We start from the raw sequence: 72,089 nt of genomic DNA on the forward strand, positions 1-72,089 counted from the left end.
GGTCTCCATCTTGTACTTAATTAAATTAAAAATTTAATGAGCTAAGAATCACTCAATTCCCGATTTATAATGAAAAAGTAACGGGTAATTTACTAAAAGCTTAAAAGCGTGGCTAAAAATTGATTTCGGATATAGAAGAAAGAAATGTCCGTGAACTCTTTTGAACATTTGAGTTTGCGAACCTAAAATAGTGAGTTCACGAAATCAAAATGTAAGATTTGGCATAGAGAGAGAAAAGAGAGGATACGAAACTGAAAACTCAATGGATTACATTGTACTCAATCCTACACCATGAGACTGACTAAAAACACCCTCTCTAATTATTTATCCTATCTGAATTTTACTAACACCTATCTCTCTACCCTAACTCTGATACCATTTATAACTCTCACTATTTTTTTCTCCCTTTCACTCTAACCTCTCTCTCTACCCTGGCTCTGATACCAAATGTAAGATTTGACATAGAGAGAGAGCAGAGAGGATACCAAACTGAAAACTCAATGGATTACATTGTATTCAATCCTACACAATGAGACTAACTAAAAACACCCTCTATAATTATCTATCCTCTCTGAATTTTACTTACACCTCTCTCTCTACCCTAGTTCTGATACCATTTACAACTCTCACTATTTTTTTTTTTACGAAACTGAAAACTCAATGGATTACATTATATTCAATCATCTAACCATTACAGATGGTTTCTAACTTGCCTGGTTAAATTTTTATTTTAGTCGATTTTTTGATGTTTCATTTCCTTAGCAAGGCTACTAGTCTTTCACGCACAATTTACTCACATATTTGGCTAGTTTCTAGATTGTGTGATGTTTTTTGTTATTTCCTAAACTAGATTATAATTGATCTTATTAAATAGATATAATTTATGCTAGTAATTATTTAATTAATTTGCCAAGTTAATATTGTGTTTACCCTGGAAAGTTAGAAACCATATTTGAAAGTGCTTACTTATTGTAATTACTTGACGCATAATTCTACAAGATTCTAAACATGGGAAAGACTCTCAATGTTAGGAAAGGTTCTAACTAAGGAAGCAAGATTATTTTCTATCTAAGGTAAATAACTTGTTGAAGGAAACATTGATATTACTTGAATTGCAAGAAAACCTTTGCTTAAAATCAAGCAACCCAGCATTGATCATTCATTATATGAATATGATTCATATAACTCTATATACCATCCCTTTGAAAACCATGTAGGAGCCATATAAAGTTGTTTTCCACTTCTTTTATCCATCAGAACAAGGGTGAAACTTTGAAGACTTCACTTGGGGATCATGAAGCACAGTTCACCTATCTTCTCTAAGTTAGTTTCGTAACATGTATCTATATTTGATTTAATTCTTGTTTATTTCAAAGGTCATTCTCTTCTGCTATAGGTCATTCAACAATTGTTGATAAATCATATTTGACATACTTCAACCATGATTGCTTAAACGCCTACCTTAAGGAATCTTGATTTGAAGATATTACAAAAACTCGTCTAAACTTAATCTTAATTATATTGATTTCTATTAGATAGATTGATTAGATATCTTTATAAGTTTTGAAGAGGATAAACCCTAATCTTGGATACATACTTTTCTTTCGCAACTGCATACTGTTTCAAATGGCTCTTTGAACAACAAAAAATCAAACAACAATTTCTTAGAAATGTATTTGAAAGGAACATGTGTCATTTAAAGTTTATTTTTTAATTTGGACGGTCGGCCTCTATAATTGAAGGAGAATGCCGTGTCAACCAACGGAGCCTAGAAGCTAATGGGTAAGAGTCCAAAGAAGTATCTTGATGTTGTTTCTCTCTCTGGTTATCTATAGAAGGTTTTCCACTTTTAAGGTGTAGGGAAGAGGCTTTGACGATTGGATTTCTCGAGTCTACTTTATGTGCTTTGACTATTTCATTCTAACACCCATTTTGGAACCGACGAATCCAGTTTCTTACTTCCACCATACCACCTTTCTGGGGTATATGGTACGACGAGACTTAAGGACCAACACGATGATCTCGACGGAAACTATGACTACAAGGACTTTGGAAACGAAATGACTAATTTGATATTATTAATATTTTTGTAAGAGTGCCCAATTGAGTCAGTTGATTCTATCCAGAATGTCATCCTACTTTGTTGCACGTTCACAAGGAAAATATGGGATTAATTTCTCAGTAGCTACCAAATTATGGACTTATATTGCGAGATCAATTGAAAGATTGGGATGAGAATAGGGGGAAATTTATTTTAAGAATAAATTGGCCTACATTGACATTCACAATTTGCTGGAACATTTGTAAGGAAAAGAAAGAAAAAACAATGACCAATAATAGGGAAATGAACTCTTACACCGTTATAAGTGAATTTTAAGGAAAATTTTGTGGATTGACTTCTTGTTGGTTTAAATTTGTAACTTTTAAAGTATTAGTTATACACATTAGGTTATTATCTTAGATTTAAAATAGTTGCCTATCTCATGTTATATGATTGGATTTTTTTTTTCCCTTTTAATAAACTTTGAACATTCCTTCCCCAAAATAAAATAAAAATTTATGTTGATCGCTAGATTTGGCTGGTAAGGAGTAAGGGTGGCAATGGATATATTTGGATATGAGTATCCTATTATCCATATCCGAAATTCTTTCAACCTATCCTATCAAAAATTCTTTCAAACTATTTGTATCCAAACAAATACCAATATTTGCATTCTGAGTTTGTATCCAAATTATTTTATAAATATCAAATAATATTTAATTGTAAGATATAAAAAAAAATCAATACACTGTTTACAGTAATCAAGTATACATAATAAACATTTACGATAATGTAACAAAATTTTTACTAGATGACCGTTGTCACGGTGGGACAGCCGACCGAAAAAATTGACGCAAAACTAAATTTTGTATTCACGATTTAGTTTCGCCATAATGGCACGGAGTCAGACTTATAAATTTTTAAAGCAAAATTGTAAATCTCTTTTGGTTTACTGTTTTAACTCGCCGGATTCCGGATCCCAATCCTGACCGATTTTTACTGTAATCTAATTGTTCCCGGCCGATTTCAGACTGTTTCCCCTGCAAAATTCTATTCTAACATTCATCTAAACTGCATAGCAAACATTTCGGCAGTGGAGATCGACGAAGTGACGGACCAACGTACTTCATATTTTGTTATCAAAATATTTCTGTACATGAATTTTAGAAGACACAAAAATATGTAGTCGGAAAAGAACATACAAATCAAAAACCATGACCTTTTTTTTTTGAAGATAAGTAGATTGATAAGCATAAAGAAGCTAATAATTTGATTCAACGTCATCTTAACAAATTCAGTGTGAATTGTTCTTCTGATGGCTGAATCTCTAAGATTAGTTTCTTCTGGAAAGTTTACAACAGAGTTACTAGAATTACATAATTCATAAGCTTTTTCAGTATCAAAAGCAATTGAAGGAATTAAAAACAGGGGAGATTGTTCTATCCAAGAATGTTGTCTATTGTTCTTCCTCCCATTCTTTGCTAAAATATCAGCTACTCTGTTAGCTTTTCTTTCTACGAAATTGAAACCCAAAAGTTTGTTAAACTTGTTGTTTGTTTCCTGACTTCCTCCAATATTTCCATACTTTGCAATTGGATTGTTGAATCTTGTCCTTGTAAGTACTTTATAATTTCTTGGTTGTCTCCTTCAATGACCGGATGTTGTAAGTTGTTTGTGATGGCCTAATTTTTAGCTTGCAGCAGAGTTAGAGCTTCTGCTTCTTCAACAGTGGAAGTTATGAAGATTCCCGATGCTGCTCCTTTGAAATTTCTTGTCCAGTTACGAATCACAAAACCAAACCCTGCATTAGTATTTTCAGAAATCCAAGAGGCATCACAGTTTATCTTAACAGTGTTTACTTCTGGGAATTGCCAGTAGGGTATAGGTTTGATGTGTCTGACTTGTGGTTGAGCCAAGGTGTGCAAATGTGTAGGATGCCAGTAATCATAGTGACGTGTTATGTCCAAAGCAAGTTTTTCAGGAGTTCTAGACTTATCCTCAAAGATTCTAAGACACCTCTCTTTCCATATAAACCAACATTTGGTTGCAGCAAGAGCCATAGAGATTGAATTCATATCCCCTGCTATCCATTCATTATATTTATGCAACAAAGTATTGTTATGAGAGTTTGGAGTTTGAGTTACTCCCTGTGGGGCCATTGGCTGAAGATTCCAAATTGCCTTTGCATAATCACAATAAAAAAAGAGATGATAAGTAGATTCAACAGCACTATTACAGAAGATACACTTGTTTTCAATAGACCTGATATTTTTTCTAGTTGGTAATGCATCTTGTAAGCATTTCCATATAAACAATTTGATCCTTTGAGAAGTATCCATGGCCCATAATTCTTTCCAAAACTTTTTAGTTTTGTTAGAGATTGTGTTAGAAGGATTAGAAAGTTTTGCATACAGAGTTTTAACCGAGAATTCTCCATTCTTAGTTAATGTCCACCTTAGTTTGTCCTTTTTCAAGCTTCCCTCATTGGTAGTGTATAGTCTAATGTTGTAATCTCCTGCACAGTTGAGTTGTCAAATAAAGAATGTAACAGATCAGTGTTCCACTTTTTTGTGTTTGAGTCAATGAGCTCAGACACAAGTGTTATAGTTGTGTTTTTGGAAGGAAAGGACTCTGCCAAGGTCTCTCCTCTAGATGAAAGCCATTTATCTTCCCAAATGTTTATCAATAAACCATTACCTACTTCCCAGATGATATACTTTTTAATGTGTGATATTCCTTTTAGGATGCACTTCCAAATCCAAAGAGCTTGAGATTTCTTCTTAGAGTGTAAGGCTCCTGATTTCTTAAAGTATTTTCCCTTGAGGATTTGATCCCACAAGTCACTAACTAGTCTTCAATCTATTCTACTGATCATAGCTTGGTTGACTTTGTTCGCTTCTTTAAAACCTAGACCCCCCTGGTTTATTGGGTTACATAAAAAATCAAAAGACTTTATATATATTCCCTTAGAATTAGTGTGTTTCCCCCACCAGAAGTCCCTTTGGATGTTATTTATTCTTTTAGTTATCTTTTTTGGAAGGACAAAACAGCCCATGCTAAAAATTGGCATGCTGGACAGAACAGCTTTGTTCAAGATGATTTTACTTGGTTGAGACAAGATCTTTCCAAGCCAGTTTTTTATTTTCTGTTCCATTTTTTCAATAATGTTATCAAAAGCTTTTAGTTTTGATCTATCTATGAACATCAGTACTCCTAAATGTGTATCTTTTATGTTATTTTTTTTTAATCTGCATATGATGCCTATGTGTTTATTATGCACTTTTTTGCTGAAGAAAAAGCCCGACTTTTCGAAATTTATGACTTGACCTGATGTTAAGATAAAAGTATGCATGGCTTCTAGCAAGTTCTTACAACTTCCTAGGTCTGCCTTAGTAAACAGAAGCAGATCATCTGCAAAGAACAGGTGAGAGATAGGAGGTGATTTAGGTGTAAGTTTTATCCCCTGAACTTTTTTTGTGGTTTGTAAGTGGTTTAGCAAGCGAGAGAAAACTTCAACGCACAGTATGAAGAGGTAGGGAGATAATGAGTCTCCCTGCCTAATACCCCTAGAAGGTTTGAAGTCCTTACAAGGATGTCCATTGAGTAAGACAGCAATGGAAGAAGTAGAGAGACATTGGTAAATTAGATGGCACCAATGTTCAGAAAAACCAAAAGTTGTTAAGGTTTTTATCAAGAAATTCCAATTGACTCTGTCGAAGGCTTTCGATATGTCAATTTTTAGCCCAATGTTGCGTGTTTTCTTTTTAGTTTTTTTCATTGAGTGAACTACCTCATGAGCTACGATGATGTTATCCGAAATTTTCCTAGAAGAAAGAAAAACATATTGCAAGGGAGAGATTATTTTTTCTAGCGATTTTTTAAATCTATTAGTGATACAGGAGTATCATAGCAGAAGTTGAACTGTATTAAGGCTAGAAGAGTGGCGCGAATATTATCTTCATAGAGCCGTATTAAAGCTAGATAGTTGGATGTGCAGATTATATGCACAGAATTTCAGTGGTGTGAAGATTATATTCACACAAGAAAATAACAAAAGCAAAGGGACAACTACGGCTGCCAGATGAGGCTAATCACTATCCTAGGTTTAATTGAGCCATATTACGGCTAGAGAGTAAGTAGAAGATACTAGAAGAGGTGTAAGTTGTTAACTTAGCCTAGAAGTTTGAGGTTTCCTAACTAGATTGGATCCCTAGTTTAGAGTATCTAAAAGGTACTAGAAGAGGTGTAACTTTGATAACTTGGCCTAGAAGTTTGAGGTTTCCTACTTTAGATAGGATTCCTAGTTTAGATGAGTTCTAAAACTCATAGCTTTGGAGGTTTCCAACTTTAGAAAGGATTCCTAGTTTAGATGAGTTCTAAAAAACTCATAGCTTTATTTTTCTTTTCCAGCAAGTTTACACTCCTATAAAAGGAGGAGATTGATAGGCTAGAGAGGTAGAGAGAAAACGATAGGGAGAGCAGTCATATTTTTGATTGTAATAGAGTTTTATTTCAAGCAATTTAAGAAGAAGAAGTTAGCAGGTGGATAAAGACTCGAGAGAGAGTGCAGCCATATTTTTAGTTTGCAATAGAGTTTTTCTTTCACAGTTTAAAGAAGAAGAAGTTAGAAGAAACAATCGTGTTCTTTCCTTTGTATTCTATTGTCTTTCTTTTGTGTTCTTCCTAACTTCCTATTAAACATCACTGACTCTAGGTACCCTTGATCGATTACGTATCAAGTGGTATCAGAGCCACGTTATAACTTCTAGGGTTAGTTGTGGTGCATGGACCCAACACGAATTCAGTGTACGCGATCAGGGAAAGACAAAGCAACCTAGAGGAATTATTTGAACCAAGATGGGAAGTGAAGAAGACGAGAAGAAACTAACAGATGAGGACAATTTTGCTAAACTTGAACTTAAGATACAAGATTTAACAGATACCTTAGCTGCTATCATGAAAGCAAGTGCTGTCAAACGAAAGCCGAAGCGTAGAAAAGAAAGTACAAAGAGAAAAAAAAAATTAAAGGAAGATGATGTTTTCGTCTGTGAAGAGCTGAACTATGTTGAAGAGCAGAAACACGATGACTTTGCGAGTGAAACCGAAGTCATTATCAATTGGGACTTACCACCAGTCCTTGACTGCGGTCTAGAAGAAGTTGAAGATGAAGATAGATGTCCAGAATTTGAAGACGGAGTTTTTCTTATATCTGAAGATATTAATACCCTTATCAGGGAAGATAAGGAAGTCGTAAACTCTTATAAAGAAGAGTTTGGTCCTGAAGAAGTCTGTAGAGAACTTTGCGATAGTTTTCAGAAGTTGAAGATGAAGTTTTTACAGCAGGTCCTGCTGATACTCTTATCATCAAAGAGACTAGCATAAGTTTATTTTACAAATTTCGACATAGTAAAGATGATGTTTTCAACAAGTATGACGGAGAATTCCTAGTAGTTCAAGTTTTACATGGAGTTCATAGAATGGTTTTTGTTTTTGACCGTGGCAAGTCGAAACAGACATCATATGATGGTCGCCAGCTTGTACTTGCTGTGATATTAGGTGTTCTAGCAAACGACAGTGGTGTTAGTAAGAATTTTTTTAGCTTTGATGGAAGCTATATAGTGCAGATCTGCATATCAACAACTGTTGTGGATATTCAAGAATGGAGTTCTAGAGATGCTTATGCCGAGCATCACCGGCAGAAAGGGCAAGAGGTGGAGTTACCTCTGGCTCAGATTGGGTCCTTAGTGTTACTGCAGATGGTGTTGTTCTGTTTTCGAAGTGTGGAGGAAATTATTATGAGAGAGGAAAAGAAAAGAGAGACACCAAAGATTTACTGCAGGACGAGGCCGTGCTTCTAGATTGGAAGCTACCTTTGGATCAGAAAATTGAGTCAAATGATGCTTGTGTTCGTGCTGCTCGTACTTGGAATAAGGATATTAGTAAGGACAGAGAGGGTTATACTGATCATATAAGAAGTTTGCGTCAACAAGTACGAGCTACCAGTAGTAAGACTAATGAGAATTACCCAAGAGCAGCAAGTATTATTCGATGGAATGAAGATTTCCAAGGAAAAACAAGGAAGAATTTATTAATTGTCTGTCGTGGTTTGATATTTAACGTAGACCAGATATTAACATGTTTCGAATATCAAGATAGGGAGAAAGAGTTGCAAACTTGCAGCACTAATTGTTTGGTTCAGATGATTGTTCTGAATGCAACAATTATGTTGAATGTGCAATATGCAAGCACAACAAATGCTAATCAAATTGGTCAGAAATTACAAGGAAAAAATAGGAGAATTTGGTTGGTTGCTTGGCAAGATTTAATGGCTAGTTGGGAGAGGTTATTTTCTGAAACTAGAGATGGGGATCAAGTCAAGGCGTTGCTCATTATTGGCGTGACTTTTGTTTTTGATCAAGGAAAGAAGAGAAGAAATATGGTGGTCGCTGGTTCCAAAAACAGAAGATGATGGCCAGAGATTAATATGTTCAGATTTAAAATATCGGGAAGGAGCGGATGTTTAATATTGGTGTAACTAAGCTCAGTACTAGAAGCAAAGGTTTGGGTTTCGTTTATGACCGTGGGAAGTCAGCTGTATATTGCGCAAGAGTACTAGAGAATGAGCTCGATATAACTGAGCTACAAGTTAAGATTTAAACTGCGGAATATAGAGGGTAATGGGTTTTTAACCTAGTAAAGCGAGGTGGTTCAACAAGGAACGGGGAGGGGACTGAGTTTTCCCACTTTCAGTTTAGAGCTTACACAGGAGTTTCAACTTCCTAAAATGGGGGAGCCATGATACAGGAGTATCGTAGCAGAAGTTGAACCCTATTAAGGCTAGGAGAATGGCGTGAAGATTATCTTCACAGAGCCGTATTAAATCTAGATAGTTGGATGTGCAGATTATATGCATAGAATTTCAGTGGTGTGAATATTATATTCACACAAGCAAATAACAAAAGCAAAGGGACAGCTACGGCTGCCAGATGAGGCTAATCATTAGCCTAGGTTTAATTGAGCCATATTACGGCTAGAGAGTAACTAGAAAAGGTGTAAGTTGTTAACTTAGCCTAGAAGTTTGAGGTTTCCTAACTAGATTGGATCCATAGTTTAGAGTATCTAAAAGGTACTAGAAGAGGTGTAAGTTTGATAACTTGGCCTAGAAGTTTGAGATTTCCTACTTTAGATAGGATTCCTAGTTTAGATGAGTTCTAAAACTCATAACTTTGGAGGTTTCCAACTTTAGAAAGGATTCCTAGTTCAGATGAGTTCTAAAAACTCATAGCTTTATTTTCCTTTTCCAGCAAGTTTACACTCCTATAAAAGGAGAAGATTGATAGGCTAGAGAAGTAGAGAGAAAACGAGAGGGAGAGCAGTCATATTTTTAATTGTAATAGAGTTTTCTTTCAAGCAATTTAAGAAGAAGAAAAAGTTAGCAGGTGGAGAGAAACTCGAGAGAGAGTGCAGCCATATTTTTTGTAATATAGTTTTTCTTTCACAGTTTAAATAAGAAGAAGTTAGAAGAAACAATCGTGTTCTTTCTTTTGTGTTCTATTATCTTTCTTTTGTTCTTCCTAACTTCCTATTAAACAACACTGACTCTAGGTACCCTTGATCGATTACGTATCAATTAGCCAAAATCTTTGCAATGATTTTGTAAGGAGTATTACACAGGCCGATTGACCTAAAATCAGCAGGAGATTTTGGATGCCTTTTCTTTGGAATTAGGAACAAGAAAGTTGTGTTTAGCTCTGGGTGGAGCTGTTTATTTTTAATGAAATCCTGAATGATAGAGATTAACTGAGGGCCGACTATCCCCCAGTTATGTTTAAAGAAACTTACCGGGAAACCATCAGGTCCCGATGCTTTATTTGGTTTAAGCTTTTTCACTACTTCCCATATTTCCTCTGAGGTTGGTATATTAGTTAGTTCTAGGTTTTCCTCTATGGAAATGCAAGGATTAATGTGTGAGAAAATTAGTTCATTTGTGTTAGAAGAACTATCAGTGAACAGATCAGAGAAGTAGGAAGTTAGAACTTCTACGATTTCTGGTCTAGCTGAGACAACATTATCATCCTTGTCTTGTACGCAATCTATATTATTTCTTTTCCTTCTTTTTTAGAGTAGTTACATGAAAGAAAGTAGTGTTTCTTTCCCCTAAAGCGATTGTGTTGTTTCTAGACTGTTGCTTGGCAATTTCCTCATGTGTGTCATACAGAGCCTCTAGCTCTAATAGTTTCTTGTTTATGAGAGAAGTTGTACAGGTGGTGGAAGGTTTTGCATTTAAATTCTCAATTACTTTTAGAAGTAATTTAATTTTTTTGTTTGGTTTTCCATAAACATCTTGTTTTCAGGTGCTAAGATTATTGGTTAGGGTGGAAATATTTGCTATCAGGTCTAAAGATGTGTTTCCAGAGTTGAGAGTCCAAGAACTCTTGATTACCTCGATACAGGATGGTTCTTTCAACCACGTATCGTAAAACTTGAAAGATTGAAGAGATAGTGAAGAAGAAGGTTTTAAAGAAAGGCAAATTGGTCCATGATCTGAGCCAACTGCCACCAAGTGCAATAACCATGACCTTAGGTACATAATGTTGCAAGATGACTGCTTGAACGGTGAGAATCAGGCAAAAAAGATGGTCCATGCCAATATGAAAGGCAGATCGATGAAAATTGCCTAAAATATATACACTTTTTCTTAATTTGAAAATTAATCCAAAAAACTATAGAAGAAAAAGTTTCCCTGGCATGAAGGTATTTTCCTTCGCACGGAGTTCGAAAAGGACAACAATATACTTTAGTATTTTTCTCGCTAATTCACGTATGTTCAAATAATACAAGTCTCCCACTGCCCAGTGCCCACTAATTCCGTACTCGCCACCTGTTGCCGCAAGCATGACAAATGACAAACCAATTGTTAAGGGTATTATAGTAATCCGGTCCCTTATAAACACGAAGTAACCCCCCTATTTTTGCTTCTCTCTGTTTATGTTATACCTGTTTATGCTCCCCTCCTTTTCTTGTTCTAAAAAAATCTCTCTCAAAAGTCAAAAATATGCATTTTTTTTCTTTCTAATATGGTTTGAAAATTGAATGATACGGTGAAAGAATCAGGTAATTTATGTTTTCGTATTCTTCTTTGTAGATATATATAATACAAAGAAGTTTTGATAATTTTAATGCTAATGTACTGTCAAAATTGAAGGTTTTTTCATGTTAACCAGTTGGGTATCATGTGAAGCGGAAGAAATCTTGCTTCTTTAAAACACTAAGTCATATGAGCTCCCACGTCGCACGATGAATGTGACATTCCTCAAGTTAAATTAGATAAAAGTTTTGGACATTAGTAAACCTGGAGAGGACACTTGACGAGACTTTATTGGACGAGGGTTAAAATTTGGATAACATTCTGTTTACGTCCTATATTTATTCAACTGACCGTTTATAGGCCTGTCAATGGATACCGATTTTCCGTTAGCCGATATCGATAATCCGTTAGCCGTTACTGCTACCATCCGACATAGCGGTAAACGGATATCCGATACCGATAAGCTAATGGATAATCCCTTCTTAACGTAACGGTAATGGAACCGTGTATTTCCGTTAGGTTTAGTTCCGTTATCCGCTAACGTGCGTACTGCATAACTGGTTATGCACATTTTCTTTGTACTGCATAACTAGTTATGCACATTTTCTTTGCATCTGCAGTGATTTATGATAAGCATAACCTTTGATGCATCTGCATAACTAGTTATGCACATTGTTCTGTACTGCATAATGTCTTATGCATCTGCATAACTGGTTATGCACTTTTTTTTGTGCCACATAACAAGTTATGCATCTGCATAACTGGTTATGCACATTTTCTTTGTACTGCATAACTAGTTATGCACATTTTTTTTGGGCCTGCGCCTAAGTTCCCCTTTTTATACGTTATGTATTGTATGGTTTATCTCATCTCATTCAGTCATTCTTCTGTTCTTCACTTCGACACAACAGAGAAGTTCTCAGAGAGAAAAAGAGAGAAACTACGGATGCTGAATCAAGCATCGTCTTCTCTGCCTTAGAAATCATCTTCTTCTCTGTGTGATTACTGATTAGAAACTAGGGTTCTCTTCTTCAATTTCCTTTGAGTTTAATTTCAATCTTCAAAACTCAATTTTCAATTTAGGGTTTTCGGAAATTAGGGTTCACAATTTCAGATTTGTGAAATAAATCATGTCCCAAAGCGAAAGAGGAGCATCAAACCATGTTGGGTCTTCACAAAATCTCTTTATTTCAGTTGCATCACATTTACCTGCTGCTGCTGCATCCAACCAAGTTCAAGCTTCTGGAGTGAATTCAACACCTGCTTCAATTACACCTGCAATTCGTCCTAGAGAAGAAGAAGAAGAAGAAGAAGAAGAAGAGGAATGCATTTGCAGTTGTTGACTCAAATGGAAATGGAGATGTCTTTTTTTTGCAAAAAAACATGAAGATTATGAACTTGTTTTCTTGTGTGGCAATGGCATGAACATCTGTATGTCTTTTTTTGGTGTGGCATTGATTTAGAACCTGTTTTGTTGGATTTTAAAGCTGTTATGTGTACTTGTTCTGTGTTTTTAGCCTGTTTTGTGGCTGTCCTGTGACTTACCGGATGGCAGCGGAAAAATATCCGTTATCCGGTAAGTCCAACGTAACGGTAACGTTTTTGAATTTCTTATTTCCGCCAGAAATGAACGGTAACGGATATCCGCTAAATTTTAACGGAAACGGCAGCGACAGAGCCTATTTTCGTTACGTTAGCATCCATTGACAGGCCTAACCGTTTATAACACCATTAGCCAAAACATGGGTATAGAATACTTATGCGTGAATTTACACCTAACTAATTACTTATATATATTTGGTTTATACCAAACACCGAACTGGACGTTACTCACGTTCGTTAGGTATACAATACATCTGTTTCTGATCGCTGATACTAACTAGATTGGTCCTGCTAGCTCTTAAGTTTTCTTTTTCGTTCCCAACTTTCAACTCTTCCTTTTATGTTTCCATCTTCAACACCGAAATCCAAAATAGATACTTATCGGAAACTTTAGGGTATTTTTTGTGAAACTTTTTCGGTGATGATCATCGCTAAGTGTTAGAAAAAACGCTTTAAAATTACCAATTTTTTCCATGGACTATGTTTTGATCCCTAGACCTATAGCCCATTAATTGTTTTTTCTTTTGAATAGATAAAACAATAGTCCCACATTGACTAAAATCTAAAGAGTTTTAGACATAAATACCATAGAATTGACTATAAGGGCATGGCCCTTGGGTCATTAGACTTTTGTGCTTGGAGGGAAGGCTTAGACTAGGGCAAGGTTGCCTTTCCCGTACGCGCGGTGCTTCGCACAGAAGCACGCACGCCGTCGCCGTCCGTCCGGTCGGTCGGGTCGGGTTCGGGTGTGGGTGTGGGTGTGGGTTCATTAGATCCTATCTTTTTGCTGAAACTTTTGGTACGTGTTTTACACACATGTAGAAGAATCTTCTTCTTTGTCTGCACATGTTTGTCTTGGCTTTCTTGTCTGTACGTGTTTGTCTTGCTTTCCTTGTCTGCACATGTTTGTCCTGGCTTTCTTGTCTGTACGTATTTGTTTTGGGTTTCTTGTCCGTACATGTTTGGCTTGGCTTCTTGACAACACACTGCTCTAAGCTTGACAAAAGCAACACTGTTTTTAACCCAACATTACCAGTATTTCTGTCATACGCATGGTTTGGTTGCATGCATTTTTCCTCTCGTTTGTAACGTCTTAAACACTATATAAGGGAGGAGTCTTGAGCTCATTTGACACACCACAGAGAAACATCTCTTCTACTCTCCTTCTGTTTTTCTGTAAACATCTCTTCTACTGTTTTAAGTTCTGCCAAGCTCTAAGGGTACCCTCATTGTATGCTACATTGAGGAGTACTAACTGTAGTTGTATCCTGGAGGTGACTCGCCAACTGCTGTAGCATCTCAGAGGAGTGGCAGGCGATATTGCCTTTAGGACAGCGTAGTTTACGTGCCTCTACATTCTCTGTGCAGCAACATCAGCAACATTATTTTGAGCTAAGTATCTTCTTCTCAGTTACATTATTAGTACTTTCACCAACACTAAGCACCAAGATTCAAATCGATTGACCGGTGATGGTGCTGAGATATGGTATTTCTTCTTTTTTATTGTCGTTTTTTCCCTCAAGTTGAATACAGAGTTGTTGCAAAGGGATTTGAGACAGGTATGTTAGGGTTAGAAATTTGAGATTTTGGTGTTTTTAGATTTTATTGATCTATTACCGAAAAAATAATTTGTTCAGTCTGTTCATATGAAGTTTTAATTTAATATCAGTTAGGATTTTTGAAATTTCGATAATAAAAATTCCAATTGTTTTTGTTCAGCAGTTTGATTATGGAGAATTGAATGGAAACCCTAATTTTATATTCGCCGTCATAACACTGTCATCACCACCGATAAAAAGAAAAACACTGTCATCACCAAGTCACTGAAACGAAAATTCCTGATGATTTCACGGGTTTTCCTTTTCAAGGTATGTTTTTAAAAAACCCTAATTTATTTTGTAGAACTTTTAATCCTTGATCTTCCCCGTGCTAAAAAAATGGATGACATGTATTATCTTTTAGCCGATTTGCACTGTTTAGAACAAATTAGTCTCACAACTAGACGTTCTCATCTTTCATCACCCAAGATCAGCTTCCGTAAGTCCCCTCCAATTTTCTATAGGTACTCTTTCTTTCAAGTTAGAATTGGGTTTTAAAAAGATATTTTCTTTTAAGTTTTATGTTAGGTAATTTTTGCAAATTTTAGTGTTTTCATGGATTAGTTGTTTGCTTCAATTGAGGTTAGGATTTTAATGAGATCAAGGACATAAAACAATTGTTGAATTGCTTAACATATTTTATGGATGGTCTTTAGTTGTTTCAGTATTAAAATTTACGACCAATTGGTATACTGTTCTTACTTTGAATTAAATATGAATATGGGATTGAAGTGTTGTGTTGTCGTACAGTTACTAATATGATTATTCTAATCTTTTTGCAGATTTCTTGAGATCTTATGGTAACTTCCTTTGTTGAGACGTTTATAATCAGGCATCTTTGGCTCACGAAATATCTAAATGTCATTTTGATATAATTTCACCTTTATGTTCTTAATCGGCTACCTACAATTGTGACTTTGCAGTGCAAAAGCGTGCGTCGTTGGAAAAGGTAATAAATCTCAATTCTCCTGTCTTTCAGAATTTTTTCAACGAAGACCTGGTCGGTTATTCTCTCGATCTTATCGTTCTCTGGGTGTAATTCGGATTATCAATTCGAGGTGTTTATAAGATGGTCTCATGAGTACGTGCTGGGCGCATAAAGCTGCATGTGTACCTGATGTGCTTCGAACAAGGTGGCGCAACTGCCCCAGTACCTGCCTGCCGTGTAACTGCCAGTTTTGCTTCGAACAAGGTGCTGCTGTGGCATACTGCTCCTGCTGCGAACCTGTTGTTGGTGCGAACAAGCTGATGTTGCTGGGAGAATGTGGATTGCTGCGGTACCTGCTGCCGAGAAAGCAAAGCATTGTTGTTGCTGCTGCTGCTCCGCATACTGCTGATGCTAGCTTTTGCTGTGATGTTCCTGATGCTACCTGTTGCTGCTCACTTGGTTCTATTTATTATTCTTCTTGACCACCCAAAATATTTCGCCCTTTTACTTCTCTCTGCCCTTTTGATTTATTTGTTTTCCTTATATTGTATGATTACCTTAACTATAAGGGTTCTGTGCACAAAAGCCTTAGGGCCTGTTTGGTAGTGTTTTTCAAAACAGTTTTCACTTTTCAAAAACAGGGAAAACAGAAAACGATGGGAAAACGTGTTTGGTAGCAGTTTTTCTAAAAACGTTTTTTACCCGTTTTTTGTTTTTGAAAACACCTAAAACGAAAACAACATTTCATCGTTTTCATCGTTTTCATTTTTTTCCTTCTTCTCCTTCAGAAACGAGCAGTTCCCAAAGGAGGTGGGTTGATTTTGTTTTCATGATCGTTTTCATGATTTTGTTTCGATTTCTTTTAGGCTATCAGTGAATCTCCCTTTGGACTAATCGGGTGTTTGATTTGAAGCAGATGGGTTGATTGATTTGGTATCAAGTTCTAGGGTTTGCAGCACTTTTTAGGTATGAATATCTATTACAATTTCTGGGTTGCATGTATGATTTTCTTTTCGATTTCTCTACGGTTATTAGCTAATCCCTTTTTGGAATAATGGGTATATGATTTGAAATAAATGTACTGATTGATTTGGTATACTGCTCTCCCTGAAACTCTTTACTGCTCAATCTTCTGAAACATAACACCCCATCCTTCAAACCCTAACTCAATTTCAGAAATATTCTCTCTTTCTCTTCTGATTTCTTAGTAAAATAACTCTTATCTTCTCTGATTCAAATCCAGGACCTAAAGGAGAGAAATTAGGGCTTTTTAATTTCTCTCTGGTTTATAAGGTTGGTTTCAATATGTTTGGATTGTGCTTTTTGATTTCGATGTGAATGTTGATTAATAGGGAAATTGAAGTTCTATGAAGTGGGTTTTGTATGAAATTTTATTTCTTTTAAGGAATTTAATATCCTGGTTGTTGTTCGATTTTTTTTTGGCGGTGTAAGAGTTTGCAATTGGGGAAATCTTGAGGATCTGCTGTAATAGGTTCTGTTTGATTTGTGTTTCTATTTCTGTTGAGAATCAGGTTAGGGTTCTGCTAATTTGGTTTCTGGGTTTGTCAATTTGGTATAATTTTATTTCACTCTCTTGGAAAAATTGGTTCTTTTTAACCAATTTTGAATCTCTGTATTTCTTTATTATCTAGATTTGGTGATGTTTGTTTTCTTTTTCCTTTAGATTTCAGTTATTCAAACTCCGATTGTGTTTGTTGAAATGAAGTTTAGAATTTTGAGCCTGATTTCACTTTACAGGTTCATCGTTTGGTGGTTAATAGGGATCCTAAATACACAAATTTCATCGAGGTTAGTACTTGGTAGTTCTTCTGCTTTTATTTATTTACATAGTTTAGTTTATTAACAACTAGTTTATTAACTAAAACTAGGGATCCTTACTGGATATTGTTATTACAATTCTTTTTTTTTCTTACGTAAGTACCATGTGGTGGACTCCACTGAATTTTTCTTTAAGTTTTATACAGTATGTATTCTGTAGAAAAAAAGATGGCTTCTCTATCAAGTGATGATAATGTAGATGATATCCGCACATGGCCACAGTATATTGTGGATTACTTTGTTCAATTGGTTCATGATGAAGCCAAAAATGGGTTACAAACCACTACATTGGAGAAGAAGAAATGGGGAGAAATAGATAATGCTCTCTTTGCTAAGTTTGGTAAGAGATACAGCATTCCTAAGTTGAAAGCTAAATTCAATCGACTACGTATAGAGCATAGGGAATTTGCAAGGTTAGTGAGTGATACCGGTATGGGTTGGGATCCAGTTGCAAACACTGTCACTGCAAGTGATGATGCTTGGAAGCGTTACTTGAAGGTATGCGCATAAATGTTTACACTAAGATATTTACTTGTACATAATATAGGTACATAATGTAGTTCAAGAGTATAATGCATGTGTAACACTCCCAAATGCAGAAATATCCTGGTGCAAAATCCTTCCGTAAAAAGGGGTTAGACAATTATTATATGCTTGGGGAGATATTTAATAGCACAACAGCATCTGGAAGCATGTCTAATGCATCAACACGGTCTCCTCCTGACTCAGACACCGAAAGAGACTTGGAAACAGAATTCCTTGGCAAAGGGGTACATGTAGAACCCGCTAGCTCTGGAGACACGAGTCACCCTTCATCACACACACAGTCAAACATACAGCGACGTGCTTTAGATCTTCCTATTGATCTCCCTCAGCGAAAGGCGACTAAATCATCAAGGTTTGATGATGCACTTGTAGCATGGACTGAAAATCTCAAAGTTAAAGCTGAAGTAACAAAAGCGAAGGCTGAACGTAAGAAGGATAAGGAAGTAACATCTCCTCTTTGTACCAGCACCGAGATATCATCTATTGAAGATTGTATGGATATATTGGACAACATGGAAGGAGTGGAAGATGATGTATATCTCAAAGCCATTGACAAGTTCAGAAACCCTGACTATAGGAGAATTTTTAAGAAAATGAAAGAATCAAGGAGAATTATGTGGCTTAAGAGTTTGTAATATGTTTTTTTTTTTAAGAAACTGAACTCGGTTAAGGGTTGTTGAGTGTTGTGATTTAGAACTTGGAGTTACACTGTGACACAATATTTATGTTAATGTGAGCTTGGTTTTGTGTGATTTGCTTTTTTTGATAGTAATTAGTAATAGGTTTATGTTGATTCAGTAAAAGTTTATTTTTTATTGTTATTCATTGTGCTTGTAATAACAATATGTATTTTCTTTGTGTAGGCACTGTACCAAAGGGAGTATTTGGAAGAGATTTGGTTGTTAACTGGCATATCAAAAGTCCAGGTATGTAGCTTTACTTTTCCATTGTTTCCAGCTTAAATCTATGAATAGAACATTCGTCATTCGCCACTGCACATCATCAAGACAATGCGAATGAGGGAACAAGTTTTTCTTATTTATAAATTTGTGTTCTGGATTATCTATGAAGTGATTTCTCTAAATCTCATATTATAAGTTCGCTAATGCTCTAAATCTTTCAAGCCTTCCTACGCTTCCTCCTCAGTCTTCTAGTTCTGTATCATAACACTAGCATTACTAATAGTTTTAGTTGTCTTCTTATTAGTACTTATCTGTTGCATGTTAGTATTTTTAGGATTGGTCATGATGCGTCGACCTTTCTTCTTATAATCATTTATCTTTTGCATCAGGCAGTAATACTCTTGTGTTTTACCAGAGTATTAAAATGGAATCCAGGGATACAAGTTCATCAAGTGACTCATCCTCAGACTCGGAAGACTCGTTTATGGAATTGCTTATGGTTAAGGAGTTGCATAAGCGTTATATTAAGATACCAATGATGACATCAGTGCTTAGTGGGAGAGAGTTTATTTTTGAGTTACTGAATGGACATCCAAGACGAATGTACAACTTGATGAGAATGGATCCTTCTACATTTATGCTGTTATGTTCAACTTTAAGGACCAATGACTTCTTACAAGATGATAGATCAGTAAGTGTCGAAGAGGCGGTTGGAATATTTTTGGCTATTGTTAGTCAATCAATGCGCAATAGATTGGTTGCAGAGATGTTTCAACATTCGAATGAGACCGTATACAGGCACTTTAAGAAGGTTTTAAAAGCATTATGTCGCCTTGGATGCCTCATAATTAAACCTCCCAATATGGATGAGGTACCTCCAGAGATTATGACAAATCCTAAATTCTATCCATGGTTTGTGGTATGGCTCTCATTCCCATATTACTTGTTAATGTATCTTATATGCATGTTTGTTTCTTTACAGTTGATATTCATCTTGGTTTTAGCATCTTTAGCTTAGCCTTTACAATTGATAATTCAAAACAGGATTGTGTTGGTGCTATTGATGGAACTCATATTAGTGCTTGTGTACCTGCTTCTAAACAAATTCCATTTCGAGGCAGAAAAGCTCAAATCACGCAGAACATTATGTGTGCTTGCTCGTTTGATATGTTGTTCACATTTGTATATACGGGATGGGAAGGAACTGCCAATGATGCAAGAGTACTCATGGATGCCATATCGAACGAAGAAAACAAATTCTCAATGCCCAGAGAAGGTATTGAATACATATTACTTTAATTCTTGTTAGCTTACATTTAATACTTTAATAGATCAATCTGTCCATGCAATATCTGAATTGTTGTACCTTGAGATAGTGTTTAAGATGATAAATGTTCATGTTCCAACTGTCTGTTGAATTGATGAAGTTAGCAACTGGTAATTTGAATGTAGGAAGGTACTATGTTGTTGACTCCGCTTACACAAACATGCCTGGGTTTCTGACACCCTATCGTGGAGAACGGTATCACTTGCGTGATTTTAGGGGAAGAAGTCGACAAGCAAAGGGTCCTATGGAATTATTCAATCATAGGCACTCCTCTTTACGTAATGTTATTGAACGTTGTTTTGGAGTGTGGAAAAGTAGGTTTCCAATATTGAAATGCATGCCAAATTATCCACTTCGCAGACAAAGACTCATTCCCGTTGCATGTTGTACTTTACACAACTTCATTCGCTTAAATTCAAGGAATGACGAACTGTTTAGTCAGTTCATGGCAGAAGATCTTCTAGTGGCAGATGAAGAAAGTTCAAGTACTGGTCAAGAAAGCACATCAATTGACATTGATGTAAGCGCAGCGAATATTGAGCTGATGAATAATGTTAGAGATGACATAGCAGGGACAATGTGGATTTATCATCAACGCCGACATCACCACCAACACCTTTAGCTTATACAAATATGTAAAATTGTTGTTATGTGTAAAATATTTGTGCAAGCTCATAACTACTTTTTGAATTATTAGTTTTAACATATAACTAATTTTGAAAAATATGTTTTGAAAAATATGTTTTTGAAAACAGCCATACCAAACAGCTTTTAGAAAATGAAAACAATGAAAAAAGGTCTGTTTTAAAAACAGTAGAAAACTATTTTTGAAAACTGTTTTGAAAAACACTACCAAACAGGCCCTTAATTTCTTACCTCTATAATTCGAATTGCAAGAATCAAATTGTATTCAATTATCTATTCATTTCTTAATGGAGGGATTCTCATCTGGTGAAGAAGAACCCTTTGATGTGTCACATGTGGTTATTTCTATCATGCACATGGCAGGACCAAAAATTAAGGACTTACACGACCCATAATTTGTCTTGAAAATTAGTACAACCAATATTAATATTAGTAACCTACTTTTTATGACATAGGAGAAAGGAAACGTATATGATAGAAATATTCCATGCAGATTTTCTGAAGGAACAATAAATTTTTTATTATTATTACATGAATGGGTTTGATTTACGTAAGCGAAGCCAAGCTACACCAAACAAAAAATCCTAAGCGATGGGCGAAGCGAAGCCGTGCCACACAAATCAAAAATGCATCATCAGATTCAGGACGGTGCAAGGCAAAGCCGCGCGACGTCAAATAAAAAGTGTGTAGGGATGGAGCGAGGTGAAGCGGAACCACACTAAATCAAAAATGCATCGCGACGGAAAAAGGCGAAGCTGCGTGGCACCAGGTCAAAAATGTATCGGGACGGGACAAGACGAAGCCGAGCCGCACCAAATAAAAAACGCATCGCGACGGGCGAGGCCAAGACAAACCACACCAAATCAAAATTGCATCGCGACTGGACAGGGGAAGCCTTGTGACACCAAATCAAAAATGCACGACGGGATGGAGCGATGCCTTGCGACACCAAATCAAAATTGCACGGCGGTGCAAAGCGAAGCCACATCACACCAAAAACCAAAAATATGGTTAAAAGAAAAAAAAATGATGATGAATTGTTTTCGGGCCCGCTTGATACGTAGAACGGGCACAACATCTAGTCAGATATTAGAAGAGTTCGGACTCGTTGTGTAGAGTGTGTGAGTGATGCGGGAATTGAGTCGGTCAAGTCGATGTGTTAAGTGCAACTGGGGAGGAAAAAGGTAGGATTTGGGTAGGGGTGTAAATAATACCCGAAAATACTCGGCCTGCCTGTATCCGCCCGAGCCCGCCTGTACCCGAAGTAGTCCAAAGCTTGTTATGGCCCGTCATGGACCACCCGGCCTGGCCTGGATTAATTTATTGGACGGTCTCGGGCTTTGAGATTAATTATGATGACCGGCCTGATACCCGACCTGATACCCGGCCTGGTGCCCGGCCTGAAAGCCTTATATGTACCATTAATCATTTAATATCCTCTTAAAAAGACTTAAAAGTTACAATTTTATAATTGTCAATTTTGTGTCAAGAAAAATAAAATATATAATAGTTTTTACTTATAGTTAACCTTTTCAAAACATTAATGGTAATATATTTTCTTATTAGAAAGTTTATTGTACTCTAATTAATTATTTATTATAGGCTAAAATTAAAAATTTGTCAGTGTAATTTAAATATAAAATAGTACTATCACTTATGATATGCGATGTTGGAAAGGAAAGGATATTGTATTTAATACCGTTCATTTGAAAATTTAAACTTAAAAAAAAAATTCAAAATAGTGGCCTGCCCGTATAAAAAGCGGGCTTTGAACGGTCTTTGGGTAGCAAAATATCTACTTGAGCCCGGCCTGTCCGGTCTGAATTTGTTTACGGACTCACAAATATTAAGCCTGGCCTGCCCGGCCTGTCTTAGTTTTTGGGTCGGGCGGCCCGGCCTGCCCGAATTTACACCCCTAGATTTGGGTCGTTCAGAGAAGTGCCTATAGCCAAAATAACATGGGCCCTGAAGGAGAGCATCTTATCAATCAATAGCACGTCGCAATCTATTAGTCGGTCATAAAGAATCCACGGTCAGACATCATAACACATGATTACATAGTACCAAAGAAAGTAGATTATCAAAACACCGCCTAGATATGTTGAGGTATAAAACCAATTCTCTCTCTTCACTTTTTTTTCAGACCTTATAAAAGCAAACGACTCTCGAAATCGCTCTCTCACTCAGATCGGTAAACTTTGAAATTTGTTCCTCTCTGAAATCCTCTCTCTGCAAATATAATGATAATCGATATCAATCTATTAGTTAAATTGATTATGATGATTGTATTTCTTTTATTTTTTGATGATTTTTGTGGATTTTTTTTCTAGGGTTTGTTGTTTTTGTTGTTGAATATGGCGACTTTTGAACTATATAGAAGGTCTACAATTGGGATGTGTTTGACTGAAACTCTTGATGAGATGGTTTCTAATGGAACTCTTAGTCCTGAACTTGCTATTCAAGTTCTTATCCAATTTGATAAAGTAAGTAATTTCTTAGATTTTCTTTTTGTATTGTTTTCTTTTTTTTAATTCACTTTGTTGGCGTAGTTCGTCTGGTTGTTTTTAATTTTTTGTGTTTATTTTTGTGGATTTCTTTCAGTCTATGACTGAAGCTTTGGAAACTCAGGTTAAGAGCAAAGTCACAATCAAGGTGAGGTTTCTTTGCTTGTTGCTTATTGGTATTGATTCTTGAGGAAAAAATTAGGGTTTTCCATGGGAAATATGAATGAGTGATAGGTATATTATGTTTTTTTAACTGAAATCCATTAGTGAAAATCTCATTGGGAAGTAGTAGATAAATTAAGTATACTGATTTTTTTATTGTATCAACTAGTGAAGAACAAGGCATTTGTTTCTTAGTTTCGATAAAAATTATACTGCTTCTGAGGCAATTGTTTAACAATGCTTTATGAGATTTTAAGCTTTGCTATGAAAAATGAAGTTTTTCTCTGATTTAGTTTGATTTGATACATTCAATTCTATTAGCAAATCTATTGTGTAGCTCTAGAATAAGCTATTTTAATTTCTATAGAGAAGCTACTGGATTTTGTTCAGAAAAATCAAACCAAAGGATGGTTATGGAAGGCAACAAATTCATATGCGTAACTTGCAACCTATACCCTGATAGGGCTGGAGAAATTTGACTGTGTTGTAATACCCATAGCCTGTTTGCACGCTGCTTTCTTTTGTAAATTCGATCTTAGATTGTTCCACACAGAATTAGAATAGATTTCAGAATCCGCAACTAGCAAGTATTTTAAACATTGAAGAGACTTGCTAGACTAGATGGCAAACTGGGAAATTTGGAGTTGTTGAGGAATGTGCTGAATAGTAGTCTAGGAAACTACTAGAGAAGGTGTTCCATTTTAAAACATTACCAGATCGACTTGTAGAGATAAGCAACGGCAACACCTTTGAACTGTTTGTAAATGTTTTAACCTTTTACCTCTAAAAAAACACCTTTGAACTGACAATGAAATTGTAGTAATGGGATGTGACAGGCCATCTACTGCTACATATATAATGAGTAAATTGACTTTGCGAGGCAACCAGCTAGTGATTAATATTTTAGTTGTGAAATTGCGTAAGACCAGCTATTTGAATGGTTGACCTGGGAAAAAATGAACGCGGGTTACAGCTCACTGATTGAACTATTTTGCATTTTGTTTCTTTTATCTGAGGATTGGTAAATTTATTTAGGAGATCACAATACAAGATTATTCTGAGAATATGCTTTCTTCGAATAAAAAGTAACTCTTTGCAAACATAACAACACTAGCCAAAATTGTATAAGCTAAACCTAGTTCTCTTGTCTAGTTTCAAGTGGGACTTTTCGTCTTTTTTTGAGTTTGTGTTTTGATTCAACTTGTGCCATTACGATGGCTGGAGCAGCAGTAGGAATGTATTTAGGAACAACATATTCATGTGTCCAGCATATGTTGCTTTTACTGATTCTGAATATTTTGTTGGTGATGCTGCTATAAATCAAGCTGCCATGAATTCTACCAACACCATTTTTGGTGAGATTTCTGATGCCTTTGCGTCAAATTATAAATCAAAATTCCATGACTATGTTGGTTATCATACTGTGTGTGTTTTTTTTTTATATTATGGAAGTATTTAATTGTAGCTAGTAAGTTTGTCGATTTTACATTATGTTCATGATCAAATTGATCCAACCTTCAGGATTAGTTTAGGGTAGCATCCAAGTCTGGTTATGCTCCTCCATATTTTTGGTTGACTGCCAAGGGGATTGAAACACTCGATCTCACTATTGTAGGGAGAGAGTTTATCCATACAAACAACCCCTTGGTGGTTATTTATCTGCGCCTTCTTCTTCTTTTTTTTCCTCATTTTCTTGATCTACTAGCCTTAGATTGGCATAGGGTGAATTTCTGACTTTCTGATAATTTGGCGACTTTCTATAGCTCGGTTTCCGACCCATGGTTTGCTCATCTTTCTGATCTTGTAAAACATTTTCTTCTCTCCAACTGTATGTTTTTTTCTCCAATTGTACAGTCGAACAGATTATTGTTCATCTCTTCTTCTTTTCGCACGTTCTAATCTCAAATAACATTTATGAATTCTGCTCTTGCTCTTTCCACATATGCATTCCCTGGGGTATGATATATTTCTTTGTACTGGATTATTGGTGATGTGACGTGTTAGTAAGTCTGCTTGATCACTTGTGACGTGTTATAGTCCAGGATTTTAAAACTAGGGAAGTGGGTATTTGGGAATTAGTCAGGAAACGGGTTAAATCTAGTGCAGGAGTGGGGATTTCTAATTAAGAATCCCATGGATCCCCAAAGTCCTATGTTTGGTTCTTGAACAAAAATATTATCATTTGAAATGAAGAATGATGAATTGATAACCATCCCTCTCCTTTTGGCTTTGAAGATCTGTTAATCAATCTCTTGGTGTTTTTTCTTACAGGGACATCTGCACACCTACAGGTTCTGCGACAATGTATGGACCTTTATCTTGCAAAATGCATTGTTTAAGAACGAGGAGTGCCAAGAGAATGTTGGCAAGGTTAAAATTGTTGCATGCGACTCCAAGTTGCTCAGTCAATGAGTTCAGATAGACTGTTTTCTCTTTCTGAGTTGTGTTTTAATGACACATAACATTTGTGTTAAAAAAAGGGTTTGCTGGAATGCACAGTACCCTTCCACTTTGCAAATCTGTTAATTTGTAGACATGTCAAGAAGGGAGAGGTAGGTAGTCAAATGTATGACATGAACCAAGAAAACTGATGATACTGCAGTTATTCAATTTCACCCAAAAAAAGCCTTTCTTGATTCTTTATATTTCTCTTATTGAAATTTTATCATAATGTTGATAAAAAAGCCTTTCTTGATTATCAGAGACAGCTGACTTCTCCATATCTCCTTAGGCAAAGAAGGCCTCCAAGACGAATGCAACGACCTGGAAAAAACAATTGATAACTCAGTATTGGAAATTTTATTTACGAATTTGATGAAATTATCATTTTTCTAACCCTACTAATCTCTAATTTCATAATACTTCCCTATGTGCATTTCAAGTTTGCATCTATTTCTGCTCAAGCAAAAGACTGGTTCCTACATCTATGAATCACCAAATTCAAAAGAAGCTACTAGGTAAAAGCTGATGAAGTATAAAAGTGACCATGATGTTCCTGTCAATTCCTTGTGTCCCTGGAACAAGTCATCAAGTAATTAGCAAGCTCACATCCGTTATCTGAAATAAGACGAAGTAACTGGCACGCTGACATCCAATTTTCCATCCACTATGATTTTGCCACTCATAATACTCGGAACAACATAGCCAACCAATAATATTAATAATAACACCGACAACTATACGACGTAAAATGACAGAAAATATAGCCAAAGATAATATCAATAATAATACCAGCAACAATACCATGTAAAAGGACAGAGTGCGGCATCCACACTTGCCAATTTCCCATGACGAGCAAGTTGAAAAGTGTCACCATTCCGCTAGGGTGATCGTTGAAATTGAACAGACGATAGCTGATTCTGTCAAGGAAACTGATTTTTGGCACAGATGTTTTCTACAACAAGTATTAAATCATATAAAACAGCTACCCAATCACAGCATATTGGTCGCAAATGATGCATAAGATGCCGTGACATACACAATCCCTTGGCTAAAGTTTGCCATCTAAGATAATGCACCTTTATTAATGCAGAAAAATTGTCATGCGGCTAATGTATACTAAATGTATTGAAGAGAGCCTCATAAAGAAAAGGATACTCATTACTGTAAAGTTCTGATGTTTCCAACTTCGGATTTCCAGAGTTAACTATCCTGCAGAAGAGCTACAGTATAGAAGCCACAACATTTTAACAAAATGTCCAATCAGTTAGAATCATTGAGATGAATCCAGGTTTTTTTCAACTCCCCCAAGAGTAACACATAGGATGAGCCAACAAGTATTACCGATTATACCTGTAAACCGAGGGTGCAGTACATGCAAAGGATGCATGTAAATAAAAAGAATCAAGAAAGAATCAAGTAAAAAAGGCTTTCTTGATTCTTTTTATTTCTCTTATTGAAATTTGTACCCTTCCACGGCTCTACCCTGCTTTTTTTGCTGTTTGATACTCCCAGTTCAGTTTTCATTTTTGTAAGACAATCAAATGAGGAGCCTTCTACACTGGTTTCTCATTCTCAGAATTTCAGAAGTTAGAAAAAAAAAATGAAATCTGAGGTTTATTCTCTTTTAACTTTTTAAATATGGAAGATAAACCGTAGGAGCTATTTCACATCAATCAAGTAATTAGTTCACAAAGACACTGTATGCCCCAAAAATCAGTGCACTGAACAAGTCCTTCTCATGAGCCCTCCAAAGCACACTCGGTACGATTTTATGTCCTTGAAGTGCCCCGACGAATGCAGAAACCCAGAATTTCATAGATCCTGTTGGACAACACGAACTCCAAATTGTGAACCACACATCGCCCAGGATTGAACACCCAAACTTTCGTTTTCATCATTGAGATTATAGAACTAAAAATCAAGGATGGATGACTTTGAACCACCACCGCAGCTGCCTGATACATCGTGTGAACTACCACTTGAACCATCAACTGGGGCTTGGTTTAGCCTCTCTAGGACCAAAGATCTACGCCGTTGGAGCTTTATTGAGAATGTTGTTGCCTCGAGAATTACAGGAACCTGCGTAAAATTTTGAAGAGAGATTGATAAGTTAATCAAAGTTTTCCAAGGTTGAACTTATAGCCGACTGATACGATAAAACTAAATGAAAGTTAGACCCAGCTAAACAAAATGCCAAACTAAAAACGACGCTGGTAATTGGCATACACAAGAATATTCGGTAGGAGACAATTTGGGACCGCAAGGGTGCTAGCTGACTCATGTGGGTAAAAAACAGTGTAAAAAATGGTGAAGATCTCTTTAATGAACTACAAACAGCAAAATGGTGTAAAAAAACGAATTCAAAGGTGGAGCTTGAGAACTAAAAGCAGTAAATACCATTTTTCATAAGAACATAATAGGCGCCTATGTGGGTAACCTGTAGAAGATTAAGAAAGAAGCAGGATTAAAAAAAACCTAACATTTCTCGCGTACCTGTGTATTGATCTGGGATACTTTGTGCACATGAAGAAAACCAACCATATCCTGGTAGCCAGTTAGGAGTTTTGCCAAGTCTTTATCCTTGTCTGTTTCGCAGAAATCCAAATCGTGGGTTCGTTTTAGGATTGGACGACTTTAGAACGCAAAAAGATTCTAACGTCGAGACAAACCTGGGATTGCTCTGACTGCAAGCAAGGTATCTGCCATATGCTGCCATCTCTTAGAGAAGGAAGATGAAAGAAGCGATGGCGGAAAAGTAATCACCGCAACTGCATTTGAAGACCGTACCATGCTTTTCAGAGACCTAACAAAGGAAAGCATATCCCATTCCTATCAAAAACAATGTCTGTTAATTACGTCCGAAAAGGAAAGTTATAATCAGATGGAATATATTGCTCAGATTTCTGCCTAAGAGGACTGTGTTTACATGAGGGGCAGACATCATTAATTTAGCATTATGAATTAGCAAAGAAATCCCCTAACTTACATGCAAAACATTTAACCAACCCTTATTTATCTAAACTAACATAACCAAATAAATAAGATAGCATTACACATGAAAGAGCTTATATCGTTATCGCAACTAACCATCTCAGAATAGCAACATTGTGGAGCACAGAATGATTGTATGGCAATTCTACCCGGACATATAGTTCCACCATCATTCCTGGAAAAGACATAGAAAGTTTCAGCAAACTAATAACATATGATTGATGAAATTTTTACCGCTCAAAACTACACAAGGAGAAACTCTTGGCCAGCTCTAATCCTATACCAAACTACCAAGTTGTTGGGGGAAGAAAAGATGCTGACTAGTAACAGATCAGCGTAAGTAGAAAAGCATGCTAGCACAAATTCTTTGAGTGTATGTGAGCGGTATTCTAGGTCCACGTATACCTTGGTCAGAAGACTATTTGATATCAATTACCTGAGGACCTTATGTGGTTGAAACAGAAAAGAGGCAGTTACAAGCTGTGTTATTGCTTCGCTCTTCTTCTACTTTTGAGGAGTTTGAGAGTAGTTTGTGTAAATTGCATACCATGGTATAGTACCCCATGAAGTGTTACTACCAAGTAAGGCATCGTATCAAAACTGTGTTAAAGCTAATACGATGGGCACTGCACCGCGGGCAGCATCAAACAAACAATTTGGGGTAAAATCATACATTAACAGTGTTTAAACATGAGTTTGCCTGAGCTGTTTGAAAAGCCTACTTTAAACCAGAAGAAGGGTCAGATACAAAAGAGACCTAATGGGTACAACATGATTCTCCTGAGTTGCTCTTTTGGGAGAGAAAACCATGGCATAAATTGGATATATTACTGAGTGTTCTACTCCATGGGATACATTTCTGTACTCAGAAAAGTTAGTGAGAAAAATGGACAAGTTAATAAGTGGGACGTCACTGTCATTGTCGGGTTCCCAAATTCCGTTTAACAGTAAAATCTGCAGTTGGATGAATGTAATCAAAAAATTTCATGCGTATACATGATGTTACAAACTTCCATATTATGGATGCTCTACCAAGAAAGGGATCACAATCATGACTTATAAGAAGCATCAGCTTCATTTGAACCCAAAATTAAGAAATAACTAGTTTGTCCTACACTTGTGGAGCTAATGCAGCACGCCTGCAATAAAATATCTTCTTCATAATTATCATACCTTGAAGTTTGAGTTAAGAATGAAGAACATCGATCACGAAAAGCTGAAAGACTTGGCGACTCTTGGATACTAAAACACTCAATTCGCTGCGCATTCAATATATGCCTCTCGAGTGGTTTGCGCAAGTCAAATTCATTGCAGTACTCAGTCGCATCTGAACAAACACAACTCATTAGACACTCTAAAGAAACATAAAACGTAAGCTTCTTCTATGCACCACAGGTTGTCCATGCCTTAATACTCAATTAACCAGAAAAACAACTTACTTCTATCCAAATTTTGTTGATTCTCCCCAAAATACTTCTTGTACTGCCAAGCAATCCTTAAACCCTTCTCCTAAATTCAACCAAACCCATCAAATTGTTAATTAAACAAAAACCCATAATCAAGATAGCGAAAAGAGTAGAAATAAACACCTGTTCTTGATCAATACTGCTGCGACTTTTCTCGTCTTTCGACAAAACGGGACTAGGTAAAGTACCAAGAAAAGCTCTTGGGTCTTTGGAAGGACTCGCATAAAGAAGCGGTTGATTATGTAGAAGTCCTTGCGACATGAAATTCCTTAATAATAATAAATGATGTGGTGCTTCTGCATCTTCCATTATCATTACTAAACTTCCTAATGGAAACCCACCTCCTAAAATCTCTATAAATTAAAATCAAACAACTCAATGTCAAAATCAACACAAGTATATACAGTAGATTTCTAATTAGAAGAGAAAAAGAGAGATTTTTACTATCAAGGTCTGGGATTCCAGAGGATACATAAGTGACTCCATTAGGTCCAGGCTTGATTCCAGGTATCTGAGATAAAGGTGAAGTGGATTGATTCCGAGAGAAACTGCTTGTTCTGCTCCTCGTAGCAGCCATGGATGGAACTTCCGCGTAAACTAAAGAGCTCCAAGAAAAGCAAGAGAGTCCGTTTTAAAGTTGTTGGTTCCCATCTAAGGGACTCCGCCTTAGTGCTCGTGCTCGACGAGGTTAGGGTTCATAGGAAAACTAGATAGTAACCCGTGCTTCGCACCGGGAATATAGTCTGATTTAGGTTCGGTTAAGCATTAGTTCCCTGTTTGAGTCGCTGAGCCGGTGCTAAGCTTTCATAACTCACAAGTAATCAATATATACACAAATGTCATAGTTAGCATGAGCAGAAATACACTTTTCCAATTATCATAGCGTCGATGATGAACACAGTTTTTTCCGATCTTGTGGTGGATACACAAATACCCTGCAAGCCTACATAACTTTCATTAACTACATGGATAAGTAAACATTATCGCTGCAAAACGATCAGCTGTCTCAACTTTGAGCCATCCTCTGCGCTATCATTATGCTGTACAGAGTTTGATCCATTCATAGTGATGTTGGCATGTCACTTTTTCCAAACATTCTTGACCTCTAAATGATGGTTTCAAGGCAAGGAGTGGTTCACTCTGGTTTCATAACCCAAGTAGGACTAAAAGAAAGACCCAGTTTTTGTTACCATGTTAGGTGAAATATGGTGGCAGTTAGCATTGAGCAAGCATTTATAATGCAAAATAGAACCAAAAAGAAAAAACAAACACAGGAAACTTGCACTTGTTGAATTGTTTAAACAATCAATTGGGAAACCAAAAGCAGTTCCTCCAACCAAAGTGAGTTGATAATTCCTTAATAGCATCGTCAACTTAGCTATACTATTTCTAAGCATAAATATAAGCAAAAAAAAAGCAACCCCCAGCCACTCTACTATATTGTCATAATTGATGTAAGAACCGTTCCACAGTAGGTCACATCGTTTGCCTTCTTAAATTTGAGCCAGAAATGTTCCTATGTGATACCAACTTTCATCTGCCATTCTGAAACATCTCACAGTCCAGCAAATCACATCCCTCTAGTTCGTAATTCGGATCAGAAAAGCATCATTCAATTTTTACCCTTATCAAACATGGCCATATAAGTCGTGGCCATACACTCACAACACCAAGAATCTATTTGTATCCACTTTCCCGTATCCAGCTGACGATGAAGAATTTCACCCAGATACATGCTAATGACTTATCTGAAACAGGAAAAGTATCTCACAGAGCCTTGGCTTATATAAAAAGGTTGTAATTACTTCAAGTAACATGACAACAACAAAAAATAGTTATAACGGTAGAGAACTTACCACTGCCAGAAGAAAATTTTCAAATGTACTCTAAGGAAATGAATTTCTCACCTGCGCAACAGACCACCGCACTTTGTAGGTGACCAAGTACATCCATTGCAACCACATGCCCCTGAAAATTGAAAAAGATGACAAAGAATAAGAGAAAGTAAAATGTTGTCAACATGTAAGGTTCAAAAGAAATTAACTAATTGCTGAGGAAACTGCTTACAAAACCTTATGCCTTAACAACTGTTTAGTTATGTTATTTACATACATCACTCATGTCAGGTGTAAGTTCTTTTTCCTAATCTGGGACATATTTTTTTCCTATCCATTATCGTAGTTCAGAAACATAGTCTATTTTAGACTTACCGCAAACCATTTATATCTGCACACCCACAGATCACAGCATTCCATGAAAAAAAACATTTCTATTCTTGTAGAAGATCAAAACGCTATCTTCTATTGACCACCGTAACTGCTCAATCAACAAAAATCTTCAAAGATTAAGCATGAAATCTTTTAACTATACCTGTTTTTTATTAAGCACTAACCATACCTGGGGTTAGTCCCTTACAACTTGGTCAAGAAAAGATGTATCCTCACAGCACAATGATGCATAATGGGAAAGGCAACATAAGGAAAATGCAAAGCCAAGGCACATGGTAATTGGACTAAGTCCGACTTGAAGCTCGAGCAACCATAAAAATCTTCAAAGCGTAAGCATGAAATCTCTTATGCACAATCTTCCCAAATATAAAGATTGACTCAAAACCATGTAACCACAGATGGACCCCTAATTTGAAGCGTAAACACAAAAGCAATTTAACAAAAACACTTGTTTAACTCCAATAAGAAAAAAGTATAGAAAATTTAGAATCGTCAGTGTACAATCCAAAGTTTGTGAACCCGAAATCTGTGAGACATCAAGAACCAAACTCAATAACCTTAAGGATTTGATTGTTTCCCTTATTGGTTGAGATTTTTAAGAATGCAGACGTGTAAGTAATCCATTCATGTTAATTATAATGCAGACGTGCCTCTCTAAATTGAGCATGTTAACTTCAAGTTTTCATTTTTAATGGAGTTAGATTTGAAGTTGATAATCTAAGTTCTAGAGTTCTTAGCACTCTAATTTCTGCAAACCAATACCCAAAACCTCTTCAAATAATTCAATAGTGACAGAGAGAAGAGATTATATACTTGCTGCACTTTTCTCCAAAATAACGAAAATGGTAAGTAGAACCAAATGAATTGTACCTGCATACCCTAAATGTGGCTTAGATTAAATGAGAATCTATCTGTTTTAAGGTTCCAATCCCTAACTACGTCAGAAATTAAAACATGACGAACACGAAATATATAAATGTGGGGCATGAATCCAAGCTTAAGTACCAAACAAAGCGAAATTGTTAACATAACACAATGGCAACAGAAGTTAGAGTACCTGCCAAATATGGATCCTGCTATATTTCGTGCATACAACATACAATTTAGAATTACTTACTGCGATATATGTCTATCAGTATAAGACCATAAGGAAACTATAAAAATTGCACTCAATGTGAGGAAGAAAGACAATGAGAAAGGCATGAACTCGACACTCTCTGTTCTTATAACTCATTTGTATGAATATTATTATAAGTATACAGACATAATCTATAAGTCATCCACAGCACCTAAGGTATTAGCCAGAATAGCAGCAATGGCCTTTCAATATTTCTTAACTTCTGAAGAAAGTCCACATAAAGTCCACACATAGTATTCTATGATGCATAACACAAACTATCAAGAACCCCAAAAATGGGCACAATACAAAGAGAGCTATATTTGAAATAAAAAAAAGACCTGAATTACACCATTATAGCTTTAATGCACATGTAAATTACACCATTCAACAATAGGAAGATACTGATAGGCCATGAATTAGCAAATGCTAACGGCATGCTGAGAGGCTTCTGTTAGAGAGCGACAATTGCATCTTGTCTTTCACAATAAGCAATTAAATTGGATCTTAGTAGCCTAAATTGATTTATCCATAAAACATGTCATCTACCTGCTCCGTAGTTTAGAAGGTGATTAAACCTTGTATACAAATGAGTGTCATGAACGCGTACAAAACCCAAAGGCAAGAGAAAAGAAAGAAACATAAATCATGTATGCTACTTCTAGATAATTTCCATGAGAAAGCATTCAATGGATATTTTGCTTTGTCAATGTCATTATATAGTTGTATTACCTTATCTTGTTTCCTTATTATTTGAGATAGGCTATTCAAATCACGGCTGATCAGTTGCCCTGGTTTCAACCTACTGCGATCCTCAACCCCCAAGCTTGAACCACGAAGCGTGAGCTTGATTTACTGGAGAATTAAAAAAAAAAACAGTACACATCATTTGACAGTTCAAGATTACAATTAGGGGGTAAAAAAGGAGTTTATACAAACAATGACGCAAACATGTTAAAGTCATTAGAGGAATGCACCAAAATTGGAAAAAAGAAACATCAAAAACTGATTTCTATGTTCAGGTAAGTATCAAAATTGAATCAACACAAACTGAATTCATGAATTGTATGTTATATACCACGTAAAATATTTTCAAAATTTTCTTGGTTGTCTCTAAAAAATGATGCACAACATGAATATCCAACAAAACTCGCCTAATTTCCAACCAAATCCGCCCCTCAAAATTAAGAAAATTGGGTAAACAACTAACCTTTCTTCTGATTTGTTGTATAGGAGTCTGAAAATCTTTAACATGAAAGGAGGAACACCACTTGGATGATAATATTTAGAGCAAATTTGGATAAATTTCCCTGTTAATTTATTCATAAAAAAATAAAGAATAAATTCCCAACTATATGAAATAAAAACAAGGCTGAATTGGGGGCCCTTGAAAAATAATTGAGATCCCTAGCTACAGGACAAAAAAGATCATGAAATAGTATTTGGGAGTTATCCCTTATCCTCAACTTTTTCAAATGGCTAAACTACCCCAGATCATTAGTGGTAGTTAAGTTAATTAATTGTTAATTATTTTAATTAGATTAAAATCAGATTTAGGGATAAATTTTTGATAAAAGAAAAATTGTGTTTTTGTGTTGTGGAGAAGAAGAAGTTGAGTTTTTTGGGGATTCCAGTAGAGGAATCATATTGCTCAAAATGAAGGAACCAATCCTCAAAATGAAGAACCCGAAGCTCAAAACAATCAGGTAAACTTCTTATACTCTTCAAATTGTATGAATGATGCCCCAAGTGGTCGATTCATGTACACTATGCAACTACTCAGAGAGAGGGTCGTTAAGTCGAGAGGGTAATAAACAAACGACTCTAAGGAGTCGTCAATTACTTGACACAACCTTTGACGACTCAAACCTGCAAATTTTGCAGGTTATGAAAAATCGTCAACCAAGTGTGATATAATTGACGACTCCAGCTAGTTAGGTCATCTAGAGCCGTTAACTTAATATGTTTAGAACCCAACAACTCTAAAACTTTTTACTCTCTAAAGATGTTACTCTTAGGGTCGTTAATTAGGCATTCCTGTATACTGACGATCCTAGCGAGCCATTTCATACATCAAGGGTCGGCAAGCATAATCTATAAAACCAAACGACCCTTCAACATCGCTAACGACTTCAAAAATTTGACATGACGACCCTTCAACATAGTTAACGACTATAATCATTTGACATGACGACCCTTCCTATTTTTTCAACAAGGAACAAATTTTGTATCATATAGAGTCGTTAGTTTCATAAAGGGGTTGTCAAACAAAGAATCGTTAATGCTTTAGAAATATATTGACGACCCTGTCACTATTTGGGACAGAGAGGTGGTTCTGCATAAGACAGAGTCGTTCGTATTTAAAAAGGGTCGTCGAGAAGAATCGTTAACGATTTAGAAATCCCTAGACGACACTATTTTAGGGCAGAAAACCAGGTTTAGGGTCGTTATCTACTATACCCTAATGGTTAACAAGTTTTCATCAATTCAACATGCATATAAAAAATCGTTAAGCAATAAAAAACCGTGGTTAACGATCCTGGAACTGTAACTGCAATTTTGCAGTTGAAAACCTAATTTTTCAATCAACAAATCAAATTAAAACGCAAACCCAACTTAGATTAAGAGGTTTTAGTTCACTTACGACGATGAATCGATGAGATTTTTTTTCTCAGAAGTCGTTAATGGAATGGGAAACGGTGGGAGAGAGGAAGCGGAGGAGAAGAAGAATGGGAGGAGAAGAAGTTATTAGAGAAGGGTAAAATAGTTATTTCACCATCATTTTGGAAGCCTCATATATCTTTTGGTGTGAGTATAAAATGTGTCATGGCCCCCAATTAGTTTCCATGTCCCCCAATTCAGCGCTGAATAAAAATTGTGAGAGATTAACTACTTTGATTGATGAAGTGCAAATAATTTGTCATGCTTTTTTGTTCAGAGACCTCAAAAAAGAATAGACAAAATTGATAATCATCACATGCAGAATCCAAATTTGCGTAGTCCAAGAAAGCTAAGAGTTACATCAATCGCAGCTTTAGGAGGCCTCTTGAACAATCAATCCCATACATCTGAAAAAAAAAACCATTTCATAGACGACCTAAAATTAGACTTTTTTTAGAGAAACAACAATAAATAGTATCGAAACTCATATAAAAAATCAAAAACCCAGAATAAGTGAAACAGAAATGAAGATTCTAGCATCAAAAATCTTACTTTTAGAGCCAAACCAACTTATCCATCCCCAACAATCTTTAAAAAAATGAGTTTTAATAAATTTTCCAAGCTTGTCTTCATCATCTTTGAATCATTTGATGCCTAAAATCAGAAATAAAGCTACTTTATCAATCATTTTCGTACTCTCCAAAGTTTCCTCTTGGTCTACGGGTAAAACCTTCCTGATGAATGAGCAGTTTTGAGATTGAGAAATGAATGAGCAGTTCGTAGAATGTTAAAGAATTGCAACTTGGAAGGTCCAAACAACCTAATTGAAGAATACAATTTTATTTCTAGGTAACTCTCTGGTGGGGGTGAAGAGAGTGAAGAAAAAAATTTGGATGAAAAGCTTTAGAATGGGTACAAATTTTGAACAGTTATCACAAAAACTAGAAGTGGGTGCACTTATGGAAGATATAATCTTGGGGTAGGGGGAGTTGGTCGGTTAATAAGTGCGAGTAGTGCTCGGATGGTGTAAGGTGTAAGTAGGGTGTAAATAGAAGAATAACATATTTGTGTAGGTCCATAATCAATGAGAAAGATCTATTTCCAAATACTCTCACCATAGCAATCCAAATACTCTCACCATAGTTATGTTAGATAGATGTTAGATTAGATGTTAGTTTTGAAGGAGAAATACAGAGAAAGATAAGAGAGGCACACAAAGAAGGATTTTCCATTGATTAGAATTAGTATAGTTACATGGATAAATACTTTATATACATGGAAAAGGGAAGACCAAAAGACTATCCTTTTGGACCACACATCTATGGGCCGTAGGCCCTGTAACACTCCCCCTTTTGCGGTTCAATAACAAAACTTTATACATAGTGCTTCTTCAAATGTCGTTCTTTCCTTGATGACTTGTGCTGAAATCAATTACCTTACTAAAACTTTAACAAGGAAAAACCCAGTGGGATAAACCTTTGTACAACTCTTCACATGTAGTATTTCACATGTTGTCTCGTAATTTACATGTAGTTCATCACATGCAATACGATCTTCAAAGACCGACAAGTCTAAGTTAATTAACTTGTTAAAATTCGTCAGGAAAACCCATAGGGACAAAACCTGAACTAAAGAAAACGAGTGTGATGTTAAGAAAACTTAGAACATAGTTAGACACGAGTATGTTGTCTCATTAAAAACCGTGCCGAGTAATAAAACCCTACGGGAAAAAGCAACCTCGGTAGAGGAAAATAGTGCAACAAACCATTAGATGCTCCCCCTGATTTCAGACAATTTTCATTAGTATAATGCAATCAAAAGAAGTTTATCACACATTATTTTGGTGACTTGAATGTTTATAAGACCTGTTGTTGATTCTGGAAGTTACGTTGCTTAACATACTATCACGTTTCATTTCTTTGGTTTAGATATTTTCAGTAATATCAACGCGATCTTTATGTCTTCAACGTTCAACATACTTGGTATTTTTAGTGTTGTCTCGCTAAAAACCTTGTCGAGTAACAAAACCTTTTGGGAAAAACTATTCTCGATCGAAGGGAAAAAGAGTACAACACATCTTCAACTTCGAAGTAAAATATGTAGACATCATATCCTTGGATCCTCCCCCTGATGTCGGCATCTCCCCCTGATTACTTTCAGAGTTGTTCCAGACAATTCATTTAGTCATGTATTTTTCGAAACTGAATATCGGTAATGACTTAAAAAATAGTCTACCATATCTCCCCCTGAGAAGAGATTATTGTTCCTTCATAGTCAACAACCTTTGGATTGCAGCTCCTTTAGCATTCCTTTTTATGTCTTTGCAGGGATAAAACAAACTCATGTCAATGATTACTTTTAAGTACATTATTACATTCATTATACCATTCCAATGACGTTGCGTTGGCGCTGAGCTATATCTAGCTAACAAGTTCACTGAGGATGTAAAATTTATTCGAGTATATTATTATACTAAGTACAACAATGCATCTATTGTACTTAAATATGGGAATTGTATCTCCCAACACATCTTCGTCATCTTCCATTAGATGAAATAGTCAGTTACTTTCATTTGAACCTCGACTAATCATGAGAGTGCTATCAGGATGCATGTCTTTGTTAAATTTCCTGACAACTTTAGACATATGCAAACCGGTGGAATAATATACCACAAGCTCAGTATTCGGTCGAGCTTTCCCCATACTTTTCATCTCAAATTCGGATTTCAAATAGATTTAAGGTCTCTCATTTCATCAAAAGTACCCATCATGTATGTACCATCGACATAGATAGCTACAATTCCAAATCATCAACTTTCTTGTGAATATGCAAGGAAAAATAACTTACTTGTCTATCCCCTCCAAATCAAATAGCCACTTGGACGGGTATACCACATCCGCCTGATTGCTTCTATCTATAACTGGGCGTTCTATCTAACTGTAAACGCACCATGTGGTTTAGAGTCACTTGATTTGGGTAAAAAAAGGCTATCAAGTAGTTTTGTAAATATCTTCTATCTCTTGATTCTTTCAGAGATACATTACAACCACATACTGCATTTCAAGTCCTTTTGAAATTACCAAGCTAATTAAGTAGCAGAACACTATAAAGTTCATTACAAGAGAATAATTCCAGGGCTTTGTGAGAAACCTCGCGCCACAAGGCGAGTCTTTATACTTTAAGACTGCTTTCTTCTCATTATACTTTGTGACAAATTAATCATGCATGTCCAATAGGATTTACACTTGGTTGGTTAGCACTACCGCACCAAATACCTGTATATTTGTAAAAGAACCAAATTATACCTGGATTGTATAGGCCAAATATGTTATTCATTGGCATTAAGCAACAAGGAGCACGGTTCGATCTCATCTTTCTCTATTTCCTTAAGCAAGTGTATATGAAATTAATAATCAATATGCTCGCATGATCTTTCCATTGACTCGTGCGCATTCTCATAATCCACTTGGGATGTCATTGTTCTCTGGAATTATTAAACTTCAGAGTGTCCTCTAGTTTGATTCATGGACATATTCAGAGACAATCTTATGAGATGATTTCTGATGATATAAGTAAGTTGTGCCTTCCTCACCTACTTCCTTTCCAGGTGAGGATTGATCGAACCAAGTGGTCTCTCCAACTTCCTTTATGGATCCAAGGCCTCAACCACACTTCCACTAAGTGTAGTTGCAACACCTTAGTCTATGGTGTATATCCCTTATTGAGGATTTGTAACCTTGCAGGTAGGTGTGCAGCTGGTATGTGTGTCTCATCACTTTAGCGGCATCAGTATACATTCGTAAAATCGATTACTCTTTGTCATTTCACATTTACATTTGTGGAGTACAATAATAAATATGATACACAGTGGAAACACACCACGACAATTCCTGTCGTTCCCTTAGAAAATATTTTTTCTTATCTCCCCTTAACGACGAGAAGACTGTCTCACTAAAGTGATGACCCGCAAATCTAGCGGTAAGAGATCTCCTCCAAAAAGTTTTAAAATGCGGATAACTGTTGGGAACTTATTTCCAACATAACTACTTAAAAGTTTTGAAAACCCATCATATTTAGATGTGGAGTAGTGATGGCACATATATAGTGCAACCGAAAATGCATAAGAACATGAATGTAAGGCTTAAATCCAGTTACCAACTGGTACGCAGAAAAGATTGACTAATATTGGTTCTAAAAACGAATTAAGTAAATATGCATGTAATATTGCATATCCCCAAAGTAATAAAAGGTAGGTTGGTACGCATAAACTATTCCTTAGGCACCATCTGTAACCTTTGATGGTAGTGTTAGAGCATAGCTCGATTGAACCCACCAAGCGTTGGTATGTCAAGTTTGGTTGTCATATTTTAGTGAATCAAAACTCATGTTAAGAGTCGCTTGATTATGTACTAGAGTCAACTTCGTATAGGTTAGCTTGAAAGTATTAGGATATGAGACATTACAAGTATTGTGAAGACTTGAAGATGTGAAGAAGCAAGGAGCTACAACGACAACAATCATCCTTCCACTTGCGGTTAGTGATATTTTACTTGAAAATTTTCATTCCCTAGCGTATCATTCAAGTCGTGCATATTGAAAACAAAACTGCGAAGCATGAACACTCTAGATAGACATAGTATTAAGGAATACAATACGAGGTTTATTTCTTAACCATTAAACTTTGTAGATAAGACATCGACATAATCGGTTGAATTCTATTGTGATTATGTATGGGTATAAGGTGAGTATTTCATCCTAAGAAACAATGTTTTACATGTATTTTAAGGAAGTAAGTTCATAAACTTGTTTTGTGAATCGAAAAGGAAATCACCAGGCGTTATTGGTATTGTTATTCATTGCATATCTTGTGAACAACCAATATGCGTGATTTAGTATAACCGCTCATGACTTGTTTGTGTTCTTGGTAAAAATTTTCACAAAGACCTGACGTATGTATTGGTATGACGTTTATTAGTGAAATCGATCTTAAATAATCACCTGAGATGGTATAATCGGGTTTGTGATTTTATGTCTGACTAAATCTGGGAAAAGGGAAACTGATTCTAGTAAGAGGTGCAGTACATCACAAAGGGGAACCGGTCCTTGTATGAGGTGCAGCAGGTTTATAGCAGAAAGGGGAACCGATCCTATGAACATGTGCAACACGTTTTTAGGCAAAGGGGAACCGATCCTATGGACATGTGCAACAAATATACAAGTTAGATACCATAAATATGTGGGAACCTATCCTATGGACATGTGCAACAAGAGGGAACCGATCCTTTGAACATGTGCAATCGGCCACAAAAAGTCTCAATCAAATCCGAGCACGTTTTGTGTTTTTAACACAAAAAAATTATCCAAAAATATCTTTTCGAATTTTCTATTATTCTAGAAATATTAGAGATACCGAAAATATATTTGGTTAATGTGGAAGGATGTCGACATACTTTAAACATGTGTTGTGAATGTTAATCTTTAATTGTTCAAAGTTATTCCTTAATAGCTAAGGGAAGAGAATCCTAGGATCGAAACATAAATAAGTTAAGAATCTTTTAATTAAGGTTATGAAAAAGCGGGGGTACAACAACCACACCCAATATTTCGATTAGCAATCTGTATGGACTAACTTCAATATACTTTCAAGAGAATCAACTAAACTCAATCTTAATAAAGTATATCAAAGAGTTATATCTCTCTTTCTCGATTCAATTCTTTACTCAAGCAAATAGAAATCTGCGAGTCTAATTGAATACAAGAGAAATCACTTGAACGGTACCAAAGACCAATGTTTAAGTATCAATCAATGTAAATCAACAACCAAAGGTTGGATATTCTAATTGATTGATTCTAACGCACAACCTGTGATATTTCAATTATATAACAAAATATAATGCGGAAAAGAAATAACACATACACCAGAATTTTGTTAACGAGGAACCGCAAATGCAGAAAAACCCCGGGACCTAGTACAGATTGAACACACACTGTATTAAGGCGCTACAGACACTAGCCTACTACAAACTAACTTCGGTCTGGATTGTAGCTGAACCCCAATCAATCTCACACTAATCCAAGGTACAGTTGCGCTCCTTACATCTCTGATCCCATCAGGATACTATGCACTTGATTCCCTTAGCTGATCTCACCCACAACTAAGAGTTGCTACGACCCAAAGTCGAAGAATTTAATAAACAAATCTGTATCACACAAAAAAGTCTATGATAATAGATAAGTCTGTCTCCCATAGAAATACCCACAAATTTTTGTTCCGTCTTTTTATAAATCAAGGTGAACAGGAACCAATTGATAACCCGGACTTGTATTCCCGAAGAACAGCCTAGAATTATCAATCACCTCACAATAATCTTAATCGACGCGGCGAAAGAAGATATTGTGGAATCACAAACGATGAGACGAAGATGTTTGTGACTACTTTTATATCTTGCCTATCGAAGATATTAATCTCAAGCCAATCATTACGATTGTACTCAACACGATAGAATCAACAAGATCATATCATACAACTACGAGAAAGTAGTATCGGTATGGCTTCACAATCCCAATGAAGTCTTCAAGTCGTTAACCTGGTTTACAAGAAGAAACCTAAGGTTAAAGGAGATTCGACTCTAGCTAATACAACTAGTATCACACAGGAGGTGTGGGGATTACGTTTCCCAGTTGCTAGAGTTCTCCCTTATATAGTCTTTCAAATCAGGGTTTGCAATCAATGTTAGCTTAGTAACAAAGCACTCAATATTCACAGTTAGATGAAAACCTGATTAGATTGAAGCTAATGTCTTTCAACCGTTGGATCAAAAACTTATCTTGTTACACACAAATGAAATGCACGATTTTAGGTTTGTGTAACCGTACCCAAACATGTACATTTGTTGGTTCAACAGTAGTTAACCAAATGGTTAGCCATATGAGCACTTTCATATCAACCATATTCTTCTTCGCCATAACTAGTTCCAATGACTCAAATGAACTAGTTAGAGAGTTGTTCAATTGTATAAATCTTATATAAATATACAAGACACAATCGAAGCAAAAACGATTTGATTCACTCGAATCGATTCATGAACTTTATAGCCACAATTTGCAATTTGAATTCCTTAGTTAATTATAAATATAATTTCACAAATAATCGTCTTTAGATGTAACCAACTCAAGTACGCAGACTTAGTTCGTGGACTTAAGTTCCCGGAAGGAGTTCACAAACTCCAGCAGATATTCTCGGGATAAGAACCTCCGCCAGTTCGCGGACTGGGTTCGCGGACTTAGTTCGCGGACTGATCTCACAACTCTTGTTCCGGTTTTCCTGATCAAAAAAGTACGCATATTTTGGTTCAAGGAATAAGGACTTATACATATATATGTTGTCACACAATGCTTATATCCAACAATGGTTATATAATCTAAACTCTCATTTCAATCATTAAAACATTCTTAGAGGACGTTATATAGTTGTTATTCACAAACCATTTTTCGTCAAAGCCATTTTCAAAGTGATTGAAACATAACATGACTTTCTTCACTAGGTAAAGATGAACTTGGCCAAAGCGAAATCTTACCAACACATATTTCGAGAAATAGATAAGCGAGATAAACTCGGCTCGAAATAGCAAATGTGTATAATCAAAGTCTATACAGCAAAACGACTTTTGTCTCACTATAGGAGATAGAGTAGATAAACTTTTGAGTGATAGATAAGTTCAAGTCTCCACATACATTTTAGTCGATGAAGTTCCACCAGTTCCTTGAATAGTTCTTCGTCTTGTATGATGATCTTCATGGAGTTCTTGAGCTCAACTACACTTTCTATCCTAGTCCGAGACTTAGCTATAGGAGACTAGAAATCAAGACTTATAGTTTTGATCACCAATATTGACAAACATGCTTGAGATGGCAACGCATTCGAGTTCGACCGAGCAGTGCTCTATCAATCTCCCCCTGTGTCAATTTTAGTGACAAAACTATCAATACATATGGAATACAAAAATAAATAAATAAAATTTTGTAGATCCTGTTCCACATGCCTAATCTTCAGCATTAATCGAAATATTTGTCACTTCCAAGTACTCCAATGATCCCAAAGGTTGTAAGTTCAGCATCATCGTTGTTGAAAAACCGTAAGCTATAACAATGAGAAAACAAGTATTCTCAATCATTGTTATACATTGTCGTAGTATCATTATGCAGCATCAAAGTTCAGTTGTATCACAACTTCGACAACAATACTATGGTGATATGTATCACTCCCCCTTAGTCAATACTCCATCTCACATGGAAACCACTCCCCCTTACATAATGATCCAAAAACCATATGTATTTGTAGTGTGAACTACATATTAATTCTCCCCATTTTTGTCAATAAAATTGGCAAAGGTACGAAAACGGGATCCTAATGAAATTTCCAAAAGAGACATTTCATGACCAAAAGAAAGCATATATCAACTTGTTTAGATGCAATCATAAATCCGAAGCTAAATGCTTTCATCAAGGAGTTTATAAAGATACAAGATAACCCCTATAATATTCCACAATGCACTCCCCACAAAGATTTGTCAATTAAGCACAAGTTCAATTAAGAACTCTCCCCCATAAAATGTCATTCCCGAAAGAACAACAAGAGCGACCTTAATTTCAAAATAAAAGAAGGATTTCTTTGGACATAACAAATCTCATACGAATATGAATTTGAATCCAAAAATACTCAATTAGATTAATCACAAGAGAACCCATAATTAATCTAATCGGAAATATATACAACCAAATTAACCACAAAAAGTGATTAATTTAATTGATCATGCTCGACATAAGAGAACTTACGGAGCCTCACAACATATACATAAAATTATGGATCATGGAAGATCAATACTGCGGAATATACAAGGATTCATTCTATTTTCCATCACTATTCGTATAATGACATACAATAGACATAATCCTTGTCAACAAAAGATTTTAACCTATCTTCCATCAATAAATAACATAATAGGCTTAACTTTTGTATTTGTCAAAAGTTCATTCATTCTTTTATCAATACATGAAAGACTTAACTTTTGACAAGGTATGTGACAATCACAGTTCGCGGACGCAAACACACATATCCCATAACAAATTGCAATATATAAAACCATAAAGATTAATACTGCAAAAATCATCTTCCAAACAATTTTTTAGAATTTAAACAAATAAACCTAAAACTTGAAGATGAAAACGTTGGACATAGCTATGTGTAATCACGTGGATATTCCAAACTCTAGTATTCTTCTAAGCAAAACAAGAAAATAGAAGATTTACTAGATGTTAAGACCTTTGAAGAATTCTTTATCGTTCCCGAACTCCTTGTTGTCAACAGCCATTGGGACATAAGGTTCATGAAGATAAGAGTTAATGTCAATAAACCTTCTTGACTGATGTCGAACCAAGGCCTTTTGAATCTCATGAGTCTTAAACACAAAAGCCTTTATTTGTTGAATCTCCTTTTACATCTCTTTCAACACTTCTAAAACATCAGAAAACTTCTGAGAATTTGAAGGAACAACTCTAGGATTCCTCACATTCCTTCTTTTTCTTTTCAATGTCGGAGCTAACATAGATTTCTCTTTTTCCTTCATGATTTATGGCTTTACAATCATATTAACATCTTTTCCATCAGAAGACATGATGCTTGGAGTATCCATAAACGTATGGGTTTGTGATAGGAAATCACAAATTAGATAAAAAGAGGTTCTAGGGAAGGAAAAGGAATGTAGGGTTACACAACCTTTTAACAGGTTCGTGCACGCACAACTCTGAACCCTAAAGAGAGTAGAATTGTCGAGAACCCTATTTTATTGATAGACATAAAACTAAGAAAAGAAGAAAAACAAACTTTCCTTAAATCCTGAGAGGTACACAATCTTGTCTCTTTTGATCAGGCACATGAGACAGGATTTACCAATCAACACAATCAAGTTGTGTTGCGGTGAACAACAATTTGTCCACCATTTTCCTCTTGAGATAAATCCACAGACCTCTGTCTATCAAAACGATTTGACCATACTTTCTTCTCTAATGGTCTTGTTTTATCATTGGAAACTAACTTCTTAGACAAAGATAAAATCCTACATACCTCAGCGGTCTTCTGAGCAAGTTTAAGCTTATTTGCTAATCGATTTGCTTTTCGTTGAAGTTTGCTGACATGCCTCAATTGGTGTTTGTACTTGTAACACTTTTATAGTTCATGACCCTTTAGAGAACAATATGAGCACTTAAGTCTTGAATATAAATCAGGCATCTGAGATGTGCAAGCTGCTAGACACATAGTGGAACCTGAAATATCACTTACAGAGTTTCCAAGAAAAGGGTCAATTTTTTCTTCCAGATTGGTTGAGTTTTCTTCTGAAAGAATATCAAGATTGATGTATGTATTGCTATAATTATCAAAATCAATATTTTCACCAATAAGTGCAATGCTTGATTTCTTGTCTTCATTAGAATCATAGCTGTCAGACATTTCATCAAGAGTTGCAGCAAGACCTTTGTTCCCAGTGTATTTCATCCGACTTGGACACTCGTTTGCAAAATGACCAAAACCTTTACACTTAAAGCACTGAGGCATATCCTTGTCATCAGTTTCATTTGTGTCCCTGTTTTTTAGAGGAATACGATTATGAGGTTTTGAAAAGGAGAGGGTACCCAAATATACCTCAAGATAAAACTTTTCCTACCTATAAGTCCTTTCTCCTAAAGTGATTGTCTATGGACTGAGTCGAGACAATATAACTAATCGGTTCACACTTCATGTGATCGTCCATGGATACGAGATCGAGACAATACAACAACAAAGTATGTTTACTTGATATAAAGGTTCATACTTAACCAAACACAATAGGATTGATTATCAAGTAAATAGGAATTAACGTTTGTGTAATTTACTTTAATTATAATAAAAAAAAATTAATGCGGAAAATAAAAGTAAATGACACAACAAGATTTTGTTAACGAGGAAACCACAAATGCAGAAAAACCCTGGGACCTAGTCCAGAATTGAATACTCTCAGGATTAAGCCGCCACACAAAATTACACTTAACTTCGTATAGTTGAGACCAAGTAACTAACCCTATAGTTCACCTAGTTCCGTCTGTATTCCCACGCCTCCGACTTATGAATAAGTCACGTACTTTGAACAATCCCTTTGGTTCGTATTCCAAACAATAACGGAACAAGAAATCTGTTTGGTATCAACTCTATTCAACCAAGTGATATGAGTCGGACAAAGGCTCTTCCGTTTATCTTGACATAAACTCTTTCGTCGGGTCTAGATCTATCTTATGTTCAATCACCCAAAGGTAATCGATTAAGATTAATCCAACAACACCTTTAATCTGAAGAACCGTGTTGATGCCGATCTACTCAATTAATCAATCCAATCTACCACAAGTATAAACCGATTATTAATTGGATCCTCTTTTACCCAAACAAGTATTGTGCACACCAAAGATTATAAAACCCAAGTCAGATCTTCAATATCTTCTTTTTCTTCAAATCTTCTTAAATCTTCAATAAAAACCTGCACACAATCACTTGAATCTCTTGTGATCAATCACGCACAGAGCAGAGTCTGTTAACAATGGATTATCACAAGATCGTCTTTAGAACTAACAACAGTCTAAAGATCCATGTCGAAACTCGGAACTAGTTTGAGTGAATCTTATATCAGAATAGAAGATTCTCAAGAATAAAAAAAACTAGGTGCAATCAGATTCCAACCGTCGTTAGTCAATCAAATCAATCGAAAAACAAAGATAAACCGCAATTATCTAGTTTCCCACCAATGGGTCGCTCTAGAGATTCTCAATCCCAAAGAAGACTTTAAAACGAGCGGCCATAAGAGATTTCACCTAATTAGATTACTCTCCTCTCCAATAGGTGGCCACACCAGTAACAAAGACAAAAGAGGAATCCTGTTGTTACGAAGGATTAGTTTGCTAGAAAGGCAAACTTCGTGTATTTATAGAAAAGGAAGTTTGGACACCAAGAAATTTCCAAAACCGAAAATATTCTCAAGATATTCATAAATGCACAGATTCGGTTTTCATAATTCCTGGAAATGCTCAATAATCGAAATCTCTCGGAAAATCTAATTAGTAAATGCGCATTACTAATTCTGTAATTTCCCTACAAAGATAAATTAATAACCTTAATTAAAAGATTCTTAACTTACTTATGTTTCGATCCTGGGATTCTCTTCCCTTAGCCGTTAAGGAATATCTTTGAACAATTATAGAAATAAACATTCACAGCACGTGTTCAAATTTCGTCGACATCTTTACTTTGTAAGTTCTCTTTCACACTTACAACCTTGAAACCGATCTGCCACACTTCCAAACAATTTTGGAATTGGTTCATCTAACTTTCAAGAACTATGTGATTGATGAAACCAATATTCAATCACAATCATGGGTTTACGGTTCTACCAAAACAAGTTTTGGTTCTACCTCCATGTGAGTACTACGCATAGTCACACTAGCTTCCCAAATATTCGGTTGACTAGGTACTAGGATTGGTTCCCCACATATATACGGTATCTAAATTATATGTGTTGCACATGTCCATAGGATCAGTTCCCCTTTCTGCTATAAACCTTGATGCACCCCATACAAGGATCGGTTCCCCTTGATGCACTGCACCCCTTACAAGGATCAGTTACCTTTCCCTTACAAGGATCGGTTCCCTTTCCCTTACAAGGATCGGTTCCCTTTCCCTTACTAGGATCGGTTCCCTTTCACCAAGGCAGACATAATCCGATCATATCACAGGTGATTACTTAAGATTGGTTTTACTAATAAAAGTTATACCAATACAAAAGTCATGACTTTGTGAATAGTTCTACCAAGAACACAACAAGTTGTGAGCGGTTATAGTTTATCACACATATTGGTTGTTCATAAGATATGCAATGAATAACAAAACCAATAACTCCTGGCAGTTTCCTTTTCGGTTCACAAACAATTTTATGAACTTACTTCCTTAGAACACATGTAAACATTGTTCCCTAGGATGAAATTCTACCCTCATACCCATACATAATCACAATAGCATTCAAATGATTATAGCGATGTCTTATCTACAAAGTTTAATGGTTAAGCAATAAACCTCGTATTGTATTCCTTAATACTATTGTAGATGTGGAAAAACAATTTGCTGGTTTTTAAGGAACTGAGGAGACGACCGTGTGGAGACTCCTTGAACCAAGCGAAATGTTGAACCTCACACAGATGCACTGCAAGAAGGGAGTGCTTTAAGTTCGAGAGATAAATCTGTAGGACTCCGGACTAAACCAAGAACAATGGCCGTTCCAGAGTCAATTCAGTCACAAGAGAGGGTGCGTTGAACTGTAAGAGGGAAGCTGAGAAATATGTGGGATCAATGGTGATCTGATATTGTAGGTGTGTTGTGAACTCAGCATAAGAACGCTATGAATGATTGAATTTTACTCAATTGAGAGTGATTGCTCAGACGATGAGTTCGTGTAGACGAAAGATTGTCTGTATGAACCTGCCGAGAAAATCCTTCTTTTAGACGAATGTTCGAGTATTTGAATCCTGTCCTTTCAATCAGGATTTTGAGACATCTTATAATGTCGGAGTTGAAACACTATGATCCCATGAAGTGTGACAGTTGTTGGAATCAGAGAGTGGGGAAGTGGGAAATCATGTCAAAACCAGTTGCTCATCGTGCGGAGACTTGGTTAATTTTCCACCCACTACTTTGCTGAATCTTCCAACTGATTGCACGACTTGCTCACATTCGTGTGTATGAACACACGTGTCGTGGACCGCAAGACCAAAACCCTAGTTAATATCCCCCGTGTGACACGATTGATGTCTCGTGATTGTGGAGTCAGTTGCTGACTTTATGGGACGATGAGTCCTTGTATTTGCTGAGTTGAACATAATTTGCAAATGTTCTGAGACTCATGAATTAAATGTGTGCTGAGACGAGGTATTATTATGTTGATAACCTAAGACGAGCAAGTGCTGCTGAATTGTTGAATATTGATAGTTGAACCAATATTCTTTAATCTGAGCAAATATTGCTGGCTTGAGCAAATATTACTAGTTTGAGCAAGTATTGCCCGTTTGAGCAAATATTCCTCGTTTAATAAATTGTTGGTAGCAGGACCAAATAAAATATTAATTTAAGATACTGACTGCTGGGTCGAGTGCAGCGTTGATCGTGGGATCAACATAAAATTATCAGTATTTAAATCTGCTCAGAATCACGTTTTTGCAGAGCTCTGGATTTAAAAACCCTGATTTCAATTAAATTGATGATTTATTGAAAATCAACCGCACATAGCGAAGGGACCCGCTACCTGGGATGATAAGTCCACCATGTCACGCCCAAATGCTCGAATGAGTAAAATACCAAAGTTTCTAGAAGACCAGTTGGTGAAAGAATGATTAAATGCTAGTTTAATCATTTATTATAATAATGCTCGTGTGAGCGTTAGATAATAAAAACTAGTCATGAAAAGATGAGGGTCCGACCAAGAGGTCATGAGACCGGCTCTTGGTGGCCTCGGGACCAATTGATGGTCGTTTGAGCAAACCTTCCTTTGTTTGAAAATAGTTTGAACCTAATATGAGCAATTGAGCAAATTAGGTTAAAATCATTAAAACGTGTGAGACCGGCTGTTTGCAAGACTTAGGGCCACCCTTGGTCGGTCAAGGGGATGTGCCCGTGTCACCATAGTGTCCGTGTCTCAGTCTTGAGAGTTTCAATATTTTTCGATGCGCGTTCGAGAAACATTTTGAGAAAATATGCTGAATCCAGGGTTTTGCTGAAACTAGGAAAATACATGAGATGATGAAAAATAATAAATAAAACAGGGAATTACAATGTGTGGGACCGTCCGCGGCTAGGGCATGGCCGGACGGCTAACAAGTACGGTCCCACACTTTCCCAGTTTTATGTAATTTTATGTATTTTCTCTGAATTGAGGGAAATTCCATGAAACTGGAGAGTTTTATGAAATTGGGGAACTTCCATGAGATGAGAGAAATAAAATAATAATAAAATAGGGAATGATGGAGTGTGGGACCGGCAATGGCCAAGGCATGGCCGGCCGGCCAACGGGCACGGTCCTAGGGCACTCTTCCCAATTTTATGTAATTTTCATGATTTTAGGGAATTTTTATAAAATCAAAGAGATTTTTTGAAACCAAAGTATTTTGTTGAAATCAGGGAGTTTTCATGGAATGAGGAAAACAAAACAAATAATAATAATAAAATAAAGGGCGTGTGGGACCGTCTAGGGCATGACCGGCTGGCTAGAGCCCGGTCCCACGAGTTTTCTTAATTTTATAATATTTTTCACGGGTTTAGGAAAAATTCATGAAATCAGGGAATTTTCATGGATTGAGGGAAATTATAAAATAATGGAGAACCGTGAGGTGTGGGACCGTCGATGGCTAGGGCATGGCCGGCCGGCTGGTGGTCGGTCCCGTGACACCTTTCTCTAATTTTATTATTTTCTTTGACATAAAGAAATATCATGAGATTAGAGAATTTTCTTGAAACGAAGGAGATTTGCTCGAATGAGAGAATTTTCATGAGATCAGGGAAAAATAATAAAATATGATAAAAATATAAAATTGGGCGTGGGACTGGTTATGGCATGACCGGTCGGCTGGTGATCCCAGTCCCCTGGCGCCTTTGCTAATATTTTATTATTATTATTTTTCCTTCCTATTTTGCATAGGTTCATCGTTCAATTGTATTTTGAAATGCTCGTTTGCGCATTCAAATGCTGGTCTGTGCATTATTGCTAAGTACACTTGCACCTTTTTAGTCAGGGCTTATTCAATGCTCAGATGCCTGCATGTTGAATATTTATTACTAATCCATGGAATTCTGCTGGGAAAACCATAAATTGAAGTAACGAAACATTCGAAGAATCGTAAAATATAGTTGAATATTCGGCTTCAATCAGAGATAATTAATTGACGGCTCTATACTAGCAGGGCTTCCTATCTAGGATAATTAATTATCTGAGAGTTGAGCAATATGAACTTGCTGGAGTGTCATATCTCTCATATATAGTCAGGGAAAACCTGGTTGCATCCTGAAGACGTTGTTGCTCTGTACTAGCAGGCACGCTGTCTAGGAGTCGTCCAATCTTTCGATTCTATATAGAAATAATTACTGAAATTGATCAGTATTCATGAGATGTGTCGTGGCCTCAGCTGGAAGGCTACACATCTACATATACTCTGAGAGAAACCCTTCTCAGTCAGAGGTTTTATGGCATGAGCTTTCACGCTTTATTGAGAGACATGAGTCTCAATACTCATCCGATTGTCGGATTCGAAGTATGTATAATTATGGTTTTATGATTTTGCCCTTGTCGAAAATCCACCATCTACATTAAGTCCACTGCTTAGTGAGGAATAGTCATGTTCCTCAGTCAGCATTGAATGGTGATTTTCCAGGTACAGACAAAAATAAGTAATTGAACTTAGTCATAAGATAAGACGTTACCGGATTTCGACCGCATGAGAAAACCATGGTTTGAGCGAAAAATCCAGTGGCATAATAGAGCGTCATACAGTGAGCACAAATAGGTGTAGAACCGCTGATTTGATGATGGGTCCTTGGTCATTTTAGGATTCACGGGCCGGGCCCGATAAGGAAATCCTTAGGAAATTAGGTTTTGGAAATAAAATTTGATATAAAAGGGAATTAATCCCTTCTTTTTTTATTATTTTATCTCACCTTGGCCAACCACCACCTTCATCAATTCACCATCTCCCTCACTTCAGCAGCAGGAGAAGATTTCTTTTTTTTGCCAAAGCGACGCCGCCGTCCGACCGGAGCAAACACCTTCCGGCCTGCGCCGACCAGGTACGCGGCCAATTTTTTTTTTTTTTTTTTTTGCTTTTTTTTGCTGATTCCATGAGTTGTTCATGTTTTGATCACGTTGAAATTCTATACTTGTGTATATATTAGCGTGAGTTTTGTAGAAAAACCCTTATTTGTTAAACGTATATTCGTTCGATCATTAGTTCAAGAGACTAGCAATAGTCCCTAACTTGAAAGAGATTTTTATTTTGAAATAGACCTATGTCCAGTGATAAAATTTTGTTTATGAAAAATCAATTTCAAAAATTAATAAAGCTTCGTTCGTTATTGCAGGTTTCAAAGAACGAACTAATTTTAGAGTGTTAACTCTTGCGGCACAATCACTATTGTTACTGGAATTGTAAAGAGGTAAGAGTGAAGAATTACCATTTTTGTAGATGGATTTACTAGCATGTCGATAATTTTATGCTCTAGTTCCAGAAAATGTCAACTTCCAGCAGCAGCAACTATTCCTCCAGCTCTTTTGACGAGGATTCCAGAGCTTTTGCCGCCAAATCGAAAGCTAAGACAACTCATGAAATGGGGTAAAGCCTCGCGTACCCCTTAATGATCGGAGGGTCACTTATGCTGAGCTTATGAAGAGAAAAGTCGAGGATGATGAGGCAGAGGATCGTCAGCGTATAAAGGATCGAATCCGGCGCAAAATACTAGCGGCTGAGGAGAGACATCGATGGGGTACCTTCTGACTATGATGCTGACGCTTTCGAAGAGGAAACTACGTGGGTGTTACTAGAGCACAAGATCAATCCTGACTGGCATACCAGAGAGTTCCAAAATACTATGAAATAAATTGAAGTTGAAGCTGCAGCTGCAGCAGAAGAAGACTCGGACTCGGGCGATCCTTATACCCATCCAAACTTCATCAATGGTCCTGATGGTGATTCCGACGAAGAGGAGGATTCCGAGAAGGACAGTGATGATGAATCTGATAACTCGGATGAATCTGACGAGTAGCTTTACTCCTGATCCCTTTTTAAACATTTGAATGTTTTTTTTTAAGCCTTCGTAGTAGACATCTTATTTGAACAACTTCACTTAAGTATTAAGATTTTTCCATTTGAACGAGAGATCCTTTTATTAATGTTGGTTCTTCTTGGTTGAATCAAATAAAATGAACCAATCTTCATATGCCGAACCCATTGCGATCTCCCTTTGCTTGCTTTACGGTTTCCATCTGTGAAAATATCCAGACACGTCACAGAAGACATATAACACACAGGGACGTGTGACTTTCTGACACTGCCTAGCTTCGGTCAGTCCCCAGTGCATTATCTTACTCCGCATCTCCAGTATTGACCTTGTTCGAGACTTAGGGTTTCAGTAAAACTCGCAACTGAATTGACTATTTTCAGAAGATAAGTGTCTGCCGTATCTTGTATATATCTCCAAGATTTAGGTTAACACTTGCGCAAATATTCCTTCCGTTCCTGAGTTAGTTTCATCGCAGAAGAGATTTCGATTGTCATACCTTTCATCACCATGTCTAGTGATAGTACTTCTTCTCGAAACGAACTTCAGTCGAAGCATGAAACAGAAGCGTCTATCTTGCTAAGTTGTATATGTTCTTCGTCTCTGTTTGATCAAGGTTATTGATTATAGGAAAATGATTTGCTGGAGGATAATCATAACAATCCTTCTTCTCACAATTTGAGGCCCAAGCGGACTGTTAGAGCTTCTGCCCGGTATAGGTCGGCTCATGCTGAGGATGGATCATCTGTAAGCAATCTCGTAACTTTTGAAGCTTTACCACGTTCAATTTTTGATAAAATTAAACACTCGTCGCAGACGGATGTTCGTGTCATCGTCGATGCTCGAAGGAGAAGGAATGGAAAGTCCGTGACCGTGGTGGAGGTTGAAGATATCAGCAACCGGGTCTGTGAAGACTCTGCAGAATCCGTGGAGGTTAGAGACAGGGTTCATGCTCGTGAATATCCAATAGCTGGACTCTTGTTTGAAGCTCCTTTGATCAACACTCTCCCGGACAATGAGGTGGTCAGCGGATTCGTCATTCCCAAGTGTTACACGCCTCTTTACACCAAAATCTGGAAAAAATATGGGCATATTGCTACGACCGAAGTGTGGAAAGGTTTTCTACCAACTCTCCTGACTACAGTTGCAGGGATGTTATCAATCATTGAGGAGATGAACCAGATGCGCCTGCGAGATGTCAAGAATCAGGAATTGTACAGGTGGGATGAGATGATTTCGAACTGCGAGAACTTGCGGTTCAATGTAGGACGGCTTCGTCATTGGCTCGAGATAATCAAGATTCATAAGGCGACGGAGGCTGCTGATGCAATTTCTATGACCACTGCTTTACTGGAGGAGGAGAAGATGCTCGCTTTGGAGTCGGCCAGGGTCGAGAAGGCGGTACATGATTTGAAGATGAAAACCAAAAGTTTCCAGAAGAAACTTGATAGGGTTTCTTATAGAGATTACCCATTGCTGGATGGTTTGCTATGAGTGAGCATCTGAGAGAGTTTAGATGTAAGTCTTTGATAAAGTAGGATAATCTGATAGCATGAGGGAATTTTGTTCAATTGATGAATGTTTGATGAACAAATGAGCCTCTTGCATGCTCTTTGAAGCAAATAAATTACATTTGAGATGTATTTCAATAAAGATTAATTATTTGTTGTTGATCAAGCATAATATGCTTTGAGCCATTTGCCGTTGATAATATTTTCCTCCTTTCCTCATTGATTGCTAGGATTTTGTAGTATCCACTAGACACTTTTTTGGTGATAACATACAACCCTTCCCATTTCGGAGAGAACTTGGGAGAAGACATGTCTTGTTGAATGTGTTTTGCTGTCTTTAGTACCAAATCTCTTACTTGGAAAGTTCGAGGCTTTACCATTTTTTTGTAATCTCTAGATATTCTCTGTTTGTAAGCCTCCACATATTTTTCTACTTTAGCTCTCCTTGATTCAAGCATGTCCAGTTCAACAACTCTTGACTTGGATACTTCAGCTTCATCCCATCGTATTCCACTGGCTGCTGTAATCCTTGCTGAAGGAATTTTTATCTCAGCTGGGAGCATAGCATCATCCCCATAGACGAGCGAGTACGGTGAGGTTCCAATCGAGCTCCTTGGTGCAGTCCTATAAGCCCACAAAGCCATGGGAAATTTCTCATGCCACGATCGTGGATTGTCATGAATTGTTCAACTGATAATCCGGATCAAAGTCTTGTTAGTACTCTTTGCTTGACCATTTCCTTGGGGATAGTATGGCGTGGAGAAAATCTGCTTGATCCCGTACTCCTTGAGCAATTTCTCGACATCCTTGTTCGCGAAAGAAGTCCCATTATCTGTGATGATATGTTTAGGGACGCCGAATCTACATATAATGTGTTTCTTGATAAAGGCTGCAATAGTTACCCCTGTAGTACCTCTGAGCGGAATTGCTTCGACCCACTTAGTGAAATATTCAGTAGCTGTGATGATGTATTCATGCTGCTTCAAGGATGTTGGATTGATCTTTATGATGATATCAAGTCCCCAGCTATAGAAAGGCCATGGTCTATTCACAGAGTGTAATGGAAGACAAGGAGTATGAATAAGGTTACCGTGGACCTGACATTGATGACACTTCTGAACGTACGCAGCTGCATCGTCTTCCATGGTCAGACAGTAATACTTTTTATGAATTTGTAGAAACAGTTTCTTCTTCCCCTGGTGTTCTCCTTCATGGGTTTCTTTCAGGACTGTCAGAATTTCATCTCTGGACAGGCATCTCAACAAGTCTCCTCCAAAGCTTTTGCCGTACAATATCCCGTCAAGAAACACAAATATTTTTGCTTTCTGAGTTAGTTTGATTGCATCTTTCTTTTCAGGTGGTGATTTGTTGTCTCGAAGGTATTGAATGTAAGGCTGCCTCCAGTCCCCGGTGTGATGAAGTGTCAGTGCCTCTAAACGATGAGGAGGCGTCTGACAGTTAGAACAAGATCCCTGCAAAGTTCTTGACTGTGCTTCCATGGAGGGCTAGTAGTACCCAAGTCTTTGAAGTCTTCTATAAAGTGTTATCACCAACGTCTGTCCACATACTTCTTGATGCACACTTTCGAGATTTTCCTTCGCTTCTTCATCGCCAAGGCACTGGGATAGAGAGGCATCAGGGTTGCGATGATACAAGGCCCCGTGAAGCAAAAAGAAGTTCTTTAGCTCTTTGAGGCTGACTGTTCCTTTTGTAACAGAACTGCTCGGTTCATGAATAATAGGTGCTCTCCAGTCGTTTGCTTGAGAATCTTCAGTTTGACTGAGCCATGTGGATGATACAGCTTGTCTTTGCACTACGATAGATTTCTATGACCCTTCGAATTGCAACTTGGAGGCGAGGGTTGCTAAGTAATCAACATGTCTATTGTTGGTCCGGCCAGTATGGGTGATAGTTGCATCGGCGAAATGAGTTAGGAGCCGCTGCGCCTCAGCCCTGAATGGAGCAAGCGTTATCTCCTTGAGAGAGCATATCCCATTCATTTGATTGACCAGCAATTTTGAATCTCCTATGATCTCCAGATACATCGCTCCGGCCTGTTTAGCTAAGGATAATCCTATCAAGAAGGCTTCATATTCTGCTGAATTATTTGTACAGTGGAAGTCCATCTTAAATGAATGTGAGAATACTTCACCAGATGGAGAGACTAAGACTATGCCCGCTCCTCCAGTATCGTTTCTAGGAGTAGCAGATCCATCAAAGTACAGCAGCCACGTTTCTTCCTTGACGACTGAAATTTCTGGAAATTCACCTGGTACATCGTCCAGTAATGTCGTGGAATCTTCTCCTGGAAAGGCATCCAGTAAATCTGCTACTGCTTGACCTTTGATTGCTTTGGGAGAAACGCACACTATGTCGAACTCTGACATCTGAAGCAGCCATTTTGCAGGTCTTCCTATCAGAGCGGGTTTTGAGAGTAAAAACTTTATGGGATCAGCTTTGGAGACGAGCACGACTCTGTTGGACAGAAAATAATGTCTGAACCTCTGCATTGCATGAGCTAATGCCAGGTATGCTCTTTCAGCTTTCGGGTATCTGAGTTGAGCATCCTTCATGATTCGGCTGTAATAGTAAATTGGATGTTCGACGCCTTCTTCATCTTCTTGAGCTAGCAGTGCCCCGATAGCAACATCACTGGAAGCCGTGTATAATATCAGTGGTCGTCCTTGTACTGGAGATCTCATGATTGCGGGTGATAAAAGTATCTGTTGTATCTTCTGGAACGCCTCTTGCTCAACAGCTGTCCAGGTGAAACTTGCTCCCTTCTTCAGCAGAGGAGTGAAAAAAGCAATAAGTTGAGCCAATCCCGGTATGAAGCGTATGATGTATTTACCTTGCCCATGAAACTCTGTAGTTCCTTCACAGTGCGTGGAGGAGGCATGGTAGTAATGGATTTTGCTTTGTCTGGTTCAACTTTGATCCCTTCGGCAGTGACCAGGAATCCTAGAAACCTCCCAGAAGAAACTCCAAAAGCGCATTTCAGAGGATTCATCTTTAACTTGTATTCTCTGCATCTTTGAAAAACTTTTCTCAGAACTTCTAGATGCGATGCTCGAGCTTTCGATTTTACCACAACGTCGTCGACATAGTCCTCTACTTGCTTATGCATCATATCATGAAATATTGCTGTCATGGCTCGTTGGTAGGCAACACCTGCATTATTCAATCCAAAGGGCATCACAGTGTAGTGAAAATTCTCAATGGGAGTGCGAAACGCGGTCTTGGCAGCGTCATGTTCAAACATTTTGATCTGGTTATATCCACTGTAACTATCCATGAATGAGAACATACCGTGGCCGCTGGTTGCATCGACAAGCATATAAATGTTGGGTAAAGGAAAATCATCCTTTAGACAACATTTATTCAGGTTCCTGAAATCTACACAACATCTGATTTGACCATTCTTGTTCTTAACTGGAACAACGTTAGCCAGCCATGTTGGATGTTGAATAGGCTTGATAAATCCTGCTAATAACAATTTCTGAATTTCGACCTTGATTTGTTCCTCGACCTCATGCCTGAACTGTCTAGGTGGTTATTTGACAGCTTTGGAACCGGCAGTGATATGCAGACGGTGAGTGACCAGTTTGTCGTCTAGACCATGCATTTCTTCGTACGTCCAAGCAAAGATATCCCGATACTCTTTCAGCAAATCTACCAGGCTTGTGCGTTCCTCCAGTGATAGTACAGAACTAACTAATATTGGTCTCGGATCTTCTTTTGTGCCGATGTTAACCGTTTCAAGACCATCGGTAGTAGAATTCGTGCCATCTTGCAACTGTTGCGGAGCATCTTGAACCTCATCATCAGGTGATTTCTCGATATGACATGATTCATTAGTTTGGGGAGACTCTTGATCAATCTCCCCTATTAATTGCTAATCTTTCCGCCGCCGATAAATGACCCTCCCTTCTGCATCATGAATGTTCATACAATTGGATCTTGGGGTCTTGACCTGGTCCTTACGGCGTTTGACCGATGTAGCAGGTAATTTGACTGGTTCCGCTTCCGAAGGTAGTGATGACATGTCAGCAGCTTCTTCGATAGTATTCCAACTTGGAAGTAAAGTGCAGTATATCTTCTTAGGAGGTCTAGGAATGCTTCTCTAGGATTCAATGAATTCAGCATCATATGCCAGAGCGTAAGGAGATGATGAAGCGGATATGCGAACGATCTTGTTGTTGAGTAAAGCCTTCATACATTGATAGTAAGTTGAGGGAACCACCTTGTTGTCATGGAGACACGGTCGCCCGAGTATCATGTGATAGTCAGGTTCTTGCTCGATCACATGAAACTTCACTTTTGATTGAATAGGCCCTACCCTCAAATCTATATATGCATATCCATATGTATGGCTTTGTCTTCCTTCAAATCATGTCATCATAATGGGATGGTGAACAATTTTACTTTGTGAGAATCTGGTCATCCTGAGAGTTTTCATAGTGACGATGTTTGTGGAAGCGCCTGTATCAACAAGAGCCCTCCTAAATTCAGAGCCCTTGATGAAACCAGTCACGTACAAAGCTCGATTATGTCCTTCATCTGCCATGTGATCTTCTTCTCCAAAAGTGATGTTGTCGATCGAATGTTCAGACACCAGGGATACTTCTTCAATTGCTGGGGTTGGTGAAGTTATTTACACGTCAGATGATATCTGGATGAGTGGGAAAAACATGTCTATACGCTGCTCCCTGGAAAAGTGTAAAAGTTCACACAAATTTTCGATCAATTGTGCAACTGTGTAAACGTAGTGAAACTATTGGTTTGAGGGTCAGGTGACGAATCAGTCTCCAGTGTTGGGACGCCGCCTAACTCATATGTAAGTTTGATGAGAAAATCGAGTATGTGGTTCATCGTACTCTTCATCAGATCCATGTTCCTGGTGTGAATCTCCAAGATTTGAGCCAACTCTGTCAGAGACGGGGTTCTTCCGTTTTCCGTGCCGTCGGATGTAACATTGGAAGGAGGAACATTTCCATTAGAAAGGTTCTAGATCGGTTGAATTAGTCCTAAGACCAACCATCTTGTGGAATCGTGAGATTGCAACCGAAAGATTAATCTCCCACTGTGGTCGCCAATCTATAGATGGGGAAAACGATTTGCTGGTTTTTACGGAATTAAGGAGACGACCGTGTGGAGACTCCTTGAACCGAGCGAAATGTTGAACCTCACACAGATGCACTGCAAGAAGGGAGTACTTTAAGTTCGAGAGATCAATCTGTAGGACTCCGGTCCAAACCAAGAACAATGGTCGTTCCAGAGTCAATTCGGTCACAAGAGAGGATGGGTTGATCTGTAGGAGGGAAGATGAGAAATGTGTGGGATCAATGGTGATCTGATACTGTAGGTGCGTTATGAACTCAGTGTAAGAACGCTCTAAATGATTGAATTTTACTCAATTGAGAGTGATTGCTTAGACGATGAGTTCGTGTAGACGAAAGATTGTTTGTATGAACCTGCCGAGAAAATCCTTGTTTTAGACGAATGTTCGAATATTCGAATCATGTCCTTTCAATCAGGATTTTGAGACATCTTATAATGCCGGAGTTGAAAATACCATGATCCCATGAAGTGTGACAGTTGCTGGAATCAGAGAGTGGGGAAGTGGGAAATCATGTCAAAACCAGTTGCTCATCGTGCGGAGACTTGGTTAATTTTCCACCCACTACTTTGCTGACTCTTCCAACTGATTGTACAACTTGCTCACATTCTCATCGTGTGTATAAACACACGTGCAGTAGACCGCCAGACCAAAACCTTAGTTAATATCCCCCCATGTGACACGATTGATGTCTCGTGATTGTGGAGTCAGTTGCTGACTTTATGGGACGATGAATCCTTGTATTTGCTGAGTTGAACATAATTTGCAAATGTTCTGAGACTCATGAATTAAATGTCTGCTGAGACGAGGTATTATTATGTTGATAACCTAAGACGAGCAAGTGTTGCTGAATTGTTGAATATTGATAGCCAATATTCTTTAATCTGAGCAAATATTGCTGGCTTGAGCAAATATTACTAGTTTGAGCAAGTATTTCCGGTTTGAGCAAATATTACTCGTTTGATAAATTGTTGGTAGCAGGACCAAAAAAAATATTAATTTAAGATACTGACTGCTGGGTCGAGTGCAATAAATCAAAGCGTTGATCGTGGGATCAATATAAAATTATAAGTATTTAAATCTGCTCAGAATCACGTTTTTGCAGAGCTTTGGATTTAAAAATCCTAATTTTAATTAAATTGATGATTTATTGAAAATCAATCGCACAGAGCGAAGGGACCGCTACCTGGGATGATAAGTCCACCATGTAACGCCCATATGCTCGAATGAGCAAACTACCAAAGTCTCTTGAAGACCAGTTGGTGAAAGAATGATTAAATGCTGGTTTAATCATTTATTAAAATAATGCTCGTGTGAGCGTCAGATAATAAAACCTAGTCATGAAAAGATGAGGGTCCGACCAGGAGGTCATGAGATCGGCTCTTGGTGGCCGCAGGACCAATTGATGGTCGTTTGAGAAAACCTTCCTTTGTTTGGAAAGAGTTTGAACCTAATATGAGCAATTGAGCAAATTAGGTTAAAATCATTAAAACGTGTGGGACCGGCTGTTTGCAAGCCTTAGGGTCACCCTTGGTCGGTCAAGGGGATGTGCCCGTGTCACCATAGTTTCCGTGTCTCAGTCTTGAGAGTTTCAATATTTTTCGATGCGCGTTCGAGCAACATTTTGAGAAAATATGTTGAATCCAGGGTTTTGATGAAACTAGGAAAATACATGAGATGATGAAAAATAATAAATAAAACAGGGAATTGCAAGGTGTGGGACTGGCCACGGCTAGGGCATGGCCGGCCGGCTGACAAGTACGGTCCCACACTTTCCCAGTTTTATGTAATTTTATGTATTTTCTCTGAATTGAGGGAAATTCCATGAAACTGGAGAGTTTTATGAAATTAGGGAACTTCCATGAGATGAGAGAAATAAAATAATAATAAAATAGGTAATGATGGAGTGTGGGACCGGCAATGGCCAAGGCATGGATGGCCGGCCAACGGTCACGGTCCCAGGGCATTCTTCCCAATTTTATGTAATTTTCATGATTTTAAGGAATTTTCATAAAATCAAAGAGATTTGTTGAAACCAAAGTATTTTGTTGAAATCAGGGAGTTATCATGGAATGAGGAAAACAAAAAAAAATAATAATAAAATAAGAGGCGTGTGAGACCGGCTAGGGCATGACCGGCTGGTTAGAGCCCGGTCCCACGAGTTTTCTTAATTTTATAATATTTTTCATGAGTTTAGGGAAAATTCATGAAATCAAAGAATTTTCATGGATTGAGGGAAATAATAAAATAATGAGGAACCGTGAGGTGTGGGACCGGCCACGGCTAGGGCATGGCCGACCGGCTGGTGCTCGGTCCCGTGACACCTTTCCCTAATTTTATTATTTTCTGGGACATAAAGAAATATCATGAGATTAGAGAATTTTCTTGAAACGAAGGAGATTTGCTCGAATGAGAGAATTTTCATGAGATCAGGGAAAAATAATAAAATATGATAAAATATAAAATTGGGCATGGGACTGGTCATGGCATGACCGGCCGGCTGGTGATCCCAGTCCCCTGGCGCCTTTGCTAATTTTTTATTATTATTTTTCCTTCCTATTTTGCATAGGTTCATCATTCATTCGTATTTTGAAATGCTCGTTTGCGCATTCAAATGCTGGTATGTGCATTATTGCTAAGTACACTTGCACCTTTTCAGTCAGGGCTTATTCGATGCTCATATGCCTGCACATTGAATATTTATCAGTAACCCATGGAATTCTACTGGGAAAACCATAAATTGAGGTAACGAAACATTCGAAGAATCGTAGAATATAGTTGAATATTCGGCTACGATCAGAGATAATTAATTGACGGTTGTATACTAGCAGGGCTTCCTATCTAGGAGCATTAATTATCTGAGAGTTGAGAAATATGAACTTGCTGGAGTATCATATCTCTCCTATATAGTCAGGGAAAACCTGGTTGCATCCTGAAGACGTTGTTGCTCTATACTAGAAGGCACGCTATCTAGGAGCCGTCCAATCTTTCGATTCTATATAGAAATAATTACTTAAATTTCTCAGTATTCATGAGATGTGCCGTGGCCTCAGCTGGGAGGATACACATCTACATATACTCTGAGAGACAACCTTCTCAGTCAGAGGTTTTATGGCATGAGCTTTCACGCTTTATTGAGAGACATGAGTCTCAATACTCATCCGATTGCTGGATCCGAAGTATGTATAATTATGGTTTTAAGATTTTTCCCTTGTCGAAAATCAACCATCTACAACTATGTCTATCTAGAGTTCATATATGCTTCGCAGTTATGTTTTCAATATGCACGACTTGAAAGATACGTTAGGGAATGAAACAGTTCAAGTCAAATATTACTAACCTCGAGTGGAAGGATGATTGTTGTCGTTGTAGCTCCTTGATTCTTCACATCTTCAATACTTCACAATACTTGTAATGTCTCATATCCTAATGCTTTCAAGCTAACCTATACTAAGTTTAACTCTAGTACATAATCAAACGACTCTTAACATGAGTTTTGATGCACTAAAATATGACAACCAAACTTGACATACCAATGCTTGGTGGGTTCAACCGAGCAATGCTCTAACAATCTCCCCCTTTGTCAATTTTAGTGACAAAACTCTTACATCATATGGATAAACAAATTACAAGAATTCATTACACTTCGCTTGATTCCCGATTCAACTGCACAATAAAACTGCTTACATTCAATCCTTGAAAATGCCGTTGTTGACATTATAATAACAAAGCTAATACTCCCCCTAAGGAAGATAGGTAGATATTCAATCCGCACGTCTTTGTTATACCAATCAATATGACATGTTACTCCCCCTTAGTCTATGCTTTCACTCTTTCGTTAGATAGAACATTCAAGTACCAATGTTCTTTTCCTTAGTGATACCAATTAATATAAAATCAATGCCAGTATCACTTGTTTACTCCATATATTTCTCCCCCTTTTTGTCACAAAAATGACAAAGAAACGAAAAAATAAAGGACAAAATGAAAATAATCTTACAAATCTCAGAATAGACTTGCAAACCTGTAGAGTTAGGAACGAGGGTTCCACACATCACGTTCGGATAACCAATATCAAAACCGAAACTACAAGTAGTCTTATTTTGATATGTTACCAAGGAGACAATTGCCTGAAACAATTTTTCCCATTTAGTTTAGCAAACCAAAAACAACTAATCACATTAGTCCCTTTGCTAAACCGATTGTTCAAAAACAACCGCTTAATTCGATAAGACCAAAATAAAGATAAACTCCATTTTTCTCATTAGGTTCTAATTATCCACAAACTTAGACCTTTCAATTTTAAACAAACCAAATACTAGGTTAGTTAACTAGCATTTCCTTGTTTAGGCATTCGATTAGACTTGAATAACCGAAACCTCACTTCGATAAGACAAACTAAGATTAGAATTAACTTAGTTTGTTATCCGGAATCGAATTGGACTAAACAACTCATCCCGTACACATATTATTTCGTTAAGCCATAAATAATTCATACGGACCAACATAAATTAACTTGCATAATTATTCACCTCAACCGGAAGCAATTGAAACAACATAGACATTAAAAGCACCGCAATTGCACCGTAATTTTGTAAGTCTAAACCATTGAAACTATAAAAAAGCAAGATAACAATATTTTTTCTTAGCCGGAACCAATTGAATCACACACACATCAATTGTACCGAAATTTTGTTAAGAAAAATCAAAAAATATATATAATATAAACTCAGGCTTTTCCTAAACAGGAAAACAATTAACTAACAAGATTACTACCTCAAATTTCGCATCCACTTCTCCAATATGATAACATCTTCGTCCAGGGAGAATTGATATTGAAATATCACCACGTTTTCATCCTTATGCATAAACAAAAGAATAACAACACACCTCAACCTTTACCAGAAAAAGGTTGAAAACCGGTTTTAACAATTGCAAGCAAGAGTTGAAAACCGGTTTTAACAATTGCAAGCAAGAGTTGAAAACCGTTGCAATACATATGCTTTTATGCTAAACCAAAAACCGATTCAACATATTGTGACTTTTCACATACTGTTTCTATTAGAACCCCTCATAATCCTTTGATAAAACCTACCTACTAGGGCTAAAACTTAATCCCGCTAAATCAAAAAGTCACCCAAACCATGAGGTTTCACCATATGAGATCGAATATTAAGGTAATAAAACCGAAATCAAACATCCCATAAACATACATAGCAATAAGATAAGAGCAATTAAGCAAAAGATATGTAAACTGAAAACTATCACAAGAAAAATTACTAATCAAATAATTTTATTCATAATAGACCAATAGAATCAATGAAAGAAATCAAAAATTGATGTCTATTATACTAGATTAAGTATTACAGCAACTAACTTAATCTCTAGTGGTGCTCTTGTTGTTCACCGAGGTCTCTTCAGTGTTCAAACTCTTAAAGCATGTATTAAGGGACTTGTCTGCAAACACTTCTTGTTTTTCAAGTTTTTCAACTTGAATCTTCATATAAGCTATATCATATTTTGTTTCATCAATCTTATCCTTGAGCCAATCTTGATTTCGAACTGTTGTAATGAGATTGGATCTCAGTTCCTCAAAACCTTGGATATAGTCAATCATACTATCAGAAAGAATCCACTTGGTTTTGGTTGGATCTTGAAGGTTGTAAGCCAATAGAAATGACTCATCTTGTGATCCAACAGAACTATCGGAGTAATAATCAGACATAATGCCTTTCTTCTTTCTCTCTGTATTGATTCCTTGATAATCCTTAACCTTTTGAGCTTCCTTCTTATTAGTCTTTGAGACACTGCGAGTTACTGGAGGCATGATCGATTATAATCGAATATAAAGGATTCCTCAGGGTTTTGAATGCAGAAAATAAAAAGTTTCTCCTATTAAAAGAGACAACTTTCGGACCAAAATACCTCTGGAAAATCCGAAAATACAAGATAATATATTACCTTTCCTTAGTACGAGATTTCTAAGTTGGAAGGTTTATTAAACACATCCGAAAATTCCAAATAATCACCTATTTTTGAAAATCATGTTAAACATGAACATTTTCAACTACCATGGATTTGCAGCAATTCCATATACTTTCACAGAAAATTTTCAGATAATCAACTACACAACCAATTGTGCTCCTGTTTTATTGTGTCTTTACCATCAAAGATTATGAGCACGAAAATATGAGAAAGCACAACATATGATACAACTAAGTTGTATCGGAGTAAGCTTTTTTTAGCTTACCGTGAATATCAGAAACATAATTCATGTTTCTTTTAGGGAATTTCTGCCCAAGATATTTTCTCCCAAGATGATGATCATTTCTAACTCTAAAGATATGATCATGTGGAGAAAAAGTACTAATGTGAGAATTCTCGTAGATAGCTAGATCTCTCTTAATTCTTTCAATGAGATTTTTATAAGATTTTCTCATTTTAAGGACTTCCTTATTATTCACATTAGTGTGATCATCTGAAAAAACTATCGGAAATTCCTGATTGTTTCTTTTGGCAGAGATTCACTCTTTCCCTTCCTTATAAAGTCCTTCCTCATTAAAACCAGAACCGTTTCGATATGGGTGCGGAGGAACTTTTTTCCAGAAGCGATTATCAACTCTTTCCTCTGACTCATTTGAGTTGATCTTATTGGGATGTAGTATAATCTGTCTTTCTACTGAGGAATAATCTTTCAGTTTTTTAAGACAAGAAACTTCTTACAAAATTTTTACCATCGTATGTTGAAGAAGTATAAGTTTCCTGTCAAGTGACTGAAAGTTGTATTCCTTAGAGTCAACACGGAATCGGTTCAAAGTTTCCTTTGGATAAGATTTCGTCTGATCATCAGTAGATCTACAAGCTGGTTTCTCATCCTCTTCTAACTTGATGTAGTTAGGAAAACTACCATCATCTTGATCCATTTCAGATGTGATTAACCCAGTTTTGTCACAATCTGTAAAAGTCGATCAAGGACTTTTAGTTTCCTCATCAGAAGAAATCACAAAAGCATCATTAGTCAGAATCATAGGATGTGTCTCTTTATCTGTAAGAGATTTACTAAGAGCATCTAGTTTGACAGCAAGATCCATTTTCTCTTTGGATAGACAGTTCAGTTGAATGTCTTTTTCTCTGATCTCCTGCTTAAGAAGATTCGACTCTGTCTTTAAAATAAACACTTTAGAAGACAGAGTCTCTATTGGCTTTAGGAGTTTTACCAACTCTTTATCAGCATCCTATATTTCCTCAGAAAAAGACGTAGATGTTTTCATTACTCCTGGATCATGAGTCAACACAGTATTAACAGCTTCAACTTTTGAGCATTCAAACTCTTGCATAACTGAATCGGACATAGATTCAAATCTTATAGGTTGGATCGCACCAAACACAGATTGTTAGATCTTTTCGTGTTTTCCTGCTCTGATACCAATTGAAAAGGCGAGGGTACCCAAATATATCTCAAGCTAAAACTTTTCCTACCTATAAGTCCTTTATCCGAAAGTGATTTTCTATGGACTGAGTCGAGACAATACAACTAATCGGTTCACACTTCGTGTGATCGTCTATGGATACGAGATCAAGACAATACAACAACGAAGTATGTTTACTTGATATAAAGGTTCATACTTAACCAAACACAGTAGGATTGCTTATCAAGTAAATAGGAATTAACGTTTGTGTAATTTACTTTAATTATAATAAAACAATTATAATGCGGAAAATAAAATTAAATGACACAGTAAGATTTTGTTAACGAGGAAACCACAAATGCAGAAAAACCCCGCGATCTAGTCCAGAATTGAATACTCCCAGGATTAAGCCGCTATAAAAATTACACTTAACTTCGTATAGTTAAGACCAAGTAACTGACCCTATAGTTCACCTAGTTCCGTATGTATTCTCACGCCTCCGACTTATGAATAAGTCACGTACTTGGAACAATCCCTTTGGTTCGTATTCCGAAGAGTAAAGGAACAAGAAATATATTTGGTATCAACTCTATTCAACCAAGTGATATGAGTCGGACAAAGACTCTTCCGTTTATCTTAACATAAACTCCTTCGTCAGGTCTAGATCTATTTTATGTTCAATCACCCAAAGGTAATCGATTAAGATTAAGCCAACAACACCTTTAATCCGAAGAACCGTGTTGATGCCGATCTACTCAATTAATCAATCCAATCTACCACAAGGATAAACCGATTATTAATTGGATCCTCTTTTACCCAAACAAGTATTGTGCACACCAAAGATTATAAAACCCAAGTCAGATCTTCAATATCTTCTTTTTCTTCAAATCTTCAATAAAAACCTGCACACAATCACTTGAATCTCTTGTGATCAATCACGCACAAAGCGGAGTCTGTTAACAATGGATTATCACAAGATCGTCTTTAGAACTAACAACAGTCTAAAGATCCCTGTCGAAACTCTGAATTAGTTTGAGTGGATATTATATCAGAAGAGAAGATTCTCAAGAATAAAAAAAGGTGCAGTCAGATTTCAACCACTGTTAGTCAATCAAATCAATCGAAAAACAAAGATAAACCACAATTATCTAGTTTCCCACCAACGGGTCGCGCTAGAGCTTCTCAATCCCAAATAAGACTTTAAAACCAGCGGCCGTAAGAGATTTCACCTAATTAGATTACTCTCCTCTCCAATAGGCGGCTACACCAGTAACAAAGACAAAAGAGAAAGTCTGTTGTTACGAAGGATTAGTTTGCTAGAAAGGCAAACTTCGTGTATTTATAGACAAGGAAGTTTATACACCAAGGAATTTCCAAAACCGAAAATATTCTCAAGATATTCATAAATGCACAGATTCGGTTTTCATAATTCCTGGAAATGCTCTGTCCAAAAATGACAATCAAAATCTCTCGTAAAATCTAATTAGTAAATGCACATTACTAATTCTTTAATTTCCCTACAAAGATAAATTAATAACCTTAATTAAAATATTCTTAACTTACTTATGTTTCGATCCTGGGATTCTCTTTCCTTAGACGTTAAGGAATATCTTTGAACAACTATAGAAATAAACATTCACAACACATGTTCCAAGTTTGTCGACATCTTTACTTTGTAAGTTCTCTTTCACACTTACAACCTTGAAACCGATTTTCCACACTTCCAAACAAGTTTAGAATTGGTTCATATGACTTTCAAGAACTATGTGATTGATCAAACTAACATTCAATCACAATCATGGGTTTACGGTTCTACCAAAACAAGTTTCGATTCTACCTCCATGTGAGTACTACGCATAGTCACACTAGCTTCACAAAGATTCGGTTGACTAGGTACTAGGATCGGTTCCCCACAAATATATGGTATCTAACTTATATGTGTTGCACATGTCCATAGGATCGGTTCCCTTTTCTGCTATAAACCTTGCTGCACCCCATACAAGGATCAGTTGCCCTTGATGTACTGCACCCCTTACAAGGATCAGTTTCCTTTCCCTTACTAGAATCGGTTCCCTTTCCCTTACAAGGATCGGTTCCCTTTCCCTTACTAGGATCGGTTCCCTTTCCCAAAGGCAGACATAATCCGATCATACCATAGGTGATTACTTAAGATTGGTTTTACTAATAAAAGTTATACCAATACAAAAGTCAGGAATTTGTGAATAGTTCTACCAAGAACACAACAAATTGTGAGCGGTTATACTTTATCACACATATTGGTTGTTCATAAGATATGCAATGAATAACAAAACCAATAACTCCTGGAAATTTCCTTTTCGGTTCACAAACAAGTTTATGAACTTACTTCCTTAGAACACATGTAAACATTGTTCCCTAGGATGAAATCCTCACCTCATACACATACATAATCACAATAGCATTCAAATGATTATGGCGATGTCGTATCTACAAAGTTTAATGGTTAAGAAAAAAACCTCATATTGTATTACTTAATACTATGTCTATCTAGAGTTCATATATGCTTCGCAGTTATGTTTTCAAGATGCACGACTTGAAAGATACATTAGGGAATGAAACAGTTCAAGTCAAATATTACTAACCTCAAGTGGAAGGATGATTGTTGTCGTTGTATCTCCTTGCTTCTTCACATCTTCAAGACTTCGCAATACTTGTAATGTCTCATATCCTAATGCTTTCAAGCTAACCTATACGAAGTTTAACTCTAGTACATAATCAAGGGACTCTTAACATGAGTTTTTATTCACTAAAATATGACAACCAAACTTGACATACCAACGCTTGGTGGGTTCAACCGAGCAATGCTCTAACAGGTTTAAATGATGACTTAGGTTTGTATCTTGAAAACCGTTTACTTCTCTTCAATAGAAGATCTCTAAATTGTCTTGTGATCATATAGACTGATTTGTCAAGATCTTCATCTGATGAATCAGTCTCAGAAAGATCATCCTCAGATACATATACACTTTTACTTTTGTCAAGTAATTTAGTATTCTTTTGTGCTTTGAAAGCAACATCCTTTCCGACTTTGGATGTGTGCTCATGATCAAAGATCTTTAGCTTTCCAACCAACGTGTTTCTGGAAAGAGCATCAAGGTTATTTTCTTCAACGATGGCATGCTTCTTAGAATCGTATCTAGATGGCAGTGATCTGATAATTTTTATCACAATGTCCTTTTCAGGAATAGTCTTACCCAATGCAAAAGATGCATTAACAATTTCAGACACTTTTGATTAAACTCATCAAATGAATCTTCATATGTCATACGAAGGTTTTCCCAATCGGAATTAAGGTTTTGAAGCCTGGATTCATTTTCACTGGTATTACCTTCGAATACGGTTTCTAAGATATCCCATGCATCTTTAGACCTAGTGCACGTAGTCACATGATCTGGGGTAATGACATGTATGATGACATTCAAACCGTCAGAGTTTTTCTTTGCAGCAAGTATCTCGGCAGGACTGTATTCACCAATGTCCTTAGGAACGTTTACATTTTCTACTACCACAACGGGAGCATCATAGTCATTAACTACATATACCCATGATTGAAAATCACGTGCTTGAAGAAAAGCTCGCATAAAACTTTTCCACCATAAGTAATTCGAGTCATCGAAGACTGGTCGTACGTTAATAGAGATAGCACCTCTGTCCATAAAGTCAGATCGCTACAAACACAGACTTGTAAGGTCTTTAACGTGTTTGCCTTCTCTGATACCAATTGAAAAAGCGGGGGTACAACAACCACACCTAATATTTAATTAGCAATCTGTATGGACTAACTTCAATATACTTTCAAGAGAATCAACTAGACTCAATCTTAATAAAGTATATCAAAGAGTTATATCTCTCTTTCTCGATTCAATTCTTTACTCAAGCAAATAGAATTCTGCGAGTCTAATTGAATACAAGAAAAATCACTTGAACGGTACAAAAGACCAATGTTCAAGTATCAATTAATGTAAATCAACAACAAAAGGTTGGATATTCTAATTGATTAATTCTAACGCACAACCTATGATATTTCAATTATA

The 72,089-nt window shown here is 36.8% G+C and overlaps 4 protein-coding genes across 15 annotated transcripts; 3 read left to right on the top strand and 1 right to left on the bottom strand.

Moving 5' to 3' along the window:
* The first annotated feature begins 14,137 nt into the window (after positions 1 to 14,137).
* Positions 14,138 to 18,292, top strand: LOC113330359 (L10-interacting MYB domain-containing protein-like). 7 transcript variants are annotated; one of them, XM_026577171.1, is made up of 8 exons: positions 14,138 to 14,290; positions 14,454 to 14,599; positions 15,112 to 15,129; positions 15,253 to 16,067; positions 16,174 to 16,223; positions 17,016 to 17,066; positions 17,243 to 17,594; positions 17,696 to 18,292. In XM_026577171.1, the coding sequence occupies exons 7-8, from the start codon at positions 17,244 to 17,246 to the stop codon at positions 18,275 to 18,277; spliced, it is 933 nt and encodes a 310-aa protein (XP_026432956.1). In that variant the 5' UTR covers positions 14,138 to 14,290; positions 14,454 to 14,599; positions 15,112 to 15,129; positions 15,253 to 16,067; positions 16,174 to 16,223; positions 17,016 to 17,066; position 17,243; the 3' UTR covers positions 18,278 to 18,292. The 7 variants fall into 7 exon arrangements, with proteins under 7 accessions (XP_026432956.1, XP_026432961.1, XP_026432960.1 ...); XM_026577176.1 differs by having other exon boundaries at positions 17,257 to 17,594; XM_026577175.1 differs by having other exon boundaries at positions 15,253 to 15,278; positions 15,388 to 16,067; positions 17,016 to 17,594.
* Positions 18,293 to 19,322: 1,030 nt separating this feature from the next.
* On the top strand, positions 19,323 to 20,522 carry LOC113330380. Its single transcript, XM_026577202.1, has 3 exons — positions 19,323 to 19,463; positions 19,589 to 19,820; positions 19,997 to 20,522. The coding sequence occupies exons 1-3, from the start codon at positions 19,407 to 19,409 to the stop codon at positions 20,491 to 20,493; spliced, it is 786 nt and encodes a 261-aa protein (XP_026432987.1). The 5' UTR covers positions 19,323 to 19,406; the 3' UTR covers positions 20,494 to 20,522.
* Positions 20,523 to 22,615: 2,093 nt separating this feature from the next.
* On the top strand, positions 22,616 to 25,825 carry LOC113330355 (transcription initiation factor IIA subunit 2-like). Of its 2 annotated transcripts, XM_026577169.1 has the most exons (4): positions 22,616 to 22,707; positions 22,847 to 22,999; positions 23,118 to 23,168; positions 25,454 to 25,825. In XM_026577169.1, the coding sequence occupies exons 2-4, from the start codon at positions 22,871 to 22,873 to the stop codon at positions 25,592 to 25,594; spliced, it is 321 nt and encodes a 106-aa protein (XP_026432954.1). In that variant the 5' UTR covers positions 22,616 to 22,707; positions 22,847 to 22,870; the 3' UTR covers positions 25,595 to 25,825. The 2 variants fall into 2 exon arrangements, with proteins under 2 accessions (XP_026432954.1, XP_026432953.1); XM_026577168.1 differs by lacking the exon at positions 22,616 to 22,707 and having other exon boundaries at positions 22,714 to 22,999; positions 25,454 to 25,797.
* Positions 25,826 to 27,239: 1,414 nt separating this feature from the next.
* Positions 27,240 to 37,012, bottom strand: LOC113330353 (elongator complex protein 4-like). Of its 5 annotated transcripts, none has more exons than XM_026577165.1 (14): positions 36,640 to 37,012; positions 36,369 to 36,494; positions 34,637 to 34,736; positions 34,159 to 34,281; positions 32,292 to 32,397; positions 31,989 to 32,049; positions 30,526 to 31,829; positions 30,205 to 30,434; positions 30,055 to 30,124; positions 29,789 to 29,942; positions 28,712 to 28,790; positions 28,294 to 28,453; positions 28,118 to 28,209; positions 27,240 to 27,703 (listed from the first exon to the last, which is right to left on the bottom strand). In XM_026577165.1, the coding sequence occupies exons 7-14, from the start codon at positions 30,656 to 30,658 to the stop codon at positions 27,536 to 27,538; spliced, it is 1,086 nt and encodes a 361-aa protein (XP_026432950.1). In that variant the 5' UTR covers positions 30,659 to 31,829; positions 31,989 to 32,049; positions 32,292 to 32,397; positions 34,159 to 34,281; positions 34,637 to 34,736; positions 36,369 to 36,494; positions 36,640 to 37,012; the 3' UTR covers positions 27,240 to 27,535. The 5 variants fall into 5 exon arrangements, with proteins under 5 accessions (XP_026432950.1, XP_026432951.1, XP_026432949.1 ...); XM_026577166.1 differs by having other exon boundaries at positions 32,292 to 32,416; XM_026577164.1 differs by having other exon boundaries at positions 32,292 to 32,715.
* Positions 37,013 to 72,089: the final 35,077 nt, after the last annotated feature.

This window comes from Papaver somniferum, unplaced genomic scaffold, assembly GCF_003573695.1.
Source record: "Papaver somniferum cultivar HN1 unplaced genomic scaffold, ASM357369v1 unplaced-scaffold_118, whole genome shotgun sequence".
NCBI lineage: Eukaryota > Viridiplantae > Streptophyta > Magnoliopsida > Ranunculales > Papaveraceae > Papaver > Papaver somniferum.

Coding starts and splice junctions, on each gene's coding strand:
- LOC113330353 (XM_026577167.1), bottom strand. CDS start 30,658: ATGGCTGCTACGAGGAGCAGAACAAGCAGTTTCTCTCGGAATCAATCC. Junction 30,435..30,525: donor TGGAATCCCAGACCTTGATA/GTAAAAATCTCT, acceptor TTTAATTTATAG/AGATTTTAGGAGGTGGGTTT. Junction 29,943..30,054: donor TCAACAAAATTTGGATAGAA/GTAAGTTGTTTT, acceptor GTGTTTGTTCAG/ATGCGACTGAGTACTGCAAT.
- LOC113330355 (XM_026577169.1), top strand. CDS start 22,871: ATGGCGACTTTTGAACTATATAGAAGGTCTACAATTGGGATGTGTTTG. Junction 23,000..23,117: donor TTCTTATCCAATTTGATAAA/GTAAGTAATTTC, acceptor GATTTCTTTCAG/TCTATGACTGAAGCTTTGGA. Junction 23,169..25,453: donor AGAGCAAAGTCACAATCAAG/GTGAGGTTTCTT, acceptor TTTTTCTTACAG/GGACATCTGCACACCTACAG.
- LOC113330380 (XM_026577202.1), top strand. CDS start 19,407: ATGGATGAGGTACCTCCAGAGATTATGACAAATCCTAAATTCTATCCA. Junction 19,464..19,588: donor AATTCTATCCATGGTTTGTG/GTATGGCTCTCA, acceptor AATTCAAAACAG/GATTGTGTTGGTGCTATTGA. Junction 19,821..19,996: donor ATTCTCAATGCCCAGAGAAG/GTATTGAATACA, acceptor ATTTGAATGTAG/GAAGGTACTATGTTGTTGAC.
- LOC113330359 (XM_026577173.1), top strand. CDS start 17,244: ATGTATTCTGTAGAAAAAAAGATGGCTTCTCTATCAAGTGATGATAAT. Junction 17,595..17,695: donor CTTGGAAGCGTTACTTGAAG/GTATGCGCATAA, acceptor TCCCAAATGCAG/AAATATCCTGGTGCAAAATC.